This window comes from Eptesicus fuscus, chromosome 2, assembly GCF_027574615.1.
Source record: "Eptesicus fuscus isolate TK198812 chromosome 2, DD_ASM_mEF_20220401, whole genome shotgun sequence".
NCBI classification, from domain to species: Eukaryota; Metazoa; Chordata; class Mammalia; order Chiroptera; family Vespertilionidae; genus Eptesicus; species Eptesicus fuscus.
In genome coordinates this window covers 79,991,272-80,063,360 of record NC_072474.1, presented here as the reverse complement: position 1 = coordinate 80,063,360, position 72,089 = coordinate 79,991,272, and the positions used below count along the sequence as shown (strand labels likewise).

Here is a 72,089-nt window from a genome sequence, read left to right as displayed (position 1 = left end):
GAACTGATTTATCATACTGAAACTTTCCTCTTTATCCTTGGCAATATGTCTTGTCCTCTTCTACATTGCCCAATATTAGTCTGAACAGCTCCTGATTCCTTTTGCATACCCTCTCCTATCATTTACTTTCATTCAGTCTTTTCCTTTTCATTCAATCTGTATCTGTATTTGTAAAGTGAATTTCTTTTAGCAGCAGCTAGATTTTGCTTTCTGTATCCGATCTGACAATTTCTGCCTCTTAATTGGAATTATAGATCTTTTACATTAATGTAATTATTGATATGAGTGGATTTCAATTTACCATCCTAATATTTGTTTTCTATTCATACCACTTGAACTTTGTCCTTTTTATTCTTTACTAGCGTTCCCATTGCAGGAAAAATCCTGCAATAGGGTTTCCTGCTGCACTCTACCCTGCCCCGCCAAAGCTCCTCCCTTGTCCCCCGGCCCCGCCTCCACTCCTCCCTTGTCCCCTGGCCCGCCTTCTCCGCCAGCCCACCCCGCTCTCCTTCCTTCTCCCCCAGCCCCGCCTCCGCTCCTCCCTTGTCTCCTCCCCCCGGCTTGCTTGTTTCTCCGCAGCTTTGCTCCCTTCAGCATCTCTTGGCTTCTTTCTAAGCTGTCTTGATATGCAAATTAGCCGCCATCTTTGTTGGGGTAATTTGCATACTCGTCCTGATTGGTTGGTGGGTGTGGCTTGGCTGGTGGGTGTGGTTTGGGTGTAGCAAAGGTGTGGTCAATTTGCATATTTGTCTATTATTAGGTAGGGTGTTCTGCCTTCCTTTGGTTATATTGAGGACTTGGGTTTTATTTTCTCTCCACTATTCTCTTATTAGTGATACACTATTTTTGTCTTGTTTTGCTTTGTTTTTAGTGATTGTCCTTGCATTTGTAATATATATATAATATTTTCAATTGTATGTTACATTTATTATTTTATTATAATTTTATATTATATAAATTTTATGTATGTATTATAATGTTTACATAATTTATATATCACATAATTTTAACAAATATATTTATTTATTGCAATAAATACACTTATTATAGTCTCCCTTTAAATAATACTGTAGTTCTTGAGGTTCAGTGTCAGAACCTTACATTACATTTCCATTTTCTTTTCCCATCCTTTGGCTCATATTTTCATACATTTTACTTCTACATATAATTCCCACAATACTTTATTGTTATTTTTCTTTAAATAGTCAACTGTCTTTTAAAGAGTCTAAAATTATATGAAGATAATTTTTATATTTACTTAAATATTTACCTTTTCCAAAGTTATTTTTTCCTATAGACTCAATTTTCCTTTCTGACATTTTTCTTTTCAGATTGATAAACATTCTTTGGAATGCATTTCTAATCTTTAAATCTCATTTACCTGAAAAGTCTTTATTTGTAGAAGACAAAAGTTCAGTATATATAATTTAATTTTTTATTTTAGCAGTGCAAAAATGTCATTCGATTGTCTTCTGGCTTCCATTTCCTTTTTGTATGATAAGTGAAACACGATTCTTCTCATTGCTCCATGGTAATATGTCCTTTATCCCTCTGGCTACTTTCAAGTGTTTCTCTGTATCTTTGGTCTTCAGCTCTCTGAATATGGCATTTCTATATGTATATTTCTTTGTATTTATCCTGCTTGAGTTTGGCTGAACTTCTTCAATCTGTGTGTTGTTATTCTTCAAATTTGTAAAATGTTTAAAAATAATTTTCTGCTTCATTTCGATTTCTTATCTTTCTGAAATTCTGACTATGCATACATTTGACCACTTGTTATCATCCCACTGGCTACACAGGCACAGTTCATTATTTTTAATATGTTTTTCTGTGCGTTTGAATTTATAAAACTTAATACAACTTATGTATATATGTATTTATATATTTTACTATATACATGTATATATAACTTATATATAAATATTATATACTAGAAGCCCGTTGCACGAAGTTTCGTGCAATAGACTTTTCCTTCACCTGGCTGCTGGCACCAGTTTTCCGCCAGCAGCAGTTTTCCTCTGGCCACCCGCCGATCAGAGCGCCTCCAGCCAGCACGATCAGCCACCCCGAGAGGAACTCCAATCGGGAGGCGCTCCCATCAGCGGGTGGCCAGAGGAAAACTGCTGCTGGCGGAAAACTGGTGCCGGCAGCCATGCAATCGGCCACCCCGAGTTCCGCCACCAGCGTCTTCCGCTGGCCCCATGGGTCCTTCCGCAGCGCCGGCCGTTTAGGCCGGCGGGAGGAGCGGGGGTCGGAGCCAATTGGCCATCCTGAGTCCCGCCCCCCACGCCTCCAGCCGGCCCAATCGTGGGAGTAGCGGAGTGATGCAATTTGCATATTACCTTTTTATTATGTAGGATAACATATATGAAGTGAATAATACACTACAATATCATTGCATTAGCCAGTGTTCAAGTTTACTGATTCTTTCTGTTGCAGAGATGTTTCCTCTGTAAATATAATTGAAAATAATATGAGATCATTTAACAAGAGATAATACTTTCAATTTGTACCTTATGATAAGTGGACCTTCTACTCAATTACTGATACCTTTTTAACCTATAAATATGGGTTCAGATATTTTCTTCAAAGCCCATTACTACACGAACCTGTGTTTACCTCACATTCCCTTTTCCAAAACAATTCACTTTTCTTTCCCTCTTCGTGTCACTCCTGCTTTTTGCTTGGTCTTGCCTGTAGCGGTATTTGTTTCTCATTGTCACAGGTGGAGACAGGAAGCCTGGGAAGCTGGTAAGTACTGGATTTTGTTTTACCCCATAGGTATGTGAGGCAACTGATTCCTTTTCTGCTGCAGGGAGTCTCTAAAGTGGGAGACCAGCTGCTGTTTGCACGTCTGGAAGCTACTGACTGTCAGTGTCTCTGGGAACTCCCTGCTGCATCGAGGGAAGTGTGCAGGTCCTACTGGGAAAGTGTTCCTTTTCTTAATGATGAAGTGGTTCCCTCCAAAATACATTCAGAGATCATTACTACCGGCTAGTGCTCTTCTCAGGAAATGGAGCTTTCCTTTCAACAGGATAACGACTGATACAGATAAATAAACTGGTTTCTCATAAAAGGACTCCATAGGGCTTGCAAACTTTTCTTTATTCGGAGTGATGGAAATTGTCGAGTTAACAAATGGTCTGATTGATGAGCATATAAAGTCACTCCATTCAACTCAACTGGTATTTATGAAGTATCTGGTACATCTTTAGAATCGTGTTAAGAGGCAGAAGTAGTTATAATTTTAAAACTGTTAAGGCCCTGGAGCCAAACTTCCTATATTTGAAATTTAACACTTCTCTTTAATACATGTGTAAATAGGCAGCTTTCTAAGCCCCAAACTAATCATCTGTAAATAGAAATTATGATGTTACCTAATTCATGGGAGAAATATATATTTTACCTAGAGTCATTATAATTATTATCACTTAAAATGTTTTTTTAATATTGGAGAATTGTACAAAAATTTTCTGCCTTCAAGAAGCTTGAATGAAGCAAGAAATCACAATAAAAATAATATTTTATATATTTATGATATATTTATTAAAATTGCCAGGCCCCATAAAATAAATCTTATAAATTTTAGCACTATTAATATGTGTAATAAAAACATAGATAAGCACAAATTAAGTACAAAGTACATAAATAAAGGCAGGATATATAAGAAGAATTAAAATATTTGAGTATTTTTATATCCAAAAAAATTCTAGGTTTCCATAAGAAGATATATGGATTTTAAAAAATAAATAGTCTATCATCAGTGAACTCATGAGCCCTAAATATCATCATTTTTTAAAAATATAAGAAAAGAAGGAAATGAAAAAGTAAGTAAACCTTGTTTACTGCTTCTTTAGTTAAGTGGTGTCACTATCTGATATCAGAACAAAACTCCCTGTGTATATGGGTAAAGGTGAAAGTACACCAAATTATATATGAGCTAAGTGCTTGCAAAATGCACTGTTTTAGCACAAAGAGCTATTATTTATTCTCTGGTGCTTTAGACAATGTGTTTTGCTTGATTTTGTTTTATTTTTATGAACCATATCACATCTCTTCACTCTGAACCAATTACACTAAAACTCTTTGTTCTACACTTCCCTAAATTTTGGAGAATAGAAAGTACCCTTTCTAATTTTGAACAATTAGTAAACCAAAGTGAAATTAGAAGAAGATATGATTCATATTTCCCACTGGTGAAATTACCCCTCTCCTGTTGACTTATTAGTGGCTGCTGCTGGTATTAGGTGACCTTGAAAATGATATAACATATACATGGAATGATGCCCATTCAGAAGCAGCTCTGTCACCTGATGCCTTCCTGGGGTATAGCTTCCTTTTTTCTGAAACTGACCACTTCTTTCATGCAATTTAGGTGGGACAGTCCTTGGACAAGCACTGGCATATGATCTATACCAGGCCAATCACAATTTCTCTCCTGGGTGTTTGTGTCTTGAGCAAAATGACATGAGTTAAAAACATAGTTGAAGTGGTCACGTTTTTCTGCCACTGAGGTGTGTGCAGTTGATTCCATTCTTCACCATGTCTTCTCATGAGACTTTCAGGAACTAGAGATTGCTGGACAACAAATAAAAGCAGAATCATCCTATTCCCTAATGAAATCAGATGAAAACCAGTAATGAAATTGCATACAACAACAAGACAAGAGGTTGAAAAAGAAGTTGCTTCTATAGGGAATCTATACTAATAAAAGGGTAATATGCTAATTAGACCAGATAGACCGGACGTCCTTCCAGACAAAGCCGCGGCGGCTGCGAGGGCTGAGGGCAGGTGGCCACAGTGGCCGGCAGTGGCAGCAGCAGCAGAGTGATGGGTATGGCACCTTCCCCTGATTGGCCCAGTCGCCTCCTGCAGAGGGAGGCCAGACTGTCAGTAGGACATCCCCTGAGGTCTCCCAGACCATGAGAAGGGGCAGGCCGGGCTGAGGGACCCCCCCACCCCAGGGCACGAATTTTTGTGCACTGGGCCTCTAGTTATATGTAAATGGTACACTATTTATATTGTATTAAGGTCACTAGCATCTTACCATAACAAGTTGAAAGGAACTTGAGACTTTCCTGATACATGAAACTGCCCTAGTTTCTATTCTTCCCACAGCTTGGTTGTTACAAATTTTCTGTCAATTTTGTGAGCTTCTCTATGTATTTTCAACAAACTAATCCTTTACTTAAATTAGATGAGTCAATTTCAATGTTTAGCAACCAAAGAGCCCTAATTGCACGACTGTACAAAGAATGTTTCCAAGTGTCGACAGAAAACAAAAAAGAAAGCAGTCAGATCTTTTTATAAATAATGTCCAATAAAATGCAAACCTTGGACAAACAAACAAAAAATAAATCTTATTCATGGCTAACATATAATATTTCATTGTGTAGATACACCAAATGTTATTTATCTATAAATTAATTGATAAACATTTGATTTGTTTCTTACTTTTTGAGTGTTATGCATAATGCTACTAGGAATACTCATATTCAAGTTTTTGGGTGGAGCTGTTTTCAATGCTCTTGAGCACATATCTAGGAGTGAAATGGATGTGTCAGATGGTAACTCTATGTGTTATTTTGAGGAGCAACTAAACTGTCTTCCAACATGACTCTCATGTTAAATTAGAGTGGACCAATCGGTCTCTGAAATGATGCTTGCAAATGCTAGCATGTCATCTCTCTCTGATCCATCTGACCCTAAAGGATTCCCAGATGACAGCTGTAGTGTTGCGAGAGTAGCTTGGTTCTTTTTTTCTGTACCTGTCAGGAGAGGCCTTACAAATGAGAGACTCTTAATCTCTGTGATTGATCAAGTTCTCAACAACAATTTTCTCTTCTTCCTGTTATGGGCAGTTCTGAACATTAGATAGCTCTTTTTCCCCCATGTAATAAAAAAGTACCTATGTATTTATGATTGCAAATGATCAAAGTAGGAGATAGAAATCAGGCATTGGCAGTTTATCCATTTTCATTTGTTTGTGGATTGTTAATATCAAGGTATAGACATAGGTAGGCATTGATGCAAGTCAAAATATTTCTGTGAAAAAGATTGAGCAGTTCAACTTTATGATAATTATAAATAAACCTGTTAATTTTTCTGGACAATGCCAGCATTTGGATGATTTTTTTAAAAAAAATCCAATTTCCTATTGGTGGTAATCAAATGGTGTTTATCGCATTTTTATCATATACTAGGTTTCATCCCTTCACTGTACATTTTTTTTAACTGAGTTGTTCTACATGTAAGTAGATATTTTTAATGTTGTCTGTCTTCTGTTATTCTTGTATGTTTGCTATCTATACTAATAAAAAGGGTAATATGCTAATTAGTCCTACTGGACATCCTTCCGGACGTCCTTCCTGACAAAGTCAGGGCCCGGGCAAAGGCACCGGGGGTCCCGGGTGCCTGCAGATGGCCAGAGGGAGGGAGGCCTGGGTTCTGGGTGCCTGTGGCTGGCCAGAGGGAGGGAAGCCTGGGTCCTGGGTGCCTGTGGCTGGCCAGAGGGAGGAAAGCCCAGGTCCCAGGCACCTGTGGCCAGCCAGAGGAGGGAAGTCTGGGTGCAGGGGCCAAGGCAGAGGCGGTTACGGGTGATCAGGCAGGCAGGCAGAAGTGGTTAGGAATGATCAGGCAGGCAGGCAGGAGTGCGGTTAGGAGCTAGTGGTCCCGGGTTGCAAGAGGGATCCCAGATTGGAAAGGGTGCAGGCCGGGCTGAAGGACACCCCTTCCCGTGCACAAATTTTGTGTACCGGGCCTCTAGTTAAAATATATTTAGCTATAAAAAAAAAGAAATCAGGTAGTATAATTATACCTTGTGATATTTTTATGTTTTAACATTATACATTTCATTTGAGTAAGCAGAAATTTATATTATAAATTATAATTATATAGTCCATCTACATTTTTAAGATGGACAATTTTACTGAATGACATTTAATATTCTCCCTGACTTGAAGAGACAACAAACTTTTCCAACTTCTAGTATATCTTCAAGTACAGGAAAGTAACTCTTCTAAACATTTTGTTGCTAGATATTTTACATATATGTCATATCTAAATAAACTCTAAACTCTTTGGTTGTGGAGGATGCAAAGGTAAGATTTAATACAATAAAGGGAGCACAGACCTGGGTAGATAGTTCAGAATCTGAATCCAGAGTCTGTTTCTTGCCACCTCAATAAATGTGGTCATGCACTCAAACTCTCTGATCCTCAAATTACTCAAGGATGCAAGGTATGCAATGGTACCTTCCTCAAAGGATTAAACCTAAGGTCTTAGGGCAGTTCCTTGTATGGTAAGCACTGTATGCAGAATGACATAGTATTTCTTTGTAATTTTTTAAAATTTATCTTTACTGTTGAAAGTATTACAGATGTCCCCCTTTTTTTCCCCATTGACCCTCTCCACCCACACCTACCCTTCCCAGGTCTGCACCATGCTATTGTCTGTGTCCATGGACTATACATATCCTATAATAAAAGCCTATGTGGTCGTGACACCCTCATGCCGTGACACCCTCATGCCGTAATGAGCGATCACCAGGAGGCTGCGTGCACACGTGGGTGGTTGTGGGCTTGATGCTGTGTACATGGCACAGAGGCAGGTCCCACAGCTCCATGCGGTGAGGCCGGGGGTCCCGCAGCTCTGCGTGATGCAGAGGCAGGTCCCGTGACTCTGGCCTACCACTCTGGGGCAATCCATCGAGGAGCCCCAGATGGGTGGGAGGGGCCTACCTCTTTGGGGCAATTGATCGCGGTGTTCCTGCACTGTGAGAGGGCACAGGCCAGGCTGGGGGACCTCCCCCCGCTTTAGTATGCATATAGGTTTCCAGTTAATCTCTCCCTACACCCCTACCCTAATTTTTCCTCTGAGATTTGTTAGTCTGTTCCATGCTTCTATGTCTCTGAATCTGTTTTATTCATCAGTTTTTTTTATTCATTAGATTACACATATGAATGAGATCATGTGATACTTATCTTTCTCTGACTGGCTTATTTTGCTTAGCATAATGCTCTCCAGGTCCCTCTATGCTGTCTCAAAGGGTTAGAGAGCCTTCTTTTTTTTTAAATATATATTTTATTGATTTTTTACAGAGAGGAAGGGAGAGGAATAGAAAGCTAGAAACATCGATGAGAGAGAAACATCGATCAGCTGCCTCCTGCACACTCCCTACTGGGGATGTGCCCACAACCAATGCACAGGCCCTTGACCGGAATCGAACCTGGGACCTTTCACTCCGCAGACCGACACTCTATCCACTGAGCCAAAGCGGTTTCGGCAGAGAGCCTTCTTTTTTACAGCTGCATGCTGCATGGTATTCCATGGTAAAAATGTACCACATTTTTTTTATTCACTCATCTACTGATGGGCACTTGGGCTGCTTCCAGATCTTAGCTATTGCTAATTGTGCTGCTATGAACATAGGGATGCATACATTCTTTCTGATTGGTGCTTCAGGTTTCTTAGGATATATTCCTAGAAGTGGGATCACTGGGTCAAATGGCAGTTCCATTTTTAATTTTTTTCCTCAGTGGCTGCACCAATCTGCATTCCTACCAGCAGTGCACAAGGGTTCCTTTTTCTCCACATCCTCACCAGCACTTGTCGTTTGTTGATTTGTTGATGATAGCCATTCTGACAGATGTGAGGTGATACCTCATTGTCATTTTTGTTTGCATATCTCTGATGATCAGTGACTTTGAGCATTTTTTCATATGTTTCTTGGCCTTCTGTATGTCTACTTTGGTGAAGTGTCTATTTAGGTCATTTGCCCATTGTTTAATAGGGTTGTTTGTCTTCCTTTTGTTAAGTTGTGTAAGTGTTTTATATATTTATCAGATGTATCTTTGACAAATATGTTCTCCAATGCAGTGAGCTCCCTTTTCATTTTGTTGATGGTTTCTTTTGCTAAGTAGAAGCCTTTTACTTTGATGTAGTCCCATTTGTATATTTTCTGCTTAGTTTCCCTTGCCCCTAGGAGATGTGTAAATTTTGATCTCACAGGTGTATCATCACTAGTTCTTTAGTAATTACTTTCTAAATTTTTTTCAAAGATCTTCAAATAGTTGCTATATTTAATGTGTCTTTCTGAAACTATTAATGATTAAAGTCAGTGATCCGTTGTCAAAAATATACTATTTATAAGAAAAAAAATACTTATTTCCTCATCAAAATGTACAATATAATTTTAGTACTTACTAGTGTGGACTCTAATATTTCTTATTCTTCTCTAGAGAACAAGGTAGAATTATACTTCCCTGCCTCCTGGAAGTTAAATGTGGCTATGTTTTGGCCAAACAAATGTAAGCAGAGGTGGTGAGAATCACTTCCGGGTAGAGTTTGAAGGACAACACGCAGTTTTCCCTGTGCTCTTTCCCTCTGCCCTGACACCAGCAGCATTTGGAGAGCAGTGGTTCTCAAATCTGCCTCTGCCACCTCAGGGGTCACTGGCAATGCCTGAAGACACTATTTGGTTGGCATGACTCAGGGGAGTGGGGGTTGTTACCTGTATCCAGTGAGTAGAAGCCAGGTCTGCCCTAAATATTATACAACGCAGAGGACAACCCTGACTCCTCCCACTCTGGGCAACAAAAACTTACCCAGCGCAAATATCAATAGTGTCACTGCTGAGACACCCTGGCTTGGAGTTAGGAAGACATGAGTAGTAGTTCCTAGCTGTCCATAAATAGACAGGGATCATACGCAAGAAATACACCTTGGCTGTTCTGGGCCATTAAGAGTTTCAGAGTGTGTGTTATCACAGCATCACCTAGCTTTTCCTACCTGACACGTTTATTTTGTAATTTAAGTAAAATTGGAACAAATGGCTAAAACATCGTCTGTTGAATATTGGTGCTTAGGTTCTGTGCCTATGGAGGCCAGACATTTCGGAAACTTGGTAGGAAATATCCAAGTATCAGAGCAGGTTGGTGCTTCTAAGTCCTCCATAAGGTGCTGCAAAAGCAACATGCTTTGTTCTAAGGCAGGGGTTCCCTAAGTGTGGTCTGGGTCCAATAATATCAGCATCACCTGGAAATGTGCTGGGAAAGGAAATTCTCCAGCCCCACCCAGGCCTACTGAGTCAGAAATCCTGGGGGTGGGGCCAAGCACTGGGTGTTTAATAAGCCCTCCTGGTGATCGTGACACATGCTCAAGGTTGAGAACCACTGGTCTCAGGCACTAGTTCTCAACCCTAGCTGCTCATTAGAATTACCAAGGGAACTATAAAAAGTAGGGTTGCCATGGCTCCATCCTCAGAGATTTTTAGTTAATTGTTATGTTGTAGGGGCAAGCATGTTTAAAAGATCCCCAGGTGATTCAAATGCACAAACAGAATTGAGAACCAAAACTGAGGTAATCCAAACTGAAAGCAGAAATGGAAACAGAATGGAAATTCACTACAAAGGACTTTTTTTTTTCTGTCTTGTGGTCCACAACCCAAAACTGCTGAAGGTCAATCATGACTTTGGATGACGATAGTAGTTCGATTCCCTGTATCATTTCAAACTCCAGGTGAGCAAGAACAAGGAAGAAGGAATTCAAACAGAAGTGAGAACTGGATCCTTGATGGTGCCAAGAAAGTGAAGATGTCTGAAGCTCCTGGCCCAGACCACAGCGCAGGGCTCCGGACAAAGCCTCCCTGAGATTCACCTGGGGATATTGTTCCACTAGACTCCATTCCCAACCTTGCATGGCTCACTGCTCTCTGCTCTGAGGAAGAAGCCAGGGCAAAGTGTCAGGAGAGTGTCACGTGCCCAGACTCAGGAGCCACAATGCCACTGCCTTTTATTAGCCCTAGAACTTGGGAAAGTAAGTGAATTCTTGTATGCCTCACTTTTCGATTCTAAAATGAGGATGATACTATTTTACCCACCTCATAGGGATGCTGAGGAGGAAGAATGAATGAATGTAAGACACTTAAAACAGTACTTGACCCCTATTTTAATTAGAAATAACATTAAAAACAGAGCCTGTGATAACTTGTTGCTAGAAAACCAAAAAGGTAGGACAACATTAAATGATCATGAGTTAAGCATTGGTTACTAGCTATAAAAATAATTATACATGCATTGTATGAAGTGTATAATTGCATGATTACAATATGTGTTATAATTATATGTGTTATGGTAGATAAAATATTTCAGACACCTCTCTAGAAAACAACGCACAAAAGAGAGAAAGCCTTATTATGAAAAGATTACATTGTAGCATTAGTGGGGTTACAGAAAATAAGTAAGCAAATAATACATAATATCAGGTAAATATAAGCACTATGAAAAAAAAAACCACACACACAACATAAGAAATAGAGGGTGACATTTGAGGAGCAACTAGAAAGGCATAAGGAGAGTCATGTTCACAGCTTGAAACAGACAGAACCAAGGAAACAGCGGCACAAAAGCCCTGAGGCACCATGACCTTGAAGTGTTCTTTGATGAGCAGCAAGAAAACCAATGTGGGTGGGATGGGCAGAGCGAGGTGAAGCCCACCAGAGAGAATGAAGTTTCAGAGAAGGTCTTGGCTCAGACATAGAGAGCCCTGCAGGATATGGCCAGGATTTCTAATTTTGCTTTAAAATAATTAGAAGACAGGCTTGTGAGAACAGGGAATTTCCCTTAATCTGATAGATTTTTAACAAAATCTGTGTTAGCTGCTATGTAGTGAAATTACAGTGCTAGGTCAGGAGCAAAGGTGGGAGGCTAGTCTGAAACTTTTGCATAGGAACCTTTGAGTCCAGGCAAGAACCTATCCTGGGACCAGGATGATGGCCGTGTAAAGTGGTTCTAAGCAGCCAGCTCCAGAATAAAGTTGGATTTGTGGACATGACTTATGTGAGTATTCAGCCTCAATCACAGAGCCAGATACTAAGATGTGTAAAGACCCACTGTTTTGGCCTCATTAAGTTTATACTTCCCATGTGGAGGTTCTAAGGAGTTTGAAATGCAAGTCTGTTGCCCAGAGGAAACGTGTGTGCTAAAGACATTAATCAGGCTTCGCAACTGTATTTAAATCCATGAAAATACATGATATCAACTAGCAAGTAAGTGTAGATGGAGGGAGAAAATCCAATTGATTAGCAACCAATCAGTTATCTTAGTGAAATATTTGCCCCCAAGCCTGGCTATCAGAGCCTCTGACGACTTAATCCCCAAAAGCAATTCCAGAATTTCCCAAATTCATACATAAGAAAAGGACTCCCAAAGTGGCATTGTGCACAGTTGGGAATCGTCCCAATTTCCCTTTGAGGAGTCCTCATGGGGGACTTTGGGTGAGTAGGCTCTGACCCTTTTCACTTTTAGAAAATAACTATGGCTGCTTTCTGTAGAGCTCACTTTTCAGCCAGGGGAAAAATAATTTAGCAACCATTATCTACTACAATAAAATCTGTATTCTGAAGTTCCTATCATCACATATTGCTTCCCACTTTTCCTCTTTCTAAAATGAAGGTCTAATTATGTTTGTCCTTGGCTTTTACTTTGAAATGGATATGTATAGGCGGTTTTACTTACCATTTTCCCCATAAATGGCCAGATCACAAAGTGGCCCATCCAGGCCTGATTAAGGAAACTTAACATTACCCAGAGATTCTAAATTCAGCAACTGAACAAGATTCTACGTGGTGTTCCAAGGGAAGAGAGTAAATGTGTTTTCAGTTCCATATGAATAAATTGTCTTATCTTAGCTATGGGCGTTGTTGCAAGTTTATGTATTGGTGAAAAGGTGTAAATATGTCTACTTTTATTTTTACCAGTTTAGAAACTTCTCCCCTCCCCTTTCTGTCCCATCCTCTTTCCTTTTGGGAACTACTCCTTCAACTCAAAGGAATTCGATAACCCACCTTCCAGATTTAAAAGGTGGGCATATGCCCAGCCAGCATTGATCAGTGGTTGAGCGTTGATCTATGAACCAGGAGATCACGGTTCGATTCCCAGTCAGAGCACATACCAGGGTTCTGGGCTTGATCCCGAGTAGGGGGCATGCAGGAGGCAGCTGACTGATGGTTCTCATCACTGATGTTTCTATCTTTTTCTCCCTCTACCTTTCTCTCTGAAATCAATAAAAAATGTATTTAAAAAAATAAATAAAAGGTGGGCATATGATCCAGGTCTAGATTCATTTTGTCAATTCCACTGTCAAGGGTGGTTGATCCAGGCTTGTTATATACATACAGTCCAAACAGATTTCTTCCATGGGGTTTAGTTAGTTAGTTAGTTAGTTAGTTAGTTAGTTAGTTTCACAAGAGGAAAGGGTCCTTCCTCTTGAGGTCATAGAGTTTGAAGAATGTGAATTGGGGGCTACTAGCATGCAATGCCTTTCACTCCATATGGGAAAAAGCTGTCTGAAAGAAGGGAAAACGAAGCAAAGCAGAGGCAATCCGTGATGAGAGGAAGCTGGACAGAGCACTGACTGTGTCAGGCCTCTCATTCTGGGGTCTGACATGCCCAGATTTCATCAGCTGATATAAGCAAATTTGAGCTGCTTTCCTGGAACTTATAACTAAGAATTTTAACTATTACAGGTTAGTTATTCTTAATTCTATACATCAATCTATACAACTGTCCTTAATTCTATATTTCCAGTGCTGAATATACTGTATATGTATATATTCATTTTAAAATTAGTATAGGCATCTGCAGTGGTCATATTCACATTCATGTTGGAAGTCCTTATATGAGGACTGGAAAGGTGAAATACATTACAGAGATAGAATGTAATCTTGATTTGGAATGTAAATACCCTGATTTTATACTAAACTAGTGTTTCCCAACTAGTAGCCCCAATATCAGTGGCTTTTATGAGATTATATGATGTGCTTCCAAAAGTTATTTATTGGTTATTTAAATCTGAGAAACAAAATTAAACAAAGTTTGAACAAAGAAACATTTTTTTTCTGTAACTTTTTTTCCCAGAGCTTCTAATTGCACTATAATTCTTCGCTGTGGTATAGAATAACCACAGTACCATCTATTCAAAGAAAACCATATCATTTATTAACATCCCCACAGAACACAATTTGGGAAATACTGGACCAGTCTTATGTCGTAGGGAGGGAAAACTGTCCTTAGGAATCTTATTCTTATTGTATTTGTTCTGATTTAAAGTCTTATAAAGAAAGAAGAATGGAACCAGTAGGAAAATACCATTTTTCCCCTGTGCAAAATACTCCCAGATAAGGATGCAAGCAAATTCAGCCTCCAAGCCCAACTCCCAGGTTGTTAAAATGAATCACAGAGAAGCAAAGCCCTAAGCCAAATAAACAAATCTCTAGTGATGGAGCCATAGTGACTTGGAGAGGCAAATCTGGAAGTATTTACAATAAAAGAAATTTCCTAGTTCTAAAAATGACTGATAGACCTAGATTCAGCAGTCTATGGGCCCTAACTGATAAACATCAATGCTCTGATAAATAGAAATATATTCAAGCTGTTTCAGGGGTTAAGGATCTCCTGATTGCTATATAGTTATGAAATGATAGTGATTTTGAGAGAATTGCGGTATCTTTAGCTTCTAGACTAATCCTAAAATATAAAGTAATCATTTTTAGTTTAAAGATAAACTAAAAAGAGATTAAATCGTAGGCTCTCAACCATTAGGTTTAGTACTGGCCTGAAAGCATGAAGATAGACTAAGAGCCTTAAAAATCCTTGTGATCAGTTTTCTAAGATAAAATGCACTGGTATTTTGCTTTTGATTGATATTTAGGTCGCTTATTTAAGCTCTGCCCGGTTTTTTAAAGGGGTAGGTGGTATTTGAGAAGGGGGGGGGGGAATGAGTTGTACACTTAGAACTTGTGCTTGAAGGTATTAAATTTGCTCTAAGATTCCAACAATAAAATCCATACAAAATAAATGTCAGTAGCTTTGGTGGAAATAAACTCAGAAATTGTCTGTCTGTATATGTGTATATGTGTGTATATGTGAATGATAAAAGGAAAAACACACACACAGCTAAGTTGACCTAAGTGATATTTCAGAGAAGTTGAATTGTAATTTTCAAGTTTAAAAAGTGGGAATCAAATAAAATAGTTAGAAAAAGATTTGATGGAGAGAAATATAATAGCAGGATATAGGAAAATTATTCCAAAACAAGACTTAAGTTTGCATTGTTTAAAAAAGTTACTATGCAGGTAAATCCCAAAATTGAGTAGATATCACTCATCAGCGTTATCTATGGCCCAGAAGAAATCTCTTCCAAATCATTTACTCTGACAGTTGAATCTATGCATAATAAGTCATGTTTGGATTACCACAATGACTTCCCACATATAACAAGAGGTGCTGTAATCTGAATAGAAGATGAAAAACAATCCAGTGTCAGGAAATGCCTGTTTTATATGGTAACGTAATACATTTCCCAGGCCCTCAAGTCCTGGGTATAAAATGGGGACATCTTAGCAGTACATTTTATTAATTCTTGTTCTCACCTTCAGTTTCTCTTATTCTTGACAGAATCTTTTCTAGTTATATTGGGAATGCTCCAGCTGTCTTCATGTGCTCACACACAATTTTCCTCAGGAACCATGTGACAACACCATTTGTATGTTATTTGTTTTGGTTTGCCTCCAATCATGACTAGAGTTAACACCTCTTTCCCTGCTGAAAGGCAGGAAGGCACTTCACCACTCTCCAAAGAAGCAAAACCCAAGTTAAAGGTTCGTTTTAGTGGTGTTTGGGGAGGGTGCTTTTATGAGACGTGGGATAAGAAACACAGGACAGAGCATGAGGAAAAACTAAGCAAGGAAGTGTCTCAGCTGGAGACTAGCTTCCTTCAGTGAAGTTCTAAAGTTTGAATTGTACTACTGAGGTAGCCCTACTGTAGGGCAAGAAGCTGCCCTTTGAACACCCATGTCCCACAGTCATTGGCTAAAGTCCACTTGCAAGAGGTTGGGGGAGACGGCTTCTGTTTAGACAATAATGATTCCTGGGAGAAAGGGAGGGCTATGGGTTGTTCTTAGCCAACATTCAGAGCAGCAGAAAGATGGGTATATGTGATAGCAAAGGGAACCGGGTGAGGCACCAGCAACACCCATTCCTTTCATGACTCAGATCCACTTGTTTGTCACATTAAATGTATCCCATGTGGTCATCGCTTCTCTAGGATTCTGGTTAGTCTAATTTTCTGAGAAAACTTATAAAAGAAGGGTTAGTAGAATGAACTGCCTCTCCTGCTGCTGCAGCTGATCCTGAACCCATAACTGAAATCATAACTGAACCTAGAAAGGGTGTTACATCAAACATCATTTCTAGGTCCTCTTGCTTGCCAGCATCTCTGCTTAGCCTTGTGATGACCCTGGCTACCATTCCTGAAGGCCTTGAGACCATTGGTTATTACACCATTTTCCTTGGTTCCTTTACTTGCCCATTTTCAGTTACAGCTATAGAGATGCCCAGTGTTCAGTAGCAACTAGGCCTCCTTGTGATCAGGGTCAATGATCCCTGCAAGTAGGTTACTTCCTTTATTTGTTTACTTTTTTTACTGTCTTGAGGTGTGAAAAGAGACCTAGTAGTATCTGTAGGGTTAAGTTTGGTGGGAATCTTACTGTATCCTCTAGTAGAAGAGAGCCCTTCTGCAAATCAGAATCTCGATATCCATGGAGTCTAAAGTTGCAGGGAGAAAAATCTCAAATCCCTAAATAAGTCACCAGTAAAAAAGTTAGGCACTCTTGTTTCCTGTAACTATGTATTTTAACTATTGGATATACAGTCCACATATTAGTCTTTAGATTATACCTTAATCTAAAGGTATCATCTGAAGAACTCATCTCCAAACTGATTCTGTTAGGCCAGCACCTTTTGGGGGGTGTGCTCTGTGGATGCCATGGCCAGGATGCCATTGCTACAACTTCTTTATATAACGTAAGTCCCTTGGTCCAAGACAGTGTTCTACAAAATCCCACATTGTTAGATCAGACACCATAAGTCCTTAAATAGTATTGTGGACGGAGGCACTACAGGAAAGAAAAGCAAATCCATATCTGAATCATGTCATTCCCAGTCAGAAACATTTCCATAGTGTGGAAGGTCTGTTATAAACCACTTGACAGCAATTTACTAGTTGGTCTCCTCAAGGAATGGTACCAGCCTAGCCTGTGTGGCTCAGTGGTTGAGCATCGACCTATGAACCAGGACGTCATAGTTCGATTCCCGGTCAGGGCACATGCCTGGGTTGCAGACTAGATTCTCAGTGAGGGTCCTGCAGAAAACAGCCGATCAATGATTCTCTCACATCATTGATGTTTCTATCTCTCTTTCTCTCTCCCTTCCTTTCTGAAATCAATACAAATATATTTTTTTAAAAAGCAATGGTGCCATATGGGGGCTCAGTGTTATCCGTTTTTGTGGGCAGGTTGAATATTCAGCCTTCATGAGAGGGTGCCCATGCTGTTAGGCCCATGCATAGTCTCCTTCACTTCACTGCCACCATAGTGTACAAGCACCGGCCTGGTCAAGAATAGACGCTGGCTGGTATCTACTAGCCCAGACATTTTGTCCACTTGGCTCTTAAATGCCTCTTCTGCAGTGGATCCTTTTTGGTGGGCATCAGCATGGGCTATAAAGATGCTCACCCTTTGTGCTGACTCCTATGATTTTCATCCACATGCCTCTTCCCCAGATCCTTTTGTACCTAATCTTCCAATCTTGCTATTCTAAGCCACTGTTCACAAGCAAAGCAATTTGAGACTGCTCAGGCAACTATATATACATTTGCCTCAGAACATGTCACTCTTCACAAAGAGTGGATGGGGTGCCACTCTTCAGAATCTAGTATACACTTTCAACCAATGGCAGTTATGTGGTGATGTGTCCCTAGTAATTAGAATACATGGGTTTGGGAACCAAGGGGTAGAAGTCGCAGTGACCCAAATGAGGAATTTGCTTCCAGAAAGCAAAAGGAAGGAGTTACCATATGGACAATAATTGGCTGTGATTATGAGCTACTGCTCATCTGCACCTGCATATTAGGAATAATGAGGGATATGTTTGGCTGAGGGCAATTCTGCAAGTAAGGGAGCATCTGTGAGTTGAAATCAGATAATACTTAGTAAGTGGGAGATGTGTGTGCTAACCAGTAAACAGAAGCTGAGAAAGGTGCCAGCAGCATCTACTACCACTGCTTCCCAGAGTTAGAGAAAAGCTGCCTTCCACCTGTTCGTCCATTTCTGCCTGATACACACTCTTCCACTAGGCATTGTTACCACTTTGAGTGCATACTGACCTCCATGCTTCTTCTAGGCAATGCTCCTGCCTCTGATATATCACTTCCATAGGCCACTACCCCATCTGAGACCACCTCCACCTCTTCTTCTGGATCCTATACAATCATCTCACCCAAATACTGCTGCCTCTTCGTTATATACCATCAATTTTTAAGGAAAAACTGATTCTTCTGGCATGTATTGATGTCCCCCTTCCCAATACTGTTGTTACATGAGAGTCCTTGAGAAGCCAAAGCTTTATCACAATCTTTGGCTGCAAGGAATAAATGTCTCTTCCCCCTTTGTTTCACATGTTTGAATATTTGGTTCCACTCTCTTCTGGCTTGTAGAGTTTCTGTTGAGAAGTCAGATGATATTCTAACGGGCTTTCCTTTGTAGGTCACTTCCTTCTTTTCCCTGGCTGCTTTGAGAAATTTTTGTTATTAATTTTTGACAGATTTAATACCAAGTGCCTTGGAGAAGGCCTCTTTGTATTGAGGTAACTAGGTGTTCTGTTTGCTTCTTGTATTTGAGGATCTAGCTCTTTCCATAGACTTTGGAAATTCTCATCCACTATTTGTTTGAATAGACTTTCCATTCTTTATTCCCTCTCTTCTTCTTCCAGAATGTTTATTATTCTAATATTGCTTTTTCTGATGGAGTCAGATAGTTTTGTAGAGCTCTTTCATTTTTCTCTATGCTCAGCTCTCTCTCTATTTCCCTCTGCATTATTTCTAGATTCCTATCTTCAATATCACTAATTCTTTCTTCCATCTGGTTGACTGTTCTCTATGTTCAGTAGTTCATTCCTATTCTCCTTAATTGCATGCTTCATTTCCAGGTTTTATAATTTATTCTTTTTTAAATTTTCAATCTCTTTGGTAAAGTACACATTTTATTTACTGATTTATTAGAGGCCCGATGCACAAAATTCTTGCAAGAGTAGTCATTCCTTCCCCTGGCTGCCCTCTGGCCTGCGGGCTTCCATCACAGCCCCAGCTTCATCTGGAAGGTTGTCTGGAAGGACATCCTGTCTAATTAGCATATTACCCTTTTATTAGTATAGATTTTCTGAGTGCATTGAATTGCCTGTCTTTTATTTTTCTACATCTCAATGAGTATTTTCAGAACTACAATCTTGAAATCTCTGTCATTTATATCACATATTTCCATGTGTTCCAGCTTGCTTTCTGGGGATTTTTAATTTATTTTCTGAGCATCCTAATTACCATGGTTATTCCTGGTATTTGGTGTTCTCCTTTATCTAGGCATGTAATTATGTCTATATGAATGGCCCTTCTATAGCAGCTTTCTCTGAAGAGGTCTTTCTATTATTTTCCAGTAGATGGTACTGAATTACAAGATTTTTACCTCTGTGATCTCCCAGATCTGACCTCCATGGCTTCCTTAAGAAACTACAGTTGCATTGTTTGGGGGTGGGGTTTGTTTTGCCCTCATCGTAAAGGTGACCCTGGACCTCCATGGGTTCCTGCCCTAAGTGCTGGACCTGGTGATCAATCACAGAGGGAAATTGGTTCTACTGTAATAGCTCTTGGTTTACAGATAATGTGCTCCTCAACTGGACACCAAGAGCTATCTGAGATGAGTTTGGGCAGTCCAAGGGGCGTTAGGGCTCTGTGGTTCCCTTTCTGTGTCTGAAACACCACCACCAAATAGTGCACAGCAGTGTGGCAGAAGCCCCTGTGCTCTGTCATGTGTCTGCTGGCTTAGTCACTGTGTGCTCTGCTCACCCTGCTAGACTGCCCCCCTGCACCACCCTGCAGCTATCTGTTCCTCCTGGCTGAAGGAAACACCTCCTACCACTGGCTTCCCCCCACCTTCCTTCCCAAACATCTAGCTCCCTACTGCAGGGCCGAGTTTGTGGGTCGCCTGAGCTTTCCTCCCTTCTTGTCTCCCTGTTTATTCCCAGTTGCCCACCTTTAGATGTTTCAATGTGTGGGTCTTTCAGGCATTCCTCTGTATTGAGCAGGGAATTCTTTATTGAATTACAGTTGGTTAACTTGTTGAAATTTCAAGGGGAGAGGCCAAGGGATCTATCACACTGCCATTCCTCTTACATCACCTCTGTTCACCAACGTTATTTTTCTACTTTCTTTTTATGCAGCCAAATTTAGTCTTGAATGAGGGCTCTCACAGAAAGCAGATAAGCTGGGTTGCCTCTTTCCTCTACCCAGTGCAATTGATAACTGGAACAGTGGGCTGAAGTGTTTTTGCCCAGGTTCATGCCTCCAGACGCCGAAGAATGAGCTCCATGGACCAGAAGATTTAAGCAAAAGTGTGGAAAATGTATCATAAGCAGATTCCATATGGGGAGGGGAGCCCAATGATGGGCTGCCCCCTTGAAGCCTTGTAGTCTAGGGGTATATATTTGCTGCAAGCCTGCTCTATAAATACCTGTGTCCACACCTGATTGATTCCCTCAATTGTTCTTGCCCAGCAAGGGACCTGAACTTTCCCTGTTTCTTTGCATCAGTTCACCTTATTGTTCAGACCCTCCCTAGTTTCACATTGCCTCCCGCATTGAGTCTAAAATCATTTTGTTATTCCTGCATGGTTGGTTTCTGTGGTTAGGCTGGCTCCAACTGCTGTGTCTGCCTCTGCCTATATTCCACCTGCCTGTGTTTTCCACCAGACCCCTGCCCTGCCTGCATGTCAAGCTAATTCCTCTCAAAATGTGGCAAGATCTGAGACCCATGTTATATGGAGAGAATGGGGGAAGGAGATGTGAAATAAAGCAGGCATTGTCCCATTACTTTGGTCTGAAAATATCTACCTTAGTAAAAAGTAGTGTTCCAGTGATCCAGTTCAAGTTATTACAGGAAAGGGATCTGGCCCTTAGCAGGTCCGGGGCTGACTCAGTGCAGGAAAGATTTCACAATACAAGTCCAGGTGATTTGTTTTTATATTTTACTTTTTTTTTTTTTTAATTTTTCCACCCTCACCAAAGGATATGCTTATTGATTTTAGAGAGGAGGAGGAAGGGAAAAAGAGAGAGAGAAACATTGATGTAAGAGAGAACATCTATTGGTTGCCTTCCTTACATGCCTTGACTGGGACTCGAACCCACAACCTTTTAGTATACTGGACAACTGAAAGGTTGTGGATTCGAAGGTGAGTCCACGTGATTTTTAGAGGATGTTTGTTAAAGCTGGGGACAGTGAGACAAGAAAGGGCTGGGGAAATGAGCCTGGGCTGGTCTGCTTTGGCTCACTAAGAAGGCAGAGAAAAGGGGGCTTTGGAGACAGGTTCAGGGGTTTAACCAGTAGGAACTGCCACTGCCTATTTCTTCCCTGGTGGCAAGCATCATAAGGTCCTTTAGAGATCAGGAGATGCAAGCCTGTGGGCGAAGGGAAGGGGGAGAGAGAAGGGAAAGGTGCAAAAGGTGCAGGTGTGTTCCCGGGAGAGCTCACACTTTGTTTTGAGGGGTTTTAAAGGCTTGAAGTTTAGGGGAGGTCTTAGGGGAGGATCTCAACAGAATATTCATTAGTTTTATGCTGATGTGCCAAAATGAGATGTATTCTCTTTTCATCTGTCCGTGGGTGTGGTTGGCAAATGTCATTAACTGGATTTCTGTTGTCTGCCTGAGTAGGGTGATTTAAGCTATTTACCCTTTGGTTGGGGAGGAGAAGTGCAAACCATTTACTCTCAAGTGTCCTTGGTTTAGGGAAGATAGGATTTACTAGATGACTGCTGTTTAGCTATCTGTCTCAGTTTCCCTCGTCCACTTGCCAATGAATTTTCCTAGCTTCTTACTATCCTGACTCAAAGTTAACCAACTTTTCTGCATTGGAATTTAGGGAAAAGACAAATTAGAAAATTTGTTTTTGTTCTATTTTTTTTCCTGGGGATGGGCAGCAGGATTTGATATTTTGGGACTCCTTGTTCATAAGGTCATTTAATCACTTAGATGCCTCCTTTCCTCTCCATAGCCCCAGAGTCTCACCAGGACTCTTTCCCTGAAGCTAATTAGAGTTGCTGGCACCTAGTGAGCAGGGAGTGTTTCTGATAACATACACAAAAGACAAGGAAGTTCTCTTTAGTCATAATACTTGGTCAAAAATATTCCTTATGGATGCCAATCAGTTACCAAAAATAAAGAGGGTATTTTAAAATATATATTTAGAGTGAAGCTTTAAATAGTTCAGAATTAAGCAAGAAAGTTGAGGACATTTATCCAGTTTGATTTCCTAATATGAAACACTAGAAGCCCGGTGCAAGAAATTCATGCACTTGTGGGGAGGGTGCGGTCCCCTCAGCCTGGCCTGTGCCCTCTCGCAGTCCAGGAGCCTGCGGGGGATGTCCAGGACTCCTTGCTCCTTACCGCCCGCCTGCTCACTACTCCTTACCACTCGGCTGGCTGCTTCTTAGCGCTGCCTTGGAGGTGGGAGAGGCTCCCGCCACCACCGCTGCGCTTGCCAGCCGTGAGCCTGGTTTCTGGCTGAGCAGCACTCCCCCTGTGGGAGTGCACTGACCACCAGGAGGCAGCTCCTGCGTTGAGTGTCTGCCCCCTGGTGGTCAGTGAGTGTCATAGTGACTGGTCGTTCTGCTGTTCAGTTGATTTGCCTTTTATTATATAGGATAATAATTTACCACCAAATGGATAGATATGAAAGAGCCAGTAATTATAACAAGTAGTTGTTTCTTAAATGACCATAACTTTGCTGATTTTCTCCACTGAACAAGATTCACTTTGGTTATGTGTTCCAGATAAATACTTCCAAAACTTGCATGGGAATTATAGGTCTAATCATAATGAATAATGGTATTAGGTGAAAATATCTGGAATAGATATACCTTGCCTATTCTCTAAAAATGTTAATTTTAAATACTGCCAATATTGAGGACTTATTTGTAGTACAGTTGGTCAACCCCTTGTCAGAAATAATATTTCTTCTCATTTTAATTATCAATATTAACCTCGTGGGATTCAGAAAAATCCACCAATGTATGGATCTCCTGTCACAGAGAAGACTGTTTCTGTTTTTTCCCTAGAGAACAAAAGTGGTGGAAGCTGGAGAGATCATATTATTTGAAAGACATGAAAAAGGTCCTGCCTAATCGAGACTGCTATATTCATAAACAGAATGAGACTGAATTAATCACTCCATGATCATAATTCAGTTGGTTATATAAGTACCCACTGGGCTTAATGGTATGTAGAAGTAAACCATCCTGAGAAATAATCTATAAAAGGGTGGGTCACACACTAGGGGAAACTCAAATTCTAATAAAAGTGATCAGGAGATATTCTCAAGGGAGGATACCTAAACTAATTTCCATGTCTAAAGCTGAGAGAAGAATGTTCTAACCCCAGGGAGATGGCCTGCATAGTTTAGAAAGGCCAACCCAAAGAAAGAAAAGTTGGCACATTTATGCAGTGTTTCCCAGGGAAAGTGGAAACTAGATCTGACTAGAGAAAGAATTCATTCTAGTCAATAAAACGCATGTTCAAGAAAAAAGTTTTCACCCTATTTCATTTAAAACTCAGTATCCAAAGAGTTAGCAAGTTAATATTCCTAAAATAAAGCAGAGGGTGAGAGAAATGCAGTCTTTAATTTTATCCAAAGTCCACGCCACTGCTTTGAACTGAGAGTCATCATATTAAAAGAAACTAAGAGCAAGTAAAAGGACTAGAAACCAAAAATACATTTGGCAGCAGGAGAGTGAGAAGTGTCTAACTGCAAAAAGCAGAAATGAGGTAGAAAGTAGTATATTTTCAATACAATTGTATCAGCACCTGTCTTTACATCCTATTTCTATTACTTGGACAGAGAAGAGAGATGTAATTCAAAGGGTTATGAGTAGAGTATTGTATATATATAAGGACATTCCCTCACCCTCAAACATACGGGGTCCAAACCCATGTACAGTGAAACTTTGATATAACGGACTAATTTGGGTGAGGAGGTGTCCGTTAAAGCTGAAAATCCATTATAAAATAAAGTAGGTTTTCCAAATGCATATGTTAAAATAATTGACAAATTAGTGAGTTTACTTATATAGACACATTTTGTGTAATTAAAATGATGTATGAAAAGTTTAATTCACAGAAAAGTTTTCTATATGCATTACTGTAATCTTAAAAATATACTGAATAGGTCTAGTAAATGGGTGCATTCACCAGTCACCGTGACTAAAGAAATGCACACGGCTGGGGTGTGGCTTGGTGCATATGGAAACATCAGCCTGCACACATTCAAGCTGCTGCAGTGCCCTAGCCAGTTTGGCTCAGTGGATAGAGAGTCAGCCTGCGGACTGAAGGGTTCTGGGTTCGAGTCTGATTAAGAGCATGTAACTTGGTTGCAGGTTCCTCCCTGGCCCAGTCGGGGCTTGTGCAGGAGACAATCAATCAATGTGTTTCTTTCACATTGATATTTCTCTCTGTCTTTCCCTCTCTCTTAAAATCAATGGAAAAATATCGTCCTGTGATAATTAAAAAACAAACACTGCTGCAAAAAGTCATGCCACATGACAACAGACCAATTACCGAGAATTGCAGTGTGATCACGTGCTAATCATTCCCCGAACATTATTTATGAGTGGTGACTCTTGGATTTAAATATGTAGACTATAGGTGTAGATATGTAATATTTATTTATGTCAGCAAAATTACTACAGTGGTGTGTTTTTTTCCAAATATATAGCCTATTCGCTAAAATTTGTTAAAAATAACAGTGAATTAATAACAGAAATCAACCTGTTAATTTAATTATAAACAAATCTTGGTTAAAAGCATTTTAAAATTAACAATATGTTAATTTTAATATATGGCATATAGATGAAATTTTGTCCATTAAACCTGAAGTCTATTAAATCGAGGTCTGCAATATTGAGGGTTTACTGTATTAGACTATCAGAATGAGAGAGAGAAGGAGGAAGGGGAAGGGAGAGAGAGGAAGGAGGATAGGAGGGAAAAAGAGAATTTAACCAGTTTCTCAAGTATTCTGATAGTGAGGAATTTTGTGAGTAATGTGGTATTTGGATCTCATAATAAATTTTTTAAATATAATATTGATTGATTAATTTTGCTTTATGAGATTAGGTAGCATGGGACCCCACTCACTGGAAGTCACTGGAGGGCAGGATCTGAGTTCCATTCAATATTGTTTCCAGCTGTGGTAGGCAGACTAGCTGGAATCTATAAATAAGTTATTTTACATAGCAAAGGGAGTTTACAGGTGTGATTGTTGTGGGTTAGGTAGGTGAGTCCCATTTAATTACATGAGTCCTTAAAAGTGGAGAACCTTTCCTGATTCAGAAAGTTGTGATAGAGATATTCCAACACAAAAAGCAGCTAAGGAATGTAGGAAGACTCAATAAGCTGAGAACAGCCCTCAACTGATAGCCAGCAAGAAAATGGCAATCTCAGTCCTACAACCGCAAGGACTGAATTCTTCCAACAACTGAAATGAACAAGGGAACATTTTTCCCAAGAGCTTCTAGCAAGTAAGGCAATACTGCCAACACCTTGATTTTAGTGTAGTGAGACCCATGTCAGGCTCTGGACTACAGAACTGTATGATAACAAATTTGTAAGGCTTTAAACCTCTAAGTTTGTTGTCATTTGTTATGACAGCAATAGAAAACTAATGTACCAGCATTTAACATTTTGTCTGGCATATGAGAAGCATACAAAGCAAACTTTAATTGAATGAGTCATTCATTAAAAATATAAGAACATCCACTCAAGTCCCTTCTTAAACTTAACAAATATTTCCTAAAGTAATGTTGTTCAGAACACCAGTACCAACAAATATTTTGTGGTGATGGGCAGGATTATAAAATAAATTGAAAGAGACAATATCCCCATTGATGATTTACAGTTTACATGAGCATAGTAAAAACTCAAAGACATCCTGCAAAAATAAACTTTATAAACACTATTTAATTTCATCTTTCTCAAAATTATTTGAGCTTAGAAGCTTCTTTTTCCCCATGAAAAGTGTACGTGTATGTGTGTGTGTGTGTGTGTGTGTGTGTTTAATAGGCTCTGAAATAAAATAAGGTACTGTCCTCTTAAGCAAAACACTATCATTTGTCTAGCTTGAGTGTCTTTTTTTCATGCTATAGGAGAATCAATAAACCTTCTTAGTAGAAAGAATCATAAAATGATCAACATACTTAGCAATTATAAAGGCCATATCCTATCTAATAATAGACAAATATCCAAATTGACCATACCTCTGACACACCCACAAGCCATGCCCACAAGCCACGCCCACCATCCAATCAGAGCGAGTATGCAAATTAACCCAAACCAAGATGGCTATAACCACAGAGAGCAAGGTTTCCTAGGTAACAGAGGAAGTCAAGCTTTCTGCCTGCCCTTGCCAGGCCTAAGCCTCCACTCAAGCTACAAAGTTTCAATTATAGAAGGTAAACAAATTCAAACAAATGGTGGCAGAATGGAGCTTGAGAGAGCAGGCCAGGGTTGCCGGCGGCAACAGGGGAAGCAAAGCTTTCCGCACACCCTGGCTGGGCCCACCCACTTAAGGCAACAAAGTTTCAATTATAACCCCAACACAAATGGCTACCGGCCTCGGATGGAGCCCCAGGCTTGGCTCTGCTCCAGGCTACAAAGTTTCAATTGTAGAAGGAAAATAAATTCCAGATACGAGGGCCTCTGCTTGTGTTGCCAGGGGGCGTAGCCGGCCTGCAAACCACCACAGGCCCCTCGCTCAGGCCACCCCACACCCCAAGGGAACCCCCATCTGATCCAGGACGCCCTTCAGGGCAAACCAGCTGGCCCCCACCCCTGTACCAGGCCTCTATCCTATCTAATAAAAGAATAATATGCAGATTGATCATCACTGCAATACACAATATAGCTGCCCCCATGTGGTCAAAGATCCTGCCCCCATGTGGACACAAGATGGCCACCACAAGATGGCCAGCAGGAGAGGGCATTTGGGAGGCACCTGGCCTGCAAGGGAGGGCAGTTGAGAAGGACCAGGCCTGCAAGGGAGGGCAGTTGGAGGTGATCAACCCTGCAGGAGAGGGCAGTTAGGGGTAACCAGGCCGGCAGAAGAGGGAAGTTGGGGCAAACAGGCTGGCAGCAGAGTGGTTAGGGGGTGATCAGGCTGGCAGGCAGAAGTGGTTAGGGGCAATCAGGAAGGCAGGCAGGCAAGCAGTTGGGAGCCAGCAGTCCTGGATTGTGAGAGGGATGTCCGCCTGCCCGTTTAGGCCCGATCCCGGTGGGATCGGGCCTAAACGGGCAGGCGGACATCCCTTGAGGGGTCCCAGATTGGAGAGGGTACAGGCTGGGCTGAGGGACAACCCCCTCCATGCACGAATTTCGTGCACCAGGCCTCTAGTGGTTAGTAATAATGCCAAAAGGATAATGTGCTAAAAAAGCAGACTATAACATGGCATGTCCATTTGTTCTTTCAAGTATATCAAACCACAAAACCATTTCTCTTTGACCTTTCCTTGGTGACAATTTTTGATATATGTACAGAAATATTATTATAATACCAATAAATTAAGCATTTAAAAAAAATCCATGTCCAGATCTCATATATTTTTTCACTAAAGTATCTAGTTCTAAAGGTTGAGAATTTTATAACATCTCAAAATGTGATAATACTGAACCAAAATCAATAGACAATATTTTCCTATTTTTGTCTCTTTCAATACACATGACGATTTCTATTAGGAAAGAAAAGTTAAATGATAGATTCAAAATATGACACTATTCTTTACAGTTAAAACTTCAGTTTGTTTTTACTCATTCATTCAACAAGTGGGGTTTAATTTGAACTAAATAAAATAATACACCAATCTGGTCTATTCATCAGACTATTAAATGTTAATTTTAATTTATAAAATAACTTGAAACCCAATTCATTGAACTGGAAATCGTAAACATGAAAATCTATTCCATGATGTGTTTTACAGTAGCCTTGCCTTCTTCTAAAGGGGATTAATACAATTGAAAGACAAAACTTTCAACTACAATTTCTTTCTGCCACTGGACTCATTTTACAATTCTAGATTCCATAACAAAACATTTATTGGCTGTAGTGGGGGAGCACCAGGCCCTCTCTCAAAAGTTCACTTTGACAAGTATATTGTAAATGTAAATGTTATTAAATATTGAAATTGTATTGAAGTCATTATTGCCAAAATCCCAGAATTCCAGCATTTTTTTTTAATTTTTTGTTGTTGTTGTTGTTGTTGTTGTTGTTGTTTATTTTATTGATTTTTTACAGAGAGAAAGAGAGAGGGACAGAGAGTTAGAAAAATCGATGTGAGAGAAACATCAATCAGCTGCCTCTTGCACACCCCCTACTGGGGATGTGCCCGCAACCAAGGTACATGCCCTTGACCGGAATCGAACCTGGGACCCTTGAGTCTGCAGGCTGACGCTCTATCCACTGAGCCAAACCGGTTTCGGCGAATTCCAGCATTTTAATGCTACAATAATAGCATTAAAAATAGTACAAGAAAACAAACAAAAAAGTACCAAAAAACAATTCCAAATTAAAGACATTATAGATGGATGGATAGGTAATACATTATATTATACTAGAGGCCCGGTGCATGAAATTTGTGCATGGGGGGGTGTCCCTCAGCCTAGCCTGCATCCTCTCCAATATGGGACCCCTCAAGGGATGTCCAACTGCCCATTTAGGCCCGATCCTACCTGGGCAGTTGGACATCCCTCTCACAATCCAGGACTGCTGGCTCCCAACTGCTCACCTGCCTGCCTTCCTGATTGCCCCTAACCTGCTTCTGCCTGCCAGCCTGATCACCCCCTAACAACTCTCCTGCCAGCCTGATTGATGCTTAACTGCTCCCTGCTAGCCTGTTTGCCCCTAACTGCTCTCCCCTGCAGGCCTAGTAACCCCTAACTGCCCTCCCCTGCAGGCCTGGTCCCCCCAACTGCTCTCCCCTGCAGGCCTGGGTCCCTCCCAACTGCCCTTCCCTACAGGCCTGGTCGCCCCCAACTTCCCTCCTCTTCAGGCTAGGTCACCCCTAACTGCCCTACCCTGCAGGCTTAATCACCCCCAACTGCCCTCCCTTGCAGGCCTGGTCCCTCCCAACTGCCCTCCCCTGCTGGCCATCTTGTGGTGGCCATCTTGTGTCCACATGGGGGCAGGATCTTTGACCATATGGGGACAGCCATCTTGTGTATTGGAGTGATGGTCAATCTGCATATTACTCTTTTATTAGATAGATAGAGGCCTAGTGCACGGGAGGGGGCCAGCTGGTTTGCCCTGAAGGGTGTCCTGGATCAGGGTGGGGGTTCCCTTGGGGTGTGGGGCAGCCTGGGCGAGGGGCCTGTGGTGGTTTGCAGGCTGGCCATGCCCCCTGGCGAACCAAGTGGAGGCCCTGATATCTGGGACTTATTTATCTTCTACAATTGAAACTTTGTAGCCTGGAGCGGAGCCAAGCCTTCTGCTCGCTCTGTGGCCGCAGCCATTTCTGTTTGGATTTATGTATCTTCTATCATTGAAACTTTGTAGCCTGGAGTGGAGGCCTAGGCCAGCCAGGGTGTGCAGAAAGCTTGGCTTCCTCCATTGCCAGGGAAACCCAAGCCTCCCTCCTGCTCTCTGTGGCCGTAGCCATCTTGGTTGGGTTTATTTGCATATTCGCTCCTGATTGGTTTGGTGGGTGTGGCTGGTGGGTGTGGCTTGTAGGTGTAGCGGAGTGGTGGTTAATTTGCATATTACTCTTTTATTAGATAGGATTCTCACAGAAATGTGACAATAGAACAGAAAAAAAGTATTCATTTCTAAATTGAAAGTTTTTATCATGATTGCTTCCATTTTACCTTAGCCTGGAATGTTAGCCCCTCTTCTGTTCACATCACTTAAAGTCCTGTCTTTACATATGAAATATATAAATTGTTGCAATTGATCCATTATTTCAAGTCAGGATAACAGCTGGTATCAACCACTCTTAGGCTGATGTAACCTGCATCAATCGTGGCAATGGCTAAAATGGATGGTTTTACCAGGAACTGGTGTCCTGATCAGAAGCTACAGAAAGACATGGCTGACTGTGGAGACTTGAGTGATCTAAGTAATTTCACCTCCAGACATGTATAAACTAAAATTAATTAAATTGTGCCTGGGAGTAGATTTGGATGATTTGGAAGGGACAGTTATTTTAAACACCTCAAAACATATTCTCTGAGAGACTGTAATTAATTCACATGGAAAAAATCCTTTTTACAGATAAGAGAATTATCAATCTAAGAATCACCTTTAGTCCTTGTTTTGTACAATCTTGATAAAGATAATTTAAGGATATCGAAAGGTTATCAGGATGACTTTTTAAAAAAGAAAATTCTCTCAGAAACTTTATATTCCGAACACACAAATAATCTGAATCACATATTTGCCTGAGTCATTATGAACACTCAAGTTGAGGATGGCCATTGGACTTGCCCTTTCATCTCCAAACTTTCTGCTCCACCTAAACAAGGCTGCACTGATGAGACGTAGCTTAGTAACCTCAGACCGTATTTTCTGTTTTTCTTACTTGCATGAGGGGTCAGGATTAAACTGCCTGTTCAGCTTCAGGCAGGGCTCCCAGACTCCAGGGAATCTAGCTCCAGCTGAGTGCTTACACCAATTAATCCTGGTAGAAAGTGGATGTGGCCTACCAGGAACTTAGTCCACTCACTAGCCAGAAAAGCTGTTGGAACAGGAATATTGAAACACAGCCTCCCTGATAACAGCAAGAGAGGGTCTGGTGCTCCCCCATTGCAGTGATGGAATAGGGCTGAAGACCAAGGTTTGCCATTTGTGAGGTTGCATCCCAGCTCCTGATTGTGCACGCAATGGGAGGGATTGGTGATCTCTCCTTAATCAGGACATTTAACAGATACAAGCCCACCTCAGACTTCTGGCAATGACAGGCCTGGTTAGCTGTCCTTCAAGGTGATTGTCAACAGTAGACAACAGTAGCTCTGGTCTCTTTGAGTTTCCTCATGAAAAAGTTTCAAAGGGTCTGTTCTCTGAATGCTATCTCACCACTCACCTTGTTTCCCCGACTCGCCCCGACATCTGAAGTACCCTAAGCCTGTCTTGGTTTCTTGCAAGCTGAAAGCACACAATTTATATAACATTGTATGTAGTTCAAAATGAATGAGATTTCCAGACATTTTTGGATGAAAACACAGCTCTTGCCAACAAAATAAATATTGGCAACAAAAAAGAAAGAGCTTCAGATTTTACTGGCAAAGTTTAATTTTAAGAACCTGACATTTCTCTGGAGAAATGTTTAATATTTTGGGTCTTTCATCAGAAAATAGCATGTATTCTCTTTTACAAAGTAGGAGGCAAAAGGATGTAGTCAAAAAAGCCCTGGATTAGAAGTCAGTAGACACAGATTGCAGACCAGCTCTGAAAACAAATCAACTGTATTACCTGGAGCAAGTCACTTAATCTTTCTAAAATTGTTGAAAAGAAACTTTGTAAAAGAAAGAGCAAGAATTGGCATGGCAAATGTGTAGTATCCACTCATCTACATTCAATGGCTTAAAACTTTGAGCCAATAGAGAGTGTACATTAAACAGTCCACTATGGCCCAAGAGAGGCACCCAGATATTTGTATTTTGAAAGACCCATCAATTCATAAATATAATGAAAACATTTATTTTATCATCGCTAGTTTAATATCTATATATCTAGTGCTGGATGAGAAAGCAGATAAGGACTATGTTAAAACCTTCCCCTGACATATAGAGTATATCCTGAAACTTCACACAACAAAATTACCTTGGGATTAATAAAGTTAGTGCATTTTTAAAAGCATAAAGATAAACACAACAAATAGGCACTGTCCCTCAATTATCACCTGACATATTTTGAGAAAATATTTAGATGCAAAGAACTTTTAAAATGTGTCCACTCAGGCTCTGACTGGTTTGGCTCAGTGGATAGAGCGTCGGCCTGCGGACTAAAGGGTCCCAGGTTCGATTCCGGTCAAGGGCATGTACCTTGGTTGTGGGCACATCCCCAGTAGGAGGTGTGCAGGAGGCAGCTGATCGATGTATCGCTCTTATTGATGTTTCTAACTCTCTATCCCTCTCCCTTCCTCTCTGTAAAAAAATCAATAAAATATATAAATATATATATATATTTTTTTTAAATGTGTCCACTCAAAATGTAGTTACTCATTAAGTTCATGTGCCATTTTGTTTTTCTAAAGGACTCAAAAATACTTTGTAAGATTGAATTCATTCTTTTCAAAGCTTTTATTTTCCAAAAAGGAAGAAAGACACCCAGATATAAAATAGCTATCTTCGGAAAAGATAGTGGTAAGTACCACCTGAAGTCAGGATTTCCATCTTATATTTTCCAAATCCATTATTTGGAGTCCTTAGAAGTTAATGATTTTCATATTTCTTAATTAATAATAGCAATAATAGCAAGTACTAAGTTGTTTATGTTTTAATTTTTAAAAAATATTTATTGTTGAAAGTATTATATATGTCCCTTTTTTTCCCCTTTGACCCCACCCCTGCTCCCCTGCCCCAGGCCTTCACCACACTATTGTCTGTATCCATGGGTTATGCATATATGCATACAAGTCCTTTGGTTGATCTTTTTCCATCCTATTTTTGTTTTGTTTTAAATTAGAAGATTTGTTTAGTTTTTTTGTTTGTTTGTTTGTTTGTTTTACTCATGGGACTAATTTCTCACTAAGAAGTATATTAAGACAGTTTGTTTTATTGACATTCTGGATATCCTCATACTCTTTGTCTTGTCTTTTTTTTAACCAGGAAGGTGGAGGGTGCAATGTAGACAATGGAAGTGGTGATAGCCAGCATGGAGTGAGAAGGGAGGACCCAGCGGTATCTGAATGTATGTGTATGTTCTCACAGGCCTTTGTACCTGCTGGTTGTCATCTCCTTTCTCAGTTTTCCTTTATCCAAATGCCATCTTTCTGCCAGTCCTGACAAGGTCACAGATGTTTCACAGGCTGAGAAACACTGGGAAACAGCAGTACAGAGAAACACTGGTGTCAAGAAAAACAAAAACACACCCTGAGGAGGAGGACTCCTGTCTTGTCTTGACAAGATGGTGGCAGCACAGATTGGTTCTGTGGATCTTAGAGAACAGTTCCATCAGTGTTCCCGAATGGTCTCTGCATGGCATTAGCATAATGTTTCCTGACAATGTCCATGTTGGTCTTCCCACACTGTTAGTAAGTCCACTACCTGAAGTCCTTAGAAGTTAATGTTTTAAAGTACAGATTTGTTGTTTTTGTTTTGTTTTAAATTAGAAAGTCTATATCAGCTTACCAAATTCAACAGTATTCCAAAAACTTAGAAAACTCTATGAAATATATTTTCATATGTATTAAACTGAGTAGCATCTCTCCAGTGTCTTGTTTTAGTTAGCTTTTTGTCTTAATTCAAGAGTGATCATTTTATATAGTTTTATCTTTAACAGGAACAATATTTTATCCTAGGAAGACAACTGAGAAATGAATCACAGTCTTTTATTTTGGAAGATATAAAAATCATCTTAAATAACTAATTATGTAAAAATAAGTAGTAGAGTTCTCAAACATATTTATTTCTTTAGAAGCCTTAATTACTAAGTGATAGATAAGCAAATCCTTTTTTAAAAAAAAATTCAGAGTGCTTTCAGAACACAATAATTTACTTATTTATTTTAATTTCTTTTTATTTTTTTTTTTTTTTTTAGTCCTGACCTGAGGAGTGAGGATATTTTTTCCATTGATATTTAGAGAGGGTGGAAGAGAGAGGAGAGAGGGAGAGAGAGAGTGAGGAGGGAGAGAGAAATATCTATGTGAGAGAGACGCATTGATTATTTGCTTCCTGTATGTACTCCAAAGGGAGGGTGGAGTTTGGGGCGGAGATGGAACCTCCAACCCAGTTACAGTACATGCCCTTGACCAGGAATCCAACCCACAACCCTTAGGCACACATGCTGGTGCTCTAACCACTGAGAAACACCAGCCAGGGCCACAATAATTTATTTAAATTGAGAGCTTCTTCTCCTTATTTCTGTATTGGTCAATTTATTGGTTCATTATGAAAAATACTGAGCACATTTGTCTGTACAAAGAACTATATTAGATGTCAAAAGTAAGAAACAGACTTTAGCTTTCAGAGACTTAGTCTCCTAGGCAGAAAGACAATAACATAAGATAGGAATAACTATAACAAAAGATAGAATGCAGATGCAGACACTAAAACATGTTTTAAGTGATAGAGAAATGATTAGAGAAGACTAATCATTTTTCATGATTCACCCAAAATATATTCATTTGGGTAGAATCACGAAAAACTAACTGAAATGGGTCTGGAAATATTGATATAATTATGCTATCTTCAGATAAATGATAGAAAGTATTCTAAACAGAGGACTGAATGAGCCAAAGCTTAGAAGCAGTAAAGAGTTAAGCACTCTTATTCTACTGTGGGCCAGACACTGGCAATGAAATGAAGAATATTAAGGCATTTCTACAGTCTGATAACAACCTGAGAAGAACAAGTAGAGAAGTTTTGCCAACAAGACCAGTAACACCCAATGGAAAGGAAATTATTCAGCAAAATGCTAGTGTGTGTGTGTGTGTGTGTGTGTGTGTGTGTGTGTGTGTGTGTGTGTGTGGCGTGTAAGAGTAAGCACTTGCACATATGCATGCAGGAACATTTTAAGCAAGCGAGAGACATTCATAGTTGTGAATTAGAAAGATTAATTTGGTAGAAATACTGTGAATTTGGTAGAATGAAATTAATGAGGCCTGGAAGGAGTTTACTTTTGCATCTCAAGTTCACTCGTTTTTTTAAGTAAGGTCTTAGCTCTCTCCTCTTTAATCTTTTTTTTTAATTTGTTTGTTTTTTGGTTTTTGATTTTTAATGGGAGATGGATGAAAGTGAATACGGTCTTCTGCCTTTTCTTCACTTGCCACCTGCTTGGGTTTCTCTTATCAGATACCTTACATGAGCTGTCTGCTGCTTCTCACTGTTCGTTCCTGCACCATTGTTTCTACTGTCATCTGCTTTGTCCCTGATGCCAGTCCCCAGCATTCAAAAACTGGTTGAATATATTACCGCCCACTTTCAAACTCTGATCTTTAAGTTCTTATATGGGGGTTTCATTGTGGTTGGCAGTTCCATTTATAATAAGCAGAAATTATACTGACAGACTCATATATGCCGGCCTTTACATTTTAAAAAATATATAAAATAAAAATACTCTGGTGCCTCTGATAAAAGGGCTCCCCAATTACAAGGTGAAATAGGACCAGATGTATGACTGTGGAGAAAAAGGATTAGGAATCATAGTAGATAAGATGACAATGGGTCACCAGTGTGGGACTGTAGTTAAGAAAGGGAAGGTGATAGTGGGATACATGAGTAGGATCATAAAATGTAAGAACCATAAGGTACCCAGCATTAATCAGATCTGGGCTTAGCATCAAAAGAAGTGTGATGACAGGGCCGCCTAAGGCACAATTTCAAGGGAGTGAATTTGGCCTCAGCAGCTGCTGACCAAACTTTTCCACACCCAGCGGATCTCCTGAAGGAAGTTAGCACTCAGTGCTGCCACATGTGGCCCCCGGCCTGGCGCTCTCCCACACTGCAATGAATACCATTCGGCTCTCTGGCTCTCTGTTCACTTTCCTCAAAATTTGGGGTTGGGATCCCAGAACTCAGAAAACTACTTCAGAAGAGAAAGAATTGTTTTCAACGGAGAGCTTAAAATCATAAAACAAGCCCAAGACAATAACACTGCGATGGTGCAGTTTCAGATGGGGTCGTACACAGTGCGGAGATACAGTGGGATGGGCAGATGTAGTAAAGAAGGCTTTATGTTGTCTTGTTCTATAAAACATATTTAAGCCCAAACTACATTATGCATGTAACTATCTACCATAATGCATAAATCTGGCATATAATATTTTAGAATGCTTTAGGCTACTAAATGGGTAAAAAGATAACTCAATTCATTTATTACTAAAGCATACTGCCCTATACCTTTTCTTGCTGAATTTTAATCTGTTTATGACCAGTTCTTCAAGATAATAAGGAAAATACATACAGGTTGGGGTAAAAGAAGGTTTACAGTTGTCAGTCCACAAAGCACAGAGTTTACTTTTATATTATTATTTATTTATTAATTACTCTGTTAATTTCCATACAAACAAGTGTAAACCTACTTTACCATACTCTGTATATGAAAGTGAATATATATAATTTAAATAAGTAAATCCAATCTAATAATAGACAAATATGCAAATTGACCGCACCTTCGCTACACCTAAGCCACGCCCACCAGCCAAGCCACGCCCACCAACCAATCAGGACGAGTATGCAAATTACCCAACAAAGATGGCGGCTAATTTGCATATCAAGACAGCGTCCAAAGAAGCCAAGAGCTGCAGAAGGGAGTAAAGCTTCGAAGAAGCAAGCAAGCCGAGGGGGAGGAGAAGGGCGGGGCGGAGGCGGGGCCGGGGGCGAAGGGAAACGCGGGTGGGCTGGAGGAGAAGGCAGGGCAGGTGACAAGGGCGGGGCGGAGGCGGGGTAGAGTGCAGCAGGAAATCCTATTGCAGGATTTTTCCTGCAACGGGAAAGCTAGTATATTAATATATATAGTCACTAATATATTCTTCAGTTTTAAATCTGGGTCATTCACTAACATTATTTTAAAACAAACTAATTCGGAGAGCAGTTGGTCTCATTCCTTTTTTCTAGACTGCAAAATAGGACTGTACCAGTATACATGGAAACTCAAAGCCAAAACTCCCAAAACTTTTCTATATATCTCAGAATACATAAAAGTCTTCAGAAATATATTTTGGAAGTTTTTTGTATATATATTCACTTTTTTTAATTTTGGAGAGAAACAGAGAGGGAAAGAGAGATAGAAACATCAATGATGAAAGAGAGTCATTGATCGGCTGCCTCCCTGCACACACCCTACTGGGGATCAAGCCCACAACCTGGGCATGTGGGCTTGACAGACCAGCACTCTATTCGTTGAGCCAAACTGACTAGGGCTGGAACTTTTAATCAATAGGGAGATTCCCATCACATCAAAGGAAAACAACTGAGAATTCCTTCTAAGTCCATGATCATTACAGCAGGTTCCATTTAAAGGTAACCACCAAAAATAGTGTGCTTTTATTACATTTTCTTACTAGTTAGTCAAACCTGCTCTCTAAATATCCAAATTTATTCATTTATTAGCCAAATTTTTGTTTAATGTTTCTATATGCCAGTATAAACAAGATCAACAAAGTCTTCCCTTTCACGAAATTTAAATTCTAGTTGAAGAGGAAACAAAATGAACAAATACAATAATAAATATCATATGAGGATGGGTGCCCTGAAGAAAGTGAAACACAGTGACAGGACAGTGAGTGGATGATGGGATGGCCCAGATCGGAGAGCAGCAAGGCCACTTTGTAGAGGTGACCTTGAGAGGAGGCCTGAATTTCACCAAGGATCTAGCCATGCGAGGATCTGAAGGAGGAGCATTCCAGGCTCAAGGAAGAGCAAATTCCAAGTCCTTCAAGTAAGAACAAGCTTAGAAGATTTGAAGGTTTAAATGAAGGCTAATGTGCCCATGGCATAGGGACCAAGGAGGTGAGCAAAAAGGTGATCAAGGAGTCACAAGAATGTGCCAAGTGATGTAGGGCTTTTAGGTCTTGCTAAAGAACTCCACTACGATTCTGAGTGACAGCAGAAGCTAGTGGAGAATGTTAAGATGGAGAGTGAAGTTCCCTTTTTTCTTTTAAGGTTATTCTACCTTCTGCGTAAGGCATAGACTGCAGGAGGTCAGGAGTGGTAAGAGGGACCAGCAAGAAGGCTGTTGCCATTCTCAGGGAGAGTGTCAAGGTGGCTCAGACTAGGGTAGTAGAAATGTAATTGGGATAGAGAAAAATGGAAAAAAATCAGTCTACATTTGGTGGTAGAGCAAACAGGGACTTGTTTTGTATTAGATGGAAGAGGGCAAAAAATCAAGTTTAACTCTAAATCCCAGTCAAGTAATGGAATGTATATATCTGTCAAAAAAGTAAAAAAAAAAAACAAAAAAATTAAAAAAAAAACTAGAGTGTATTAAAGTCACTTATTTAACTAAACCTATTGGAAACAAAAACTCTTTTGATTTTAATACAATAGAATTCAATTCAAAAATATATGTTATGAGCCTACTATGTGCAAAGCACTTTGATAAGCCTTTCAGATGACACAAGAGATGTCATTTGTGTTCTCAGTAACCACTGAAAATAGGAGACGTATAATTAACTAGAGAACTATTTTTTAGATAATGCTCTCAAATCAAGTAAAACATTTATTGAATGCCTACCAGTAGTACAGCGCTGCTAAGAATAAAAAGGTGATTACACACAAGTGAACAAAATGTGTCACTGGTGGCAAGTAATTGAAAACCTAAATGAAAAACACAATTTCTCCTGGAATTAGCTACCAGAGATCATAAAGTCTACATCTATCCATTCTATCTTTAATAAACTGGGAATTATCATTGTATCACTTTCCAAATCCATCTCTCTACTTGCCCAATGATACCTAGTAGCCATATTCCTTTCCACTTTTATGTGATGGCTCAGCAAAACACACTGAAGGGACTACAGCAATCAGCACATTGTTTTCTTTATAGTCATAGTTTGCTCGCTTCACGCTGTTTTAGGTAGAGAAGCTGCACTGCTAAATTAAAAGGCTATGCACTCACAGCAAGTGGATTCTGATGACCTAAATGATCGGAGAGAGAGTAATTTGCTACGCCACCTGAACTCTGAGTGTGCAGAGCGGAGTCATGCACGGAGCACCGCTCTGCTTTTCTGCATTCATGCGCCAGGATTTCCCATTCCACATAATTAGTCACTTTATATTAAAATAATTAATAAGGATTTTAGTGTCTCACATGTTACTAATGGTGTGTTGCCACTAGCATAACAATGCTTCAAATGTATCTCTGGAATGCGAAAGTGCCTCGACTTAGCATGCAGCATTTTGGGGGCTGGGTGGGAGAATAGGGACAGAGGGTTTGGGTTTTCCATGACTGAAATGACCTCATCTACTACTTACAATTGTAGGTGTTAAATGCCAATAGTCTGTTTTCATTTTGAAGGGAAGTTTTGTATTATGTCAAAGCCAAAAGTATGTTTATATTCATGAGATGTATGGCAAAGGTTGGCAGAAGTGCTTAAGGAGGGTAATTTTTGCATACGGAAGCAATTGAAGGGCAGAACAGAATCATATAGGACAAATCTACTTTCAGAGGTTCTGCGTACAGCTGACTTTTCTGAGTTCAGATGAGCATCAAGAGGCTGGATCTGGCCCTCATCGTGATAAAAATAACATGCTCACACACTTATAATGATAGACACCTGTTATTTAGACAATTTCTACCAACAGCAAAAAAAAAAAAAAAAAAAAAAGCAAAATTCTCATTGCCAGCACTTCCCTGTTCACAGCTGCTTCTTCTCCATACTAATCACAGCAAAGCAGACACGCATCCCAAGATTGACCAGAGAATGCAAATGGAAATAAAAATCTTCAGTTACGCATCTGAATATGATAACTGTCTGGCAACAGTGTTTAGGAAAAAGGGAAACACTTAAAAGAAAAAAGCGAACTGAAATGGAATCAGAAAAAGATAAAGTTTAACACAGTACAAATTGGTAAGTCTGTATTCAGATTTAAATGTCCTATACGTGTATAAAAGTGAAGTTAAAGATATCTGAGAGGATATGTCTGTTTATCTTTTTCAAGATGACATTAATTTATTCACTTAACATTTAGAGAGTGCCTACCTGTCATGACAAAACAGAATTTGTTTCTTCTTGTTAGATTGGAATGTGGAAATAATGACATTTGTCCTGGGTCTTTCAAGAAGAACATACATATTTGTGTAGGAGAAAACCAACAGCCCTTTCCATCCCGTGGGCAAGTAAAAATTGATCAGGTTTTGGTGACCTTCTCAATCATACTTGGGGAAGCTCAATCATACTTGGTCCTTTCTCCCAATAGAGCTGGTCCTGACTTGCATTGGCCGATTTTCCAGCATCACTTGCTTTTGAGTTACCTAGAGCTGTCTGTGTCTTATGGCTTAGGATTGTGCAAACCAAATTTCCATTAACATTCTCTCCTGCCTGTTCTGAAATTGTCCAAATTGAACTTAGAACAAAGCAGGTGCTCAGATAGTCTGCTGTGTTTCACTTTTCACACGTGCCTCACCCAGCATGTGAGAACTATAAACATGGAGGTTTCAGTGATCACAAATTGGGCTGTTCTAGGACCAAGTTTTGTTTGCATTGATCTTGTCTTACCACTTGGTATTCACCAAAGTGTAAATAATCTGGTGTCATGGAAACGTAGATGGTGAGCAAAAATGACTACTTTATAGATGTTTTCCTTAATATGGGATTTACTAAAAGTAACTTGCAAACTAAGAAATGTTATACGAATGTAAAAGAGTAGGGACCAAGGGGCAGTAACATCATCAGGCTGTTGAACTTCCAAAGGACAAACCTACTCTGGGTCTCTCTACTTTTCATTGATAACATAGCATCTTTAGACAAGGCATGTATCTCCACATGGTGTTCATATGTTATAGCCAAACCCTGCTGGCCATGGGTAGAGTTTGGCTGCTGCCACTTCAAAGCACATTTGGCTCACTGAGGTCTAATTTATTAAGCTGGTAGTTGATCATAGCAGCATAGATGCTATCTTAATTGGACCTCCTCCCTCTAACATCAGTGAAGGGAGAAAGAGCTATGTGTTGATTTCAGTCACAAGCTCACAGAGTGCTGAAGGGACTTGAGACCACCTAGCTGGCAGGTTCCAACCTGGGACTTGCATAGCCACACAAATTTTCTAAAAATGTTGAGAGAAACTACATTTTTTCCATGAATTAATACTACATATGGACACAAAAATAAGTTACTTTGATTTGCATTTGAATTACACGAATATGTGAAAAAGAAAGTAAAAAAAATGATTCTTGTGTGATTTGTGATCAACTATTAACTAGTTTAATAGTTGCTTTTGAAATAAATCAAGTTACTAAATTACTAATTTTTTAAAATCTACATATCCCTTATTTTGCCTTTTTCCTAATCCATTCTCTATGCTGCTAACACTATGACATTTCTAAAAGAACAAACCTGGTCAAGAGCCTCCTTATTTATTCGTAGACTAGTATAACCCATTAATGATTCTCACTTGCCTAAGGGACAAAGCCCAAACTTCTTATCAGAGCAGACGAGACATTCAGTGTCCAAGTGCCAGCCTGCCTTTTCAGCTACATTTCTCATCTAGCTTCTCATTTCCTTCCACCCCCTCACCCACCTACACTTCTCAATCTCAGACCCTATAAAACTGCAGGACTTGCAGTTCCTCAAAAAACACCAGGATATTTCAGCTGCCTTGCCACTGCTTCCTCTGCCAGGCAAACAAACACCTACTCATCTTTCAAAACTCAGCTCATACATTATCTTTTCTATGAAGAGTTTCCAGACCCCACCCTCCTGATTGTCTACCCCAGTGGACTCTCCCATCTATGGTGTACATATCATCATGTCACATTTAGCACCTGGCGCACATCCTCATTTACAGGTCTGCTCTTGCACTCTCTCTCCACTCTAACCCCCTTCCCACCACTGTGCTAAGGTCAGGAAATGTATCGTAATTATCTTAGGATCCCCAGTACCAGTGCCCTGCTATTCAGTGCTTGTGGAAGGAAGCAAGAAGGCAGAGAGGAGAAGATAAGGAAGCAAAGACAGAAAATCCTATCAACTGTACTAAAAATATATATTTCACACTAACAACATCTCAGCTGCTGACACTCTCACCATTGCCACTCTTATTCTGTAACCAGAGGCCCGGTGCACGGATTCGTGCACCGGCGGGGTCCCTCTGCCTGGCCTGTGGAGATCAGGTAGAAATCAGCTCTCCTACATCCCCGGAGGGATCCTGGATTGCGAGAGGGCACAGGCCAGGCCCAGGGACCTCACCAATGCATGATAGGGACGGGGGAGGGATCACAGGAGGGCTCCAGGGTGTGTCTGGCCCATCTCGCCCAGTCCTGATTGGCTGGACCCCAGCTGCAAGCTAACCTACCAGTCGGAGCATCTGCCCCCTGGTGGTCAGTGCGCATCATAGCGACTGGTCAAATGGTTGAACGGTTGGACACTTAGCATATCAGGCTTTTATTATATAGGATACACCTCTTTCTCTGGTCTTTTTGCTTCCACTTTTGCCTTGTTTGATCCATCCTACATACAACTACCAGAGTAATCTTTCTAAACAGCAAATAAAATCATATTACTTCTGTGTTCAGACACAAGCTTCATATTAAAAAAAAATAAGCAAACAAAAAAGATCTTCACAAGCCACCTTGCCTTTTCAATCTTATCTTGCACGGTACTTCTCCTAACCTGGTACCATGCAGCCACATTGTTCTTATTTCTTTCTCACCAAAACATCAAAGTTTCCCTGTTTCAGAGCCTTTGCATTTAATGTGTTAAGAATATTCTTCCCTAGATCTTCCTTAACCATGATTCAGGGTGAAGTTCAAATATAACTTCCTATAAAAAGTCCTTCCTGACCACTCTGGTATGGCCTCCATTCCATTCCCAATACTGTAATCATCTAAAGGAAACTTACCACCATCTAAGATTATCATTTATTATTCACTTGGTTATTGCCCATGTCCCCCACTGGTAGAATAAAAAGAGCTTCATGTTGTTCAACACTTGATTCAAGTCTTCATAGCTATGCTTCCCAACACAATCAAGGGCTGAAGTTCCAGTTTAAGAAAAAAAATATATATTTCAGATTTATCCTACTTATCCTTAGATGTGTTTGAAAGTCACAGTGCCAACAGCACGTGGTCTAAAGATGATAGTGTTTTTAAGTCTAAGAAGATAAAAGATAGGTGATCTACTGAGGTGCTGAACCTAACAATTATTCTGAAAGGTGACCAATTTGCAAGAGCTGCTCTTCATGAAGCCTAGGGCTCTCACTATGAATAGAGTTAAAAGCTGCCCTTGCTTTCTGCTACTAAATAAGTAAAACAGAAGAGTAGAATGCTCCAACTGAAGAGCTGGGTCATCATCTGGTTAAATAGCCTCCACAGCTATTCAGGAATGGAGCTTGAACTCAGGCACTTCTTCCAGTCCAGAGCTAGTGCCAGTATCCCCTAATGCCTCTTCCTAGGTCATGTCCATCTTTACATGTACAAACAGGGATTATGAACGCAGGCTGTTGTTAACTGACGAGAAGCTCGTGTTTGTGCACAATGCAGATGTGAAGAAATGTCACATTTTCTCCTTGAAAAAATAATATTATGCCTCTAGGCAAGTAATCCAATGTAAGTGTATTTTACCTAGAACTCAGTTGAAGTGCAACATCAATAGTGTTACAGCACCTAATCACCATTCGTAAAAGTACACCTGTATGAAACAGTTCACAAGATTTTAACTCATTGAACTGAAGACACCGCAGCACCAGCTCTGTACACAAACAAAACAAAAACCAAAAAGTTTCTGCTGTGTCTACACAGGGAAGGTACATCACATGCAACATAGCCCCCAGAGTGGAAAGTGCAGCGTTTCCTGATAGTTGGGAAACTATGCTTTAATAGGTTTGCTGACAAGGCATTATCACTGACAGAATAATAGATAATTATTTTCATACTTTAAGGTTTTAAAATATTTTAAAATAAATGCCAAGGTTCTCCTTAATTAGTAATATTGAGTACATTATGCATTCATTCTCTACTATTTCAGCTTTTGCATATGTGGTAGGCAGAACATTGCCCCTAATCCCCATATGTCCCAGTCTTAATTCCAAGAACTGTGAATATGTTGTCTTACCTGGGAAAAGAGACTTTTCAGAGGTGGCTAAGGTTAAGGACTTTGAGAAGAGCAATCATCCGGGATTATAATCATAAACTCATTATAATCACATGAGTTCTTAAAAGCTGAGACCTATTCCCAGCTTTAGTCAGAAAAAAAAACAAGGCTATGAAAATAGGGTCAGAACATTGAGACAGAAAAAGGACTCTATCCATTAACGTAGGTTTTGAAAATGTTGGAAGAGGCCACCAGCCAAGGCATGTAATTGTCCTATAGATGGTGGAAAGGGCAAGGAAACAAACTGTTCCTTAGAGCCTCAGAAAGGAACCCAGCCTGCTGACCCCTTTGTGTTAGCACAAGGAGACCCATGTCAGACTTCTGCTCTACCTACAGAACAATAAATCTGTATTGCTTTTAGGCCACTAAATATGTGGTAATTTGTTATGACAGTGATAGGAAGCAAATACAGTATTCATTTAGAAATATCTTTCTCACTAACTGTACACCAGCTATCACCTGGGATCTCCCTTGTCTCTTAAAATCAAGACTGTAAGTGAAGATCCCCAGTCCACTGACTGTAGGAGCCAGTCTTTTCTAAGGGTGCTTCTCATGGCCATCTCCATCTGTGCCTATTAAAACAATTCAGCATGGGAACCATTTCATCATTTCGCTCATCTATTCCCATTTTATACATCACAAACCCAAGTGGAATTTATTTGTTGTCCTATATTTCCACTAAACTATTTTGTATAAAATTGTACTGAAGACACAAATCTTATGCTACAGAAACACAAACCAAATGAAAGCAAATTTTTTTTTTCAAAAACATTCCTTTATCTTTTCTGCAACTGAAATTTCAGAATCTAGTCATGTTTCTCTTCTATCAAACCCCGTTCTAGAGTAGTGTGTGACCCTTTATCCTACTGAACCTTATAAGTCTCAAGTCGGGGCCCTCTTTTCTCCACCCAGGAGCTTATCAAGAGCTTTCTCTAAAAAAAAGTTTTTACACAGCAAAAGAAACCATCAACCAAATGAAAAAACAACCCACTGTTAGGAGAACATATTTGCTAATGATTCATCTGAAAGGAGTTAACATGCAAAATTTACAAAGAACTTATACAACTCAACACCAAAAAAACAAGCAATACAATTAAAAAATGAGCAGAGGACCTGAATAGACACTTCTCCAGAGGACATACAGGTGGCGAATAGACTTATGAAAAGCTGTTCAACATCACTAATCATCGGCGAACTGCAAATGAAAACCACAATAAGACATCACTTCACACCTGTCAGGATGGCTATCATCGGTCAATCAACAAACAAGTTTTGGCAAGGATATGGAGAAAAGGGAACTCTGCTGCACTGGGGATGCAGGTTGGTGCAGGCACTGTGGAAATCAGTATGGAGGTTTCTAAAAAATTTTTAAAATGGAACTGTCTTATGACCCAGCAATTCCAATTTTGGGTATATATCCAAAGAAACCCAAAACACTAATTCAAAAGGATATATGTACACCTATGTTCATTTCAGCATTATTTACAACTAGTAGCCCTGCGCATGAATCTGTGTGCCAGAAGCTCGCCAGTAGCTCGCTGCCACCCTCCAGTAGCTCTCCGCCCACTGCTCCACCCTCCTGTAGCTCCCCCCCCCCCCTAGCTTGCTGCCCTGCCCCCTCCTGTAGCTCTCTGCCGCCTGCTTGTAGCTCGCTGCCCCACCCTCCTGCTGACCCATGATCTAGTCATTACGTGGTCAGTCATTACGCTTCATGGCGTAACGACCATTTGCATATTACATCTTTATTGGATAGGATAGCCAAGCTATGAAAGCAACCCAAGTGCCCATCAATAGATGAGTAAATAAAAAAGCTGTGGCACATATATACAATGGAATATTATTTGGCCAGAAAAAAAAATCTTACCATTTGCAACAGCATGGATGGACTTAGAGAATATAATGCTAAGTGCAATAAGTCAGTCAGAGAAAGACAAATACCACATGATTTCACTTATATGTAGAATCTAAATAAGAGAATACATGAACAAATAAAATTAAAACAGACTCATAGATAAAGAGAAAAGACTATGATAGCTGGAGGGAAGGGAGGTTGAGGAATTGGGTGAAATAGGTGGAGGAATTAAGAAGTACAAATTGGTAGTTACAAAATTGTCACAGAGATGTAAAGTACAGCATAGGGAATATAGTCAATAATACTGTAATAACAATGTATGGTAGCAGTTGGGTACTGGAAATATCAGGAGAAACACTTTGTAAAGTATATGGTTGTCTACTATGTTGTGCACCTGAAACTAATACAAAATATTGAACATAAATTATAATTGGAAAAACATTTTTCAAGAAAAATAATTATTTAAAAAAGGTTATGTAATAGAAAAAATAAGAGTTTTCTCTAACAAAACATTTCTTCCCCTAAGAACTGCAACTAAGAGAATTAGTTCTACATAAACTTTGACTATTTAATACATCCTCTTCCATAATCTATCTAAGGAAATATTCTCCCTTCCTACTTTCCCCCACCTATATAAAATAAGACAAATATGTTATGGCCACAGCTTAAACTAGGGAACCATTACATTCTAATGATATCATGATTACCTTTCTCATGAAACAATGAAGGAAAATAAAAAGTTTAACTCTAAGCTTTTTATTACATTGATTTTCTGTTGTTTTAACTTCACATACAAAAAATGTTATCTATATTAATCCCCAATATTAAATTATGCCCCACTTGATCTATAAAGCAACTCATTACTGATTTGTAGGAAAAAGAGGCAATTTTATTATCAACTATGTACCAAGTACTTTTCAGGAATCATCTAATGTAACCAACACAATAAATAAAAATTATCAAATAGTGTTTGATACCACAAGCCAGCACAGTATTTTCTTTTTATTAATAAATTCATAAGGTCAATACTAATATCCTCATAATATAAATAAAGAATGTAAGGCATAGAAGATCACGTCATTTTCCCAGTGGCAAAAAGTGGTGAAACCAAGATTCATGTCCTGGGATGCTTGACCCAGAAATAATCCTTCTATCCTGTAGGTTATAACATTGTACAATGGAGTTACAGCAAAGCAAACTGAAATTTCAAGAATTCAGACAAGTTTCATAGAGCCCAATAACTAATGGGCCAAGGACTAGTTTCCCAAACTCAGTCCATGCAGCAAACCAAACTTCATGCACCACTTGCTACTTCTTTCATCTGCACAGGTTAAGTACTTGCAACCCCAAGCAGACAAAATTTTGACTGAAAGATAATCACATTTTCCCTCCTCAGTTTTTGATGCTACGATATCTAAAACAAATATGAGATGTAAAATAAGATGTTGGAGAGGCATCGTTTTATAGAGACAGTAAAAACTTTGCGGTGAAAAAGACCCAGTGTCATATTTAGCACTTACACAAAGTATTTCTGGAAGGTCCACAAGAACATAAACAAGTTTTGATTCTAAAGTGTGTCTGAGAGACTAGGATATAAAATGACACTTGCACTATAGCAGTTTATGGTTTTAGAATTTCCTATAATAGACCGATATAATAGCTACTAAAAACATTAACTTTAAAAGATATATTTAATGTGAAATATCTAGCATTGTAAATGGCACAAAGTAAGCACTTAATAAATGGCCTTTCCCTTTTCTCTGTCTTTCTTTAATTTTGTGTTTGTTAATCCTCCACCCGAGAATACTTTTTTCCCCCATTGATTTTTTAAGAGAGTGGAAGGGAGGGGGAGAGGCGGAGAGAGACACATCGACTGGTTGCCTCCCACACCAGCCCCAACACGGGGCCAGGGGTGGAGCCTGCAACCCACATACCTGCCCCTTGACCGGCATCAAAACCAAGACCCTTCAGTCTGCAGGCCAACGCTCTAACCACTGAGCAAAACCAGCTAGGGCGGCCTTTCCCTTTTCTGTTTGTTTTTTTTTTTTTTTTAACTGTTTGTTTTTTTATTAACCTGATTTCTATTTTTTTGTTTAAGAGTTTGTGGAAGAACAGCGTCTGACCACTCCGCGGTCGCTCGTACCTGTTCAGTGGGCTGAGCAGTGGGGGCTGCGGAGCCGAGTTGGGGAGCAGGCGGAGCGCTCCAGCCTCCAGGTGGGAGCTGCTGGGTAGGCACGGAGGCACCTGCGCTTCAGACCAGGCTGCGACCCCAGGTCGAGCAGCGGCGCATTTGGGGACTGGAGCCATCACAGCCTTCTCAGGAGCGGCCTTCCCTGCGTTCACAATCTCTTCAGGATCCCTGCAGAAATAGGGATCAGGTGGGACCGCTCGCAGGCGCTCACAGGAGATGGGGCCGCACATGCTCAGACCTTCCCGGCCCTGCTTTGACCACATCAGAGCCACTGAATGAGCTCCCTTGCAGTTGAAGGTGGAGGCAAGCTCCACCTAGCCCGGAGGAGAGTGTGACACACACAGCAATGGTAGACAGGTCAGCATTAGCAGCCTCCGTGAGAGGCTGGTGCTCAGCCCTGGGGTCAGTAACCACCAGGAGTCTCGGCCCCGGAAGGCTGCCTGGATCTGGTTAGTGAAGGTTCCAGGGGTGAGGCTGGCAGCAGTAGGGGTGACCCCAGTGGCAGCAGCAAACTTCAGCGCAGCTCGCCGGTGTTGCTGGCCAAAACGCCACTCCCGACACCAGCGGGGTTTTCAATGGCGACATGGCACGAGCTGCCAGCAGCGGCTTCTCCCAGCTTCGCTTCAGATTTACGATGCAGATGCCACCACCGTTCCTTTTGCAGATGTTCCATGTGGGTGCCAAGGTCGGTGCCACCTAAATGGGTTTCTGCTGCAAGGAATTCCAGGACCTCCTCCTCCTTCGTTTGCAGAACAGCAAGATCTCTGGACATTGTGAAAAGTTTCCCTTTAAGTGCCAAGGGGAACCCAGAACAGTGTCACACCCCTCTCGGGTTATCACAGAAAGCTCCTCTTTTTACTCAGAGATGGGCAGTATCGCCAACAGGATACAGAATTCCGAGAAAGAATTGTTTTAGAGGCAAATCATGCTCTCACTCCACATATGCTGCTACTCAATAAAGGTTTGCTCTTTCATTCCATACTTTTAAAAAGAGGCAATTTCTTAGGAATAGAGGTCTGAATGTAAAAGATGAACTGATCTTTATTTAAGAAGCCATACTAAACTAAACACACACACCAAAAAAAAAGGAAAAAAGAAAAAAAAAGATGCAGGTTTACTATGTCCAATTATTACTAGATTTCCCATACAGACAGAATGAAAAAATGCTTTTATGGTCAGGTTATTTATGAGACATGTGCTGAGTTGCTTAGTTCTTAGAACAGATTTTCTCCAATCAGGTAGAAAAGAATGGTGAAGGTAGAAAACCAGAGCAAAAAAGTATTGTTTAGCTCATTAAAAAGAAAAGTCACTGCTCTACTTAAACAAAGTTGAGTTAGAGGTACTTTCAGAAAGAAAACAGAAAAGATAAAATATGCTTCTTTGAAAAACAATTCCCGAGACTAAATGTGCATAAAGTCCTTGAAAAAATAGAAAGAACAGTGAAGAGTTTCATATAATTTAGTAGTCATATAGCATGTGGCCAATCACCCTAATTATGAAATAGCCGATCCATGTTGATTCCTAAAGTTAAAGTCCTTTCAAAGACTAGGTAGCATCTAGTGTTTTTGCTTATTCAACAAATGCTTATTGAATATTTTCTAAGTCTGCGGTACTAGGAAAAGTGCTTTGAGTGATAGAATAACACACCATATCTAGTCCCTGACCACAATCACCAACAAAATCAGAAGAATAGGACATTATTTTTGCTGAAATGAAACTTAAATCCTAGTAGGGCAGATAAGAGAAGTAAAATAATTATAATAAAAGGCAGTATTTCAAAACTGTCTAATGACTACAACAAATAGTCTCCAATAGATGCTCAAAAGTAGGATGTAGCTAGATGAACAGAAAAAGTGTAATGGAGAACAACATAGGAGGCAAAGTATCAATCCTGCCATGGGCTTCATCAGCATCCCCTCTTGTGAGATGATAGAAAATCTCAGATTTCAGAGTATGATCTGGCTTGGTTTGAATGCTGGTTCTGTTCCTACTTGTGTAAGTGGGTAACTTTCTTATTCTCTATGAATTCACTTCCTTATTTGTATAGTTAAACAACATTCACATGCCTTTTTAAAGTTTCTTGTAGGGATACAACCTTCTCTTGATCATTCCCTAGTTTGTATCAGTCTGGTTTCATTCCACTTTTAAAAAGAAAAAAATTATTTTAGAGAAAGAGAGAGAGAGAAACATCTATGTGAGAGAGTTACATGGATCAGTTGCTTCCTGCATGTGTCGAAACTGGGGATCAAACCCGCAACCCAGGCACGTGCCCTGACCAGTAATTGAACTCACAACCTTCTGGTGCAGGGAAGGATGCTCCTACAAACCAAGCCACACCCACCAGGTCTGGTTTCATCCCACTTTTGATCACTGGAATCAGCACTGCAATAGGCACCCCTTAATTACCACTTTATGACTAAATGAATCTGAGGTCTTTTGACCATTATCTTTATCTCTCTGATTCTTTGTTGTTGTTTCCTGGGGGGGGGGGGGGCAATTAAATAATTATTGTTGAAAGTATTACATAGGTTCCCCTTTCCCCCCTTGACTCTGCCACCTCTTTGACTCCTTTAATCCCTCATTGAAAGTTATTCATCCTGGGTCTTAATGACACTACACCTGCAGCTATTTTCCTTTGTAGAAGCATGTCCCAAAATACAGGTCAAGACTCACTAGCGAACTCAATTAGTAGGTCATCAACACAAATTTATTTTTTATTATTTTTTAATATATTTTATTGATTTTTTTACAGAGAGGAAGAGAGAGGGATAGAGAGTTAGAAACATCGATGAGAGAGTAACATCAATCAGCTGCCTCTTGCACACTCCCTACTGGGGATGTGCCCGCAACCAAGGTACATGCCCTTGACCGGAATCGAACCTGGGACCCTTGAGTCCACAGGCCGACGCTCTAGCCACTGAGCCAAACCGGTTTTGGCGCAAATTTATTTTTTAAATAAAATAAAATAGAATTGACTTGAAATCAGATGCATCACACTAATTATAATAAGAATTGTTTGGTGACATTTATTTCAGGTGTGTGGGGGGAGTATGTGCATATATATTTGTATAGATGGGTTACTGTGTGTTTATAAAGTATATATTCCTGGCCAAAATATAAAATATATTTCTCATTCAAGTCATGTTGAAAATTCTGCAAGCCATGGTTGTAGAGCTATTTTGTCTCAGTTTAATTTGCTAGTTCCTATTCTTACACCCTCCTCTTTAATATTGATTTTCTTCTTCTCTTCTAACTAACTATACACCCTAATTATCTCTTTGGCAGCTCTCTCTCCTGAACTTCACAACCAACTTTTCAATACTGCCACCTGTTTTTTTTATAGATACCTAAACTCATTATATATTATTGATCATTTTAATTGAGTGACATGAAGAAAGTGATATGTTAGCATGCTTAATCTGACAACAGGGTGAAGGTAGTTTTGAAGAAGGGGGACTGGAAGCAGTGAGGGAGTTATTGCTGTGATCCAGGTTAATGTGATTAGGGAATAATCTAAAGACAACTCTGATAGATACCAAGTCTAAAGAATAGGAAGATTAGATTGCTTTTCAAAGTTTGAAACCTGAAATGAAAGCAATTTCAATAATAATAATCACCAGTGGTAATACCATGTTTATTTTATTAACTATGCCACTTATGTAGGATACACCTAAGCAGTTAAAAGGCTAAAATCTACCCAGAACTAAGTCCAGTCCACACCTTAGTTCCATAGAAATTTTACTTTAATAAGTACTATATATCTCTAGTTAGATTTAACTTTGCACATCTATAAGAATAAAAGCGTCATATGCTAATTAGACTGGACATCCTTCTGGATGTCCTTCCGGATGATCTTCTGGACAAAGCTGGGGCTGTGAGGGAAGCCCAGGTCTCAGGTGCCAGAAGGAAGCTGGTGCCGGCAGCCGGGGGGGAAGGAAGGTCTACTCTTGCATGAATAACGTGCATCGGGACTCTGGTAGTTAATAAAAATAAATAAATACATATTCAGCAAAACTAACTCCTCTGAAATTCTAGTGCTAGCTGAACCCTTATATCTGTATTTGTGTCATAATCAAATATGTAAAAAGGTCATAAGTTTTAAATTTTCCCAATAGTTCTTCACTTTATAAAAATTTGAGTGTAAAAATGGAACATTTAAAATATTCCTTGGATTTTTACACTCTACACTTATGTGTAAAGATTTTCCCCCCCAGTGCAATCCCCTTTAAATCACACTAAAATGTCTCTTGCTCTTTTCTAGAAATCGTTTCACTTCCAAATTATGTGTCAACAAAAAAAATCTGTGTTGCTGTTATGTCAGATAATTAATTCCTAATTTTCTCCTCCTCTTCAACTAAACTTCATAAAATGCCCTCTAACAATACTTTAAAAGGGTGATGACAATTTGATTAGATCAAGACCTCAGCAAAGAAAAATCATGATGGAATTGAAGACAGTTATGGATTACAGTTTGAGGTTTTGTTGCCATTCTTCAATGAGTCCAGCAGCTACATAAAATGACTACCTAAGAAGTCAATGAGTGCTTATAAATTCATGTTTTTACTTTCTCACCAGTAAAAGAGTGAAAGAGAAGATACCCATCTATTAGTGCACAACATCATTAAAAGAGAAGTGGACTTTAAAACACAACACACACACACACACACCCCAACTCTCTGGTGAGAGTTGGGGTGTGTGTGTGTGTGTGTGTGTGTGTGTGTGTGTGTGTATGTGTGTGTGTGTGTTGTGTTTTAATCTGAGTTCATCTTTTGTTAGTGATTTGGCCTTAAGGAAGTCACATAAAGCTCTCTGAAGCTCACTTATTTTTCATTCTTTAAAAAATTAATCTATTTTACAACCTAAAAAGCACTGACACAAAAAGCACATAAATAACAATATTTCTCAATGTTTTCTGCAGAAATTCTCTATAAAACAAGCCTAAGGAAAAGGAGACAGACCAGCAAGTTAACCATCAGTTATAAGAAAGAAGGTAATGTTTAGAGAAGTTTACTTAAAAATGATTCCTTGTGAGAAAGGCCAGGGGAACATAGTTCACATAGTAGCTCAAGGTACCCAAGATCAATAAATAAGAAATGTTTTTTAAAAGGGAAGGAAAAAGAGGAATGGAGTTCACACAAATTCTTACATTGCAACAGGAAGCTGCATGCAAAAGTGCATAGCAAGCACATAACAATATAATTGGTTTCACAAATAAGAGATGCTACCAGTGGCATTGTTTCAATGTGAATATGTAAAACTATGTAGCTTATTTGGAATAATTTAGGAAAAACATGAGATTATCAGTCAAAAAGTAGGTAGACATAAAGTAGGAATGCTGTTGCAATGTTTGTATCAAAGAAGAATGGCATTACAACAATGCAGATGGAATATTATGAAAGACTCATATAAATTATATTTACGACTTGCTTTCTTATATTCCAGGTATGTATTGTGAAATGCAGAGTAGAGAATGCACTGGAGCATCAAACATCCCATTCTTATCAGTTTGGCAACTGATCAATCTCTCTCTCTCTCTCTCTCTCTCTCTCTCTCTCTCTCACTGCTCAGGAAGGGGGTAAATGCACGTTTGCATCATGCTCTCAAAAATAGAAATAATCACCAGCACCAGGTTCACCATTCTCCTGAAGCACTCATCTAGAGGGAAATATACTTTCTGGGGGCTAGGCTCCTCAAGAAAATATTTTACCCCCAGAATTTTTAACATTAAACATCTCATTCCATAAATGATGTTGTTATCTGCATAATTAGCTAGTTATCCTATATAATAAAAGGCAAATATGCAAATCGACTGAATGGCGGAATTACTGGTCACTATAATGCACACTAACCACTAGGAGGCAGACGCTCAATTCAGGAGCTGCTTCCGGTTGGTCAGTGTGCTCCCACAGGGGGAGTGCCGCTCAGCCAGAAGCCAGGCTCATGGCTGGCAAGGGCAGCGATGGTGGCCGGAACCTCTCCCACCTCCCCTGCAGTCGGACATCCCCTGGAAGGGTCCCGGACTGTGAAAGGGCACAGGCCAGGCTGAGGGACACCCCCAGCCTGGGGTGGGTGCACAGGACAAGTGCACAAATTTCATGCACTGGGCCTCTAGTTAATAATAAAAGGAAAATAGTGAAGGGAAGTCAGACATTGTAAGCATGGTCACTTAGGAAGCTTTATGAGGAAGCTACAGCTTCATAGAGCATTATTCCTCCCAAGGAATTAACACCCCTCCCTTCCCCCATCTGGTACTAGGTTGTGAAGAGAAGGGGGACAGAGACACATGCACAATAGAAGTTGGGGTAATGTAGGGAAGGTGCTTGTCTGATAGCCTAGCCTGGGGAACCATGGATTGCCTAAGGGGTGAACCCCATCAGAAGCAGGAGAAATCTTGAAAAGTTCACTGGTTAAGCTCTGGTTAAACCCAGACAAAGGAGCTTTCACTCTCAAGTTTGCTCTTGCTCCCTCTTGCTCCATGACCCACGCTTGCTTGTGTGCTCACCCGTTCTCTGTCCATAGCCATGTGGCCTAAAGCAACTGCAGGGCCCATGGCCGTGCAGACCCCACAGGCAATGGCCTACAGCTGAGAACACAAGCTAAGCTAGCCAGATGCTAGACTGACTGAACTTTAATATGGAGCAGAAACTATGGTCAGTGCCTTTATTCTGGCCCTGCTGAAGACAAGATTACTTCTTCCATGGCGAGATGGTGGCCTCAAGAAATTCTTTTTTCTCAAGTGACCCCAAGAACTTCACTTCCATCGATAACAATGTGAGGTTGCTAAGCCCTGGGGGAACCTTACAGGGGATCCTTTTACCAGTCTGTCTATAATTCAAAAACATATATCCTTCCTATGAAACCAGATGTCTTTTATCTTGCATTGCATCTCTTGGAAACATAACTCAAAAATTCTTTTAACTGCATGTTGAATGATCTTGTCCTCAAGGTAAGCATGATGAACAAGAAGCAAGGCCATGGAACAAGAGTAGGAAACAAAGACTATGAGAGAGAGAGAGAGAGAGAGAGAGAGAGAGAGAGAGAGAGAGAGAGAGAGAGAGAGAGAGATAACAAAACAAAACAAACAAAAAGAAAGAAAGAAAAACCCTGACATTTCCTTAGGGCAAGGCTCTGAAAAAGGGCCCTGTGTACAAAGAATAGTGCCCAAAGAGGCCATGGTTTGTATCAATAACCACCAAAAACTGATGGACTCCAACCAGGCAAATAGGAACACAGAAATGGATTAAAGAAGCAGGCAAGACCTGAAATCATGTCTATAACAGGTTTCTCGTAGCAGGCTATCTAGCCATTCAAAAGATAGCAAATGGATAATGGCTATACCAGGAACAAAATATAGCTTCTTATGCTATGGCAGTACCATAAGCTAACCAACTTGTTAGAATTCTTTTTAGGTACAAAACTTAACTTCTGGAGAAATGTAGTATTTACCAGTACATGAAGGCAGAATTGAGCCAACTTATGAGACTCCTATGGAAGATATTGACTGAGTAGGCAGGTAGATCTAAGAAATTCCTTGTAGACATATAAAATCCTGAATGAATAATATGAAAATATTTCTAGACCCTATCACATTGGTGAGATCAAAATAACACATGTGTTCCTGGTATTCATCAACATGAGCTCAGAAGTTACATCTTTATAAAGAGCAGAAGAAAACATAGCTGAGTAGGAATAGGAAAGGCAGAAATTGCCACAAGCCCACATTATAACAAAACCTTTCCTTGTTCTAGGTCAGGAGATCCTTCTTATCGTAGAAACCTATATCCAGAGGAAGAGAGAAAGTGATAGGAAAAGAGGAAAGTAAGAAATTCAAGGTGTCCATCTTCTCTATATTTTTTCTTTTCCATTATGGATTTTTTTCCCCAAGTGAACTAAGTGTAGCCCATTCAGTTCATGTCCCTGAATAAAACCATATCATTGCAGACTTTTACTAGTGATGTTTCTAAGTTACATTGTATCTGTTTCTCTTGTTAGACATACTGTTTTTTATTCAGAAATACTTATAATCAAAAACTTTTAATTCACAGCATTTATACTAAACAAAGCAGCACAGTTCTCTTTAAAATGCAAATTAATTAAATATCTTTATTTTTAAAAAGATTAACAAATTTGGGACCATGTCTGACTCTTGAGACCTTAGCAATAGAACTTTAAAGGTTAACAAATTTGGGACCATGTCTGACTCTTGAGACCTTGGCAATAGAACTTTAACTTAGCTGGACTCACTTGTCCGCTAAAGGGGAGTATTTGTCACAGCTGTCATCATCTTTCTGGATACTTCTCATTTTAATCCTACTCCTCGCAATTCTTAATCTCTGGTCTATTTTACTTCTACTATTTCATTTCTACCCCTTAAACTTTGTCATTTGTTTTCTACATTTTGACCCTTCAAAATTTTAACAAAGATTCTCACTCCATTCCTCCCCTCCATGGCTCACTCAAATACTTTAGTTCATCCAATGTTGAACTCCTTATAATTACTATGTTGAAGCCCTAATCCCCATAATGGCTATATTTGAAGTAAAAATGTAGTTGAGGTGAAATGAGATCATAAGGACAGGGCCCTGATCCAACAGGGATCAGTATCCTTTAAAAAGAGACAGGAGTGAACTCTCTCTCTCTCTCTGCATACACACACAGAAGAAAGGACATTTGAGGACAAAGGGGTGGTCTTCAAGCCAGAAAGAGAGTTCTCATCAGAAACTGACCCTGCCAGAACTTGATCCAGGACGTCTATCCTAGAAAATCATGAGAAAACAAATTCCTGGTATTTATTTCACCCAGTCTGTGGGATTGTGTTATGGCAGCCTGGACCAACTAAGGCAGTCCTGGATTTGAAACACCACACCCTGACTTCTCACTACCACCCCACACTTTTCCCAATATGGGTCTCTTAATCAAAATATGGAAAAGGGGAGGGGACTCACAGACAAAACACAACTCATAATATCAGAAACCATCATATTACATGTATTTTCTTTTTAAAAAAAGTTTAGTTAGTTATTTATTGGGACGCATGCATTTTCTTTGTTACTAAAGGATGCCAGATCTTTGGGAGAAAGCAATGCAAAGATCTCTAATTAAAAAGTGAGAGTTTGCCCTCCTCCTTCAACATTGCAATCAGGAGTTAACAGTATCAATAGTGTGACTTTTATCTTTCTAGACATATTTTTGAAAGTCAAGAATTAAGAAATCAAGTGAATTTTAATAGGTTTCTAATTTGTACATTTGTAGGAGTTATCAGGAATTCTATCTTACAATATAGATTGTTGTGATTCATCTTTAGAAATTCTAATTCAGTAGATCTGGGGTGTGATCTAAAAATCTGTATTTCAAGTATCCAGTAGTTCTGATGATCAGTTCCAAGACCACATTTGGTCAAGCACTAATTGAAATATCCTAGCTATGGGTCCTATGTTTTTATTAATATTACTACATGTTTTAATATTGTTCATTACTACATTTTCATCCTTCCTAAAAACTCATTTTATGAGTTTCATAATATATTATTTGAGTAACAATCTCTAAACATTTATGATTCCCTTCAGAAAAACAGAAAATCATATTCTAATTGAGCTGTGAACTTGGATGCAAGCCTACTAGAACTCATAGGAAAAGGTGTTTCTCTGTTTTATTTTCCTTTTTATTAGTTTACAGTCACCAATTACCTATTTATTCCCACATTTTATAGTTGAACTAATTTGATCCCATAATCTCAAGGCATTCATAAAGACAGAGAGATTAGGCAAATAAAAGACAACCAAATGTGTTTTCCCCCCCTCTGATGAAATTTAAACTAGAGCAACTGTAGCTTATTGTAAACTGCCAGTGTTAAAGAAAAAATGCACTAGAAATTCATTTTATTAGGGGGGAATAGATAAATAGGAAGCACTCTGCTCCCTTGTAGTCACCATTGATACCTTTAAAGCAATTTAAAAATAGTCTATTAACAACTACAGGTGATTTGTAATGTGAGTTGAACATTGTTGTCATTGGGGTCAGTCAAGATAGATTTTCATTCAATTATCTATGCATCTTACCTCCCCAAGGATACTTGAAGGAGTCATCTGTACCAAACTCTTCAGTGATTTTTTTTTTACTTGAAGTTTATTAGCTCAATGGCAGACTGATGTATTGCACTTAAATTACACTCAAATGTCATCTCTTTAAAAATCTACTAACACAGCTTTACACTAAGGAGTTAAATTCAATCATTCAATTTAGCTTTTGATTCTTTAGAGAAATTACTTTCCTTTATCAAATTTCAAGCTGCAAGGCTGCTAGAAAAGGTGTTAATCATGTCATTTGATACCATTAATGTAAGCTTTGTTTTTATCCAGTTCTCTGCTCAACTTCCTTTTGCATCATTTATTTTTTAGTAAGAGTCTTCCACTGTATAAATACTTCTGAAGAGAAACATATGTGCATTAGGAAACATACTAAACAATCAATCAATCAATCAATATTTGTTGAATATCTACCATGTTCCTGAAGAAGACCTACGCCCTTCACTCAAAGAATTGATCATCTTATTGGCAAAATATGATTTACATACATGAAATGATTAGAGAGCCATAAAATAATGTGTTAAATTGTGTGATTTGAAGAATTATATGCTACACAAGGAGATCAGAGAATTTAAGCTGGGCTCTAAAAAAGAAGCAAGGTTTCGGAGGAAGAAGAGAAAAATGGAAACCATTACAAAAAGACTGAACATGGAATGAGTGCAGAAGATGGGCTCAGAAGCAACGAGAGCCCAGACTAGAAGCTTTATGTCAGAAACAGTAGGAAAGATAGACTGGCTAAAACAGGAATAGCATTCATTAGACTGCCCTGCTGTAAAACAAACAGAAGAAGAAAGACTATCTCTGATCTCTAAAAGGGTACATTCCTTAGAGAAAGATAATATTTTAAGAAGAATATTCCATCCTTGCTTCTTCAAGTTATTTGCCTACAGATTTTTTTTCTACACTTAAATTTGATTCATTTCCCTCCATCACTTGATTGGCAAAGTACCAGAGAAGAATTTAAACTCAACTTTGTTTAAGCTTATTTCCCCTTTTTCTTTTTAGGGTAGGAAGTGATGGATTCAGCTCAATATAATCAGTCACTGACTGGGCATTATAATAGCCAGACATTTGTTATGCTCCAAATTCTGCATTGTTTTGAATACAGAATAACTCCCTGTGAGAATTATAAACTGAGAATTCTAGCAAAGAGGAAATTAATTAAGAATATCTCAAGCATACTGTCAATGAATTTACAATGCAAAAAGTATAACATTTTAAAATTTGGGAGATGACCATCAATTTCTCCTTACTTAGGAAGTTGGGAAAATCTCTTCCTGCCAATTCTTTTTTCACTGTCCTCTTTTTGAAAGTAAGTTTTGGTTTATTGTTCTTAGTTTCTCTGTTCTATTTTCTGTCCTGGTGCCATGTAGGAGGTTTGCAGAGACCCTTGACAGTGATGCATAGTCTAGTTAATCCTGACATTTGGGCTCTGTGGTCTCCCTAAGAATCCCAGTCACACCATCACCCCCATTCTCACTCTCCTTCACACTCTCTCGTACTGTTTTCATTACATGTATGTGTTAGGTAAAAGTGTTGGTTGCCAATTCAAACTATTTATTGTTTTCACTGATTCAGCTGCCGCTGGATTTCTGAACGTTATCTGCCAATAACTTCCATGCAACACACGCTCGCTGCAGTTTTCACTCTGGTTGCCAGTTGCTGAACTCTTTGTACACATTCGCAATTCATTGTGTTCCCCGCTTCGTGCTGCTTCTGGCATCTGCCCTAACTGCTGGATTTTCCTGTATGGAGAGGTTCAGCAATTCTCTTTACAAACTCTCTGCCCAGTGGGAGGTGCTATTATTTTACTTTATTTGGGGAAATTGGCTATTCCCCCAGGAAATCAAACAAAACCCTTGTCTTTTATACTTCCTCATTTTCTCACTCTGACTAGAGTCAAAAGGTATTTCACCCAGGGGCTATGAGCATAGCAGGGACATTTATTTGTTTATTTTATTTAAGCTCCAGTCTTTCCACTAAATGTGGGTATAAAATCCAACTTCATGGAGTTTAGAGCTGGCTAATAGCTAATGTTGCCTGAGCACCTAAGTGCCAAATAATATGCTAATTATTCACATGATTTCTTTCCATTAATTTCCACTACAAACCTTTGAAATAGGTGCTATGATCCTCCTTATTTAGTAAGTAAAATTAAATTTTAAAAGCTAAATGAATTTTACCAAGTTAACATAATCTGACTTTAAATATATGTAGGTATAGGTAGTAAAGAAACTACCAGATGCCAATTTCTTTTACTTCTATCTTACATTGCCTCTCAGACCATCCAAGACATGAGGAAAGAATCAGTTTAGAATGAGATCATGACCTCCTTGTCCAGCACCATTATTATTAAAAACAAACAACAAACAAACAGGCAAAACTATGAGTGCCCAGGGCAAGATTAAATAATTTACTTCATATAATGCATACGTATTAATTAAAATAGGTAAAACTAGAACCAAGTTATTGTTACAAATAGAACCAAGCTTAGTTCAAATATAGCAGAAGTTCATTACTCACTCACTTAACAGTCCAGAGGGAAGAGTTTCGGTCAGGTGGGTAGTTACTCAGGGACCCAAACTGATAGGGCTTAGTCATTTATCACGACAGCGTTTTCAATGTACCTCTAGTCACCTTTGAGTATCAACATTCCACGACAACAACAAAAATGAGAAAGGACATGAGCGGACGCCTGGAGGTTTTTATAGCCAACCTCGGAAATGGCTCCCATTACTTCTACTCGGACAGAACAGTGGAACCATTGCAAGAGCATAGTCTCGTGACCAAACCTAAACATAAGGGAAGTTAGGAAACACTGTGTAGCTGGCTGGCCATATCCCAGACCTTCAATTAAAAGGAAAAAAAGAAGGAGCAGATTCTCAGGGACAGATAGCCATCTTCACACCGTCTACCTCTCTGACAATCAAACATCTGTATCTGGATGCAGTAGACTCATTCCCTTCCCAAGGAGACAATTCAAAGTCTTATCCACTTGCTGCAACCAGTTCAAAGTCCCCTATCTCTGGAATGTGAAGTTTCTCTGCCAGGGCTACATTTTCCCCCCATAGCACAGACACCGAAATGAAGGTGTTCTGCTTGAGTCCCAGTCATTATATGTTGATGGAGCCGGATAACCATAATAAAAATTCCTGTTAAAAAGGAGAAGAATGTGTAGAGAAACAGAAACACTCTTTCATTACTAGTAGGAATGCAAAGTGGTAAGGCCATTTTGAAGACAGTTTGGCAGGTTTTTTTTTTTAAAAAGTAAACATCTTCTTACCATATGATCTAGCAAATGAGTTGAAAGCTTATGTCTACATTAAAACCTGCACATGAATAATTCATACTTGCCTAAACCTGAAAGCAGACAAGATGTCCTTCAGAAGGTGAACGGATAACAAACTGCCACTCATCTATACAACTAGAACATTATCCAGTGATTTTGAAAAAAGGAACTATACAGACATGAAAAGGCATGAAGAACCCTCAAATGCCGATTGCTAAGTGAAAGAAGCCAATCTGAAAAGGCTACACTCTGTATGACTCACTACAACTATATGACATTCTGGAAAAGGCAAACTTATAAGAAAATCAGTGGTTCCCAGGGGCTGGGGCAGGGCAGGAGGTTGGGGGGTGGCCTGAGGCGGAAGGGAGAGATGAATAAGTGGAGTACGGGGAATTCTTATTGCAGTGAAACTATTCAGTATTATATCATAATGATAGATATATGTCATTACAGATTTGTCAAAACCCATAGAATATATAACACAAAGAGCAAGCCCTAAGGTAAAGTATTGAATCTAGTTAATAATGTATCTATCTTGGCTCATCAATTGTAAAAGATGTACTAAGCTAATGGAAGATATTAATAATAGGGGAAACTGTGGGCTTGGGAGTTGATGTGAGGGGGAATATGGGAACTATCTACATTTTCCACTCAATTTTTCTGTAAACCTCAAATTGATGAAAAAAAAAAAAAGAAATCTTTTTTTTTTTTAAGAGAAGACCAGCAAAAATACAGCAATGGTAATATTTGAAATGATATATTCCTGCTGGGTGGGCATATTGTAAGACCTTGTCCTGGTATTGGAGGGCATCCCAGACAGGCGTGATTCTCATTTCTGGGTGAGGCTTCAGTGTCCAACATACTCAGAGGCCCTGGGTTTGCCCTCTGAGAGGTTTCTCCTTCGCTGCCATTCTCCATGGCACATCTGCAATGAACACTGAGTGTATGCCCTTCTTACAGGTCAAGGAGTCAAAAGCTTTCACAGGTGAGGTTTATAGTTTTTTTGGCAGTACAATTCCCTCAAAAACTACGTAAGTTTGCCCTTGATGGTTTAGCTCAGTGGATAGAGCATCAGCCTGCAGACCAATGATGAGAGAGAATCATCGCTTACCTGCCTCCTGCATGCCTTCTACTGGGTATCGAGCCCACAACCTGGACACATGTCCCTGACTAGAATCGAACCTGGGGGTCCTGGATTCGATTCTAGTCAGGGGCATGTGTCTGGATTGTGGGCTCAATACCCAGTAGGAGGCATGCAGGAGGCAGGTAATCGATGATTCTCTCTCATCATTGGTCTTTCTGTCTCTCTCTCCCTCTCTCTTCCTCTCTGAAATCAATAAAAATATATTTTAAAATAACTAAATTTTGGGACAATTTATTTCCTGTCCCTTCCAAATACCAGTGGTTATATTCAAAATAATTTCTTAGACATAATTCTTTAGTCTGCTCCTTTTTTTAACTACCCTGAGGAGAGTGGATGTGCGTGTGTGTGTGTGTGTGTGTGTGTACATGCACAAGCACACACACACATACCTGTGTATAAATATAACGGACAGCAGCTACCTTGAGTTGGGTGGGAAGAGATCAGATTTTTGCTGGAAGGGTAAGTACCTTACTTGAACTTAGACATCGTATTGGGCCTTTGCATTTGAAGCCTTTTTAAGTCTCATTTCCTGTTTGGGTTTCAGAAGCAGTTGGTTTTCCAACCCTGTGAAGACTGTGAATTCTCTCCCTCCCCTTCCATCTCTGCGCAAGCAAGCCAATTCTTGCAACACAGTGCCTTACTTGAAGCAATGAATAGCAGCCAAAACGTATAAACATCCCAGCTCTTTTCCAACCACTACACCTAAAACTATATGAGAATGTAGTCCGCATTCCAAGTCCTAGTTGGAGATAGTTTTAATAAATGTCAATGTTTTGCCATGATATCATGTATTTCTCCAACTTTTCAGCCTGTGACACCGCTGCCCAAACATTACTTTCTGGATTGGTTACAACAGGCAAATTGGGTGAAACAGACACCAAAAATTCAATTTAAAAAGTAAGTCTTTCTCACATAAAAGGGGTTGCAGGCCAACTCTGGCTTTTTTCCATGCAGCCATTTAGGCAATAATCTTTTGCTGATTCTGCCCCTTAAATCACATGCAAGTCCCAAGATCTCTCTGGTTATCATCATGCCCGTTAGGTAGGAGGAGAAAAGAGCATGGCAAATGATCAGGGGGCTTATAGGCCAGGCCTGGGAGTGGGTCACAGCACTTCTACTCACATCCCACCAGAGATATCTCAGTCATATGGCAATGTCTAACTGCAGAAACGCTGGGGAAAGTAGTGTAGCTGGCCACCCATTTGCCCAACACTTCGATTCCAATGCCAAAGAGGAGAATGTATTTTAACAGGCAACAATATTGCCCTAATCCTAATAAGCCTTCGCTCCACTCCAGCCAACTTGCATGTGATAGTGACTGACTTTTTCCCCATCACCACTCAAGAGGGTGCCAATCCGCTTTCACCTCTAGGCACCCACAGTTCTTCTGTCAGGGCAAGAAAAGACAATGTCCCTTCCACTTAAAGCGAAGCGTGCCCATTGCCCATCACTTCAAACATGAACGCTTATATTACCTTTGCTTCTAATGATAGTTGTAGGGGTGAAGGTTCAGGAACAGGCAAACCCCTCAGAGCAGAGTAGTGCAAATTACTATGTCCATCATGTGGAGAATAATCATGTGGAGAATCAACAGCCAACTCCATGTTGCACTTGCAGCCCTGTACTTTCTACCTGGTCCTCCTACAAGCAGCAAGGATGGGACTTGGATTTCATTTTGACATCTTCTTTCTCAAAGTACCCACCTCTCTGGGGAAAACAAAAATCCATTTACTGGCACAGTGTCATCTCAATCCAAAAAAATATATATTTATTTTTAAGAGCCATGAGATTTCAGTATATCATCATCACTAATATTAAGTCACCTTGTAGGTGTGAGACACAAGTCAAAGAGGTTTCCTTGTACTGTATTACGTTGATCTTCCCAGATATTATTGTCCCCATTCTACTGAAGAGGAAACTGAGGCTGAGAGAAGATCAGTAAGCAGAAGCTGAGACAAAACCATACATTGACAGAGTGCACAGTCCAAAATGTTTTTATTTGGATGAAAAATTTCATCACATTTTTTCTCTCAGACCAATGTATAACTCATAGGTGGTTCTTGCTTTACTTTTGTGCAATGAAAGACCCATTGAGGTTTACCCAGATTGAAGGAACAGTCAGCTTCAAAGCAGTATTCATGTCTTTACCCATTACAGAAGTTGCCTGTTGCCTTTACATGACAGTTTTTATAGCTCCTACCTACCCAGATTGCAGAACACACTGTTCAGAAACCTTGCAAGTGTACAGCGTTGCTCAGAAGCAATCTGAGCCTCACCCTACTTAATATTTGAGTCATCTAAAGTGACTTGTTCTAATTGCACACTTACGAGGCAACTTTCTGATTTTGAATTGGCTTAGCATGTTATTCTACAACAGGAGAAAATGTGGTGACCTAAAGGATTTAGAGTATTTATGGTTGCAGTAATTCCTTATGGCAAAAATTAGTAAGTGGCTTAAATTACAGAGTGAGTTCTCATGCCCATTGCTAAGAGACAAACTGCTATGATCATGCAAACTCAGGTGCTCTCGCCAAGTAATAATTAAATTTATCATTGAAAATTAATAACTTGATATTCTTGTATCCAGGAAAGAGGATTGAACATAGAAACCAGAAGTCCTCATTGGCCATATTATTTGGTTCAAAGATACAAGGCTAAGTGTAAAATATGAAAAAAAAAAAGGAAAAGAAAAGCAATGAGAATGCTAGAAATTAAATTGTGCAGAATTCAGGTTTCATTCAGATATTGATTAGGAGGAACTATAGGATTTTAAGGAAGATGGGGAGTTGGCCAATTCAAGAAAGTATTTTTTTTTATAATTTTACACCACAAAAGAGAAAATTTTTAGAAGATAATCCACAACAAATTAATTTGACATTTCCTGCATGGTGTTATTCAGACTCAGGCTCTAAGAAGAATGAAGAAATTGAATTTGACTGAAATCAATGCAAAGGTAAAAACTCAAGAAGCAAAGGCTAATGTGAGAGTTCATGTTTGAAAGCTATGGGAAATGGGTATGCTTCTAACAGGGGTAAAAAAGTCAAGTGAAAAGAAGTAAGTTTTTGTTTTCTGCAAAGCTGGGCCTCCCTCTGTTCAGATATGGATAGAACTGATTCTGACAGATGCCTGATGAACACCCATCTAAGTCTGGTGCTGTACTAGGTGCTGGATAAAATATGAGAGAAACATGTAAATGGTTCCTGTCTATATGACACTTTAAATATTACTGAATAAATACATCAGTAGTTTCTCAACAAGACTGTATAAATGTGGGGTAAAGATTGCAAGCTCGGCTGCATCCGGCCCATGTTCTCACGGCCATTGTGTTGCATGGAGCTCCATGGACACAGCGCCAGGGCAAGTGCAAGTCAGATGGGCACTGGGCGACTCTGTGGTCGCTGAGGAAAGTAAGGAGACATGGGTAAAGGAGTTGCTAAGAAGGCCAGTGGCAAACTGTCATCATACGCTTTCTTTGTGCAAACTTGCAGGGAGGAGCGCAAGAAGAAGCTCCCAGATGCTTCAGGCACCTTCCCAGGGTTTGCTAAGAAGTGCAGTGCTCGGAGAGGTGGAAGACCTCCCTGCAAAAGAGAAAGGAAGAGGCCCTGACCGGTTTGGCTCAGTGGATAGAGCGTCAGCCTGCGGACTGAAAGGTCCCAGGTTCGATTCCAGTCAAGGGCATGTACCTTGGTTGCAGGCACATGCCCAGTGGCGGGTGCGGGGGAGGGTGCAGGAGGCAGCTGATGGATGTCTCTCTCTCATCGATGTTTCTAACTCTCTATCCCTCTCCCTTCCTCTCTGTAAAAAAATCAAAAATATATAATATATATATACATATTTTTTATTTTTTTTTTTTATTTTTTAAGAGAAAGGAAGAGGTGAAGACATGGCAAAGGCGGACAAGGCCCGCTTGAAAGAGAAATGAAAACCTGTGTCCCTCCAAAAGGGGAAACAAAAAAGACATGTAAGGATCCCAAAGCACCCAATCAGCCTTCTTTGGCCTTTCTCTTGTTTTGTTCTGAGTATCGCCCCAAAGTCAAAGGAGAGCATCACGGCCTGTCCATTGGTGATGGTGCAAAGAAGCTGGGGGAGATGTGGAGTCGCACAGCTGCAGGTGACAAGGTGCCGAATGGAAAGAAGGTTGAGCTGAAGGAGAAATACGGAAAGGAGGTTCCCGTGTATTGAGTTAAAGGAGAGCCTGATATGGCAAAAAAAAAAAAAAAAAAGCGTCATCAAGGCTGATAAAAGCAAGAAAAAGGAGGAGGAGCAAGATGAGGAAGTTGAAGAGTAGGATGAGGATGAAGAAGATGAAAATGAAGATGATGATTCTAGAGCAGTTTTTTTTTCTTATGTATAAAACATTTAACCCCCCTATACACAACTCCTTTTAAAGAAAAATATTGAACTGTAAAGCTGTGTAAGATTTGTTTTTAAACTGTACAGTGTCTTTTCTTATATGGATAACACACCACTGAATGTCTTTTGATAGCCCTGTCCTGGTGGTATTTTCCATAGCCACAAACCTTGCCTGCTACAGTATGGGGGCTGTAAATTGGCTTGGAAATTTAAAGCAGGTTTTTGTTGGCACACAGCACAAATTAGATATATATGGGGATGGCAGGTTTTTTTTAAAATCTTCAGTTGTGTCTGATGCAGCTTATACAAAATAATTGTTGTTCTATTGATTGAATACCACACTGTAATTGCAAACAAACAATCAAACAAAAACATTGTAGCTGTTTTGTTGACATTCTGAATGCTTCTAAGTAAATACAATTTTTTTATTAAAAAAAAAAAAGATTGCAAGCTCATTAGATATTCAGATATGAGGACTTCAAGAAAGCTTTTAAGCATCAGTATCACAAGACAAAAAAAGCCCAATCTTGTAGCAGCTGCGGGAGAATGCTTTGGGACCACAGCCTGGCCCTCGACCCAAATATTTATTATATATAACTAGAGGCCTGGTGCACGGGATTTGTGCACTGGTGGGGGCATGGCCTATGGGGATCGGCCAGCTGTGGGAGCGCAACTCATCCCAGTCAGCCAAGTGGTGCTCGCACTGTGGGAGCGCACTGACCACCAAGGGGCAGCTCCTGTATTGAGCATCTGCTCCCTAGTGGTCAGTGCACATCATAGCGACTGGTCGACCAGTCGTTCTGGTCATCTGGTCGCTGGGCTTTTATTATATAGGATTTTATTTAAAAGTCTTATCTCTCTCTCTCTCTCTCTCTCTCTCTCTCTCTATATATATATATATATATATATATATATATATAAATCCTAATATGCAAATAGACCAAATGGCAGAACAACCAAACAACCGGCCACTATGACGTGTGCTGACCACCAGGGGGTGCATGCAGAACAAGGCAGGCATCAGCAGCAGGCAGCAGAGTATAGAATATGGCAGGCATCAGCCATGGTGGGATGGTGGAGCAGGTGAGTAGGAGCGATAAACCAAGGCAAGGCGCCGGTCGCTGTCATTGGGCAAGCCTCTGGTGGTTACTGAGAATTCTTTGCCATGCGTGCCGCGGTCCCGCCAGGTGCTCACACCTGCTGCTAGCGCTAGCCCCGCTCCCAACTGCTGCTGGAGCCCAGGACCAGCCCCGGTTGTTTGGCACCATTAGTGGTTGTGAGCAGTGGTTGCCGGCCCCAATCTCCCCTCAGGGCTTCTCCACCACCCCCTGCTCCTGAGGGGCAATCAGGACAGTAGCCGCCACTCACACCCACTGACAGTGCGGCCCCGCTTGCACCAGCTGCTGGTGCCGCCCCCAATCGCTCTGCGCAGTCAGCATGTGGGAGTGGCGTCAGCGGGAGCAGGGCTGCCAGCAGAGAGGGGACCAGGGGCCATGGCGGGAGAGGCCAGGCGGGGGTGTGGAGGATGGGCCGAGACCCACACCTGTGCACACCACAGCCTCACAGCCCACAGCTCCTTTCAAGGTGCACTGGGCCCCTAGTACTTATTATAATATAATAACATACAGGGTAGCCAAAACAAGTTTGGCTCAGTGGATAGAGCGTCAGCCTGCAGACTCAGGGGTCCCAGGTTCGATTCCGGTCAAGGGCATGTACCTTGGTTGCGGGCACATCCCCAATAGGGGGTGTGCAAGAGGCAGCTGATCGATGTTTCTCTCGCATTGATGTTTCTAACTCTCTATCCCTCACTCTTCCTCTCTGTAAAAAATCAATAAAATATATATTTTTTAAAAAATAAAAAAATAACATACAGGGTAGAGCAAAAAACAGGTTTACATTTGTATGTGAAACAGTTTATTCTTGTATTATTTATTAATTATTATATTATTTTTCATATGAACAACTGTAAACCTACATTTGCCCCACCCTGTATATATCCTCTTATTTATGTATGTAAAAACTCCTAAAAATCATTGTCAATCAAAAAGTATATCTAAGAAGTAGGGATAAGTGACTGGAGATTCCAATAGATATTCTCTAATGACCATCAATTATTAGAAGTTTGAGGATGGTTATACTGGGTGCCAAATTTGCTAAAACACACACATACCTTTAGAAAATAAAATTAAGAACCTGGAGCACAGGTGGTACAGTAGCAGTCCTCCCTAATAAATTTAATATTGTCTGCCAAGATGGGACCAATAAAATCTTAACATTTTTAACTGGTTTCCAACATCTAAAAATCAGAATGGATTGGCTAAAAATTCATATTCCCAGCTTGCATATTTTTTGAAAATCTGAAAACACTGTATCTGCATTCCCACATGTAACCAACCCATCCTTTCATTTATCAAATATTCACAGAGCTCTGACGATGAGCCAGGCACTTTTCTAGTTTCTGGAAGTATATCAGAGAACAACAGGGATAAAAGGGAAGAAAGAAAAGTAAAGAAAAGAGTCCATAATGTCACAGAGACTATTTCAGTAGACCCTATCTACTTGAGCTAAGCAGCAGCTGCCTCCAGGGCCCTGCAGCTCCCATAGTTTCAAATTGGAGACGGAGAGACAGAGATTATGTAGAAAAGTAAATTTAAAAAAAATTAACTCATGCCCTTTTTTATAAAATAAAATGAAATACTGATATCCCCCCCTTTTAAAATCTTTTCAATTGTTTATAGTTCTTGTCTGGTTTGTGGGACTCCTAGCTTTGGGAATTGTAGGATTCACTGGTTCAAGAGCTCCTACCTCTTACCTCTTAGAGACCTAGCCAAATTTGGATCTGAACCTTCATCTTTGAGCCTGTCACAGTTTAAAACCTTCCCAGCAATTTCTGCTCGTTGCTACAACTTATTTAGTCATGGTTTTCTCTTCTCCACCACGTCACATCTTTAAAAGTCCGAACTCTTGCCTTGAGACACCCTAGACACAATTCAATCTCTTCACCAATTTCCACATAATATCCCTTCACATTAAGCATGTCATGACTTCAGCAGGCTTCATTCACGATTTGGAGGAGAGGGCCAGCATTAGAGGGGATCTGTAGTCCCTGGCATCATGGACTGTGCCCTGCTTCCCAGAACTTCAGTGGAAACCTCAGCCTCCCCATCAGCCATGTCTTCCAAGTGGGGCACTCAGAGTTTCAAAGAGGACCCACTGGGGTGGACTCCATAGCAGTTAACAGACTTAGTGTTGTGTCTTCCATTGCTTTGTTAACACTCCTTACCTCATCTCCCTAATTCTTCACATTGGACAGCTAGAATCACTTCCCAATAACTACTTACACCAAAGGCTGTGCCTCAGGTTCTTGTGTTTACTTTCTCTCTCTCTCTCTCTCTCTCTCTCTCTCTCTCTCTCTCTCTCTCTCTCTCTCCCACACACACACACACACACACACACACACACACACACACACACCGTTGTTGTTGGGGTGCAAGGTACTGAGACTATGTGTCATGAGCAGAGGTCTCATGACCATGACTTTGCAGCAGCTCACTGATTCCTCTTTTCTTCTTTTGCTCTCCCTGCCTTCTCTGATTTGTAGACTAGTCCCACTCATTTCCTTCATTTTTTCAGACTCCTGTTCTACTTGTAAATATTTACCTGGTTTTCCCCAAATAAATATAGATTATTTTCCAAGAGAGATTTAGATGCCAACTGTTAATTACTTTTCCCATTTTATCACAAATAGTAATTGTATAAATATAGAAGCAAACAAAATACATACACAGCTTGAAGCTGGTACTAAAGTCGTGAAATTCAGAAAAGATCGCGAAATTCAGAAAAGATAGATTTTGAACTAGAAAATCTTGTGTATGATGCTGGGAGAGGCCACCAAGTCAGATTTCAAAGACCTTTCTGATTCAAATAGCTTCTAAATGAAAATGAGTGGTAGAGGTAGGACCCAAATTGGAAAAGTACTTACTGGAACACTGACCATAAAGTAGAAAATAACTTAGTTCAGCCTTTCACTGGATAGAAATGAAGCATAGGCAAATAATTGCCTCCTGGTTCAAATTACAGGACAAACCAGCCTTTCTGAGGAGAAAAATTAAGAAGAACCTGAAAAAATACTATACTGAGCTCACTGAATAAAGTTAGATGATATGGTCCTAATTTAATAATTTCTCTCTTTTCAGTAATTGTGAGTGGACCTCAAGATTCTTCACATTGAGGAAAAAATAAGTTTGTTCATTTTCAATGGCATATGGAACTGAGAGGAAAGAGATTCCTGGGGTAAATAAAAAAAGGGGAGTTGATTTCTCCTATAACCCCACCTACTTTACCTGCCCCCACTCCCATTCCTTTCAAAAGTTTTCAAACAAGAGATGGCGAAGAAATGTTTTTCTGAGCACTGGGATGCAGCTCATTTCTATTGGAGAGGAGTGGATGTGGCATATAGTGAGCAAAGAAAAGGGAGCTACTTTTAAAGCCAGGACACACCCACAGATGTCAAGATCATTAAAAGGAGTACTATCTAAAATACAGTTGTTTTCAATGGGGAAAAAGGAAACATATGTAACACTTTCAACAATAAGAAATTAAAGAATAATAATAAATAAAATAAAATGCAGTTCACTTGCTCTGTAAACACTTTTAATGACTATTTAACAAGCAGCAATTATATCTAGCAACCTCCTGAATTTCATTGTGTGCATTAAAAATACAATAAAAAAGAATGGATAAGATTTGCTTGCCACTTCTAGAAAGATTACTGAGCCTCAGATCCAATAAACAGCAGTTACTTCGGAAAAAAAAAAACACACAGAAAAACAAAGAACAAGTCATTGTGTGCCTGAACTAAACTACTTAATACAGTTTAAAGGTAAATTTGGAAATTCCCAAAGTATAGCCTACCTATGAATTTCTCATATATTATGCTAATAATATGGGTATATTTTGGACATTTGTCAAAACAAAATAATGTTAAGTTATCAGTTTACCTTTTTGATGTAGAGCCTCCCAGACTTGTTTCTATTCAAGTAAACAAGCCCATTCCGTTCCAGAAGCCACACCTCAG

At 39.9% G+C, this 72,089-nt stretch overlaps 2 pseudogenes; one reads left to right on the top strand and one right to left on the bottom strand.

The window, feature by feature from the left end:
• Positions 1-30,749: 30,749 nt before the first annotated feature.
• Positions 30,750-48,913, bottom strand: LOC103285061 (40S ribosomal protein SA-like; annotated as a pseudogene).
• Positions 48,914-66,076: 17,163 nt separating this feature from the next.
• LOC103285062 (high mobility group protein B1-like) lies at positions 66,077-67,013 on the top strand (annotated as a pseudogene).
• Positions 67,014-72,089: the final 5,076 nt, after the last annotated feature.